The following is a 72,089-nucleotide window of genomic DNA, read 5'->3' as shown; positions in this document are numbered from 1 at the left end:
TTCTATAAATAGAACCCCTTGGGTAGAAGCATTGTCACTCCAATCCACTCAGACAGAAATTCAAGTAGAGACTTGGAATTTTGTTTCCCTCTTTCTCTCACTCAAAGCCTTCATTCATAACAGCTAGCACTGCAATTGAAGGAATCCGTTCGTGTGGACTGAGTAGAGACGTTGTCATCGTTCAACGTTCGTGATCGCCCCGTGGATCTGTATCAAAGGTTTTGATCATTATCAGAGATCTGCACCAAAGGTTTGAATCGCCACAAGAGGTAACGATTTTATCACTGATCATGCCCATTCGTAAGGATCACTAAATGGAGAAATTTTTAAATTCCGCTGCGCCTTGGATGACAATTCTCCTACAAAAAAAGGTTCCTAGAGTCATGGATACACAAGACTGTTTGATGTTTGTGGCAACTTACTTGTCGAGCATCAACTCCATCCAAAGAATCTACTCTAAGTTAGGTTCTCGCATTGATCCAACTAGAAATTCATCTCGTGGACCCACACTACGTAACCATCTTTGCTAGTTGACACATGATTAAGGTTCTACAAACGGTCCTTAGAGTCATGGATCCTAATGAAAATATCGAAGCTTACAACAACTTACTTACGGGGAAACAACATCCTCCCAAGGATTTACTCTAAGTAAGGTTCTCACACTGACCCAACGAGAAATTCACCTCGCGGACCCGCACTACTCAACCTCGTCTTATCTTATGTTTTTACTCGAGACTCGGGTAAAAAGTCTTTCCCACAAGGTTTGCAATCAGAGTATCCAAGTACCAAAGCATAATGGAACCAATACAACAGATTATATCAATATGACAATAAAGATAGCAAAAGCAAGAAAAGCCACACAAGTAAACAAACAAAGGCACACAAATGATATAACTAGGCTTGACTCACTTAGGGAAGTCTTTAATATTCCCCAGCAGAGTCGCCATCTGTCGCACCTCGAAAAAATGAGAACACGACCTAGCGAAACGCAATCGTACGCTCACAAGATGGACTGAACAAAGTCACCACCGAACTTTATTTATTCATAAATAGGAAAGGGGAAATATCGATAAAACCCAAGAAAGAACGACAATGATTATGGTCATCGCAACCAAATCAGGGTTCGGGAGTCGATTACGCAAGGGGAGGGTATTAGCACCCCTCACGTCCGTTGTACTCAACGGGAACCATTATATTAGTTGTGCGCGTTAGTGTTAGTTTGAAATGTTAGGCTTCTCAAGATATTAGATGGGAAAGAAAGAATATAAGAGAGAAGAATGTTTTTGGATTTTTAACAAAGGGGACTAAACCTAAGTTTTTTTATTAATGGGCATGACAAGATTTACAAATCCTGCTCCTACGTATCTCCGGATCCAATAGAGAATTCAAGGCTTACGTAGTTCTGGGTAGAAAATGTTTGTTTTTGGTCGATTTTAGTGAAATCTATATTGTCTTAATCGACGAAAAACATTGTTTTACCAAAAATAAATGAGGAGCGAACGAATACCACACATCAAATGGATTTACAAATCAACATTCGAAAAAACGTCATTTATCTCAACTTAACAATTATGGACGAAGCATTGCTTTACAACATCTTAAGACAAGGTGTCTTTCGTTTATGAAAAGGTTTTTCTGATCAATCGCATGGCGGCGAAAAAGAGTTTGATTGGTTAAATGTATTTTTGGGCTTGAAAGACGAGTATTTATGACTTGCAAGCTCTTACAACTTGGGTCTAATACTCGGGATTACGACTGGACCTTTCACCCAGGTAATCTTTTTCTTTCAGTTTTATTAAGAAAATAAGTTTGAATATTTACAAGTGTTTTGAAGGAGAAGACAAATACTTATGGCTTGCAAGCTCTTACAACTCGGGCCTAACATTCTGGATTACGACTGGACCTTTCATCCAGGTAATCTTTTTCTTCCAATTTAGTTGATAAATGGATTGAAATGTTTGAGGATAATTGAAGAGAACACGAATACATGGGGCTTACAAGTTCTTACAACTTGGGCCTAATATTCGGGATTACAACTGGATATTCCATTCAGGGTAATCTTTTTCTTCAGATTCATTTATAAAAATGATTTGAATATAGAAGCATTTTGAAGAGAAGACGAATACATAGGACTTACAAGCTCTTACAACTTGGGCCTAATATTCGGGATTACGACTGGATATTCCATCCAGGGTAATATTTTTCTTCAGATTCACTTAGGAAAATGATTTTAATATCAGAGTGTTTTGAAGAGAAGACGAATACTTATGGCTTGCAAGCTCTTACAACTTGGGCCTAATATTCGGGATTACGACTGGATATTCCATCCAGTGTAATCTTTTTCTTCCAATTTTAGTTATCAAAATGGTTTAAAGTGTTTTGAGGGTAATTGAAATGTAGAAAAGTAAATGCGAGCACGCGAAAAGAAAAAAACTCATTGTAAGAAGGCCCAAGAGTAAGCCAAGGGACTCGAAATAGAAATCAAAATTTGAACTACATAATTTTAAGTTATGTTAGGGAATCGTAAAGAGATTCATGTAGGAATCACTCTATCTGAGACCAGTCAATACAATATATGCGTTTAAGCAGTTTATGAAGTTAAATTGAATTTTTTAACTCCGAAAATGCAACGCAACGGGAACAAAATAAATAAATAACAGTAGCATCAAAAGCAAACATATATTTACAAGAATAAAAACTAATGACAAGATCACATAATGTCATATAGTCCAAGACACAATAATCCAAAATAGAATGCACACTTCTTAATAAATACCTAAAAACTATCTATTTTGAAAAACAATTTTTAAATAATAGCAAAAAATAATTATGATAGAAATAATTTTTTAAATAAAAACATAAAATAAAATGAAGATTGAAAGAAAATAAACATAGTGTTACATCTATCTGATGATTTATCTGAACTCAAACATCATAACGGTGGGAAAGACTACATTTAAGGTTTTGCATCCATGTAGATCAGGTATGTATTAAAGAATATGCTGCCAATCATAGATTGCAATATTATATTTGAATGTGAAAAGCTTAAATTACTACTACAGAAGAGTCTTATAGCCTATGGTACAATATTAGGAATGCAATTCCATTTTTTTCTACTAAAATGAACTCATGAAAAAGTAAAACTAGATACAAAAATTATGATAAACCTAATTAACCTAAATTTTTTGTTAAACATAAGTCTAAACCCAATCTCATTTAATAATAATAAAATAACTAAATAAAAGGAAAATAAAATAAGAATAAATAAAAACAAAAATCATGTTTGACTTTCCAAGCCTTTTTTAAAACATTCAGTATAGTAACAATAAAGAAAATGAAGATATGAACTTAAAAAAAGCAGATGATCAAAGCTCAGCAGTAACAAAAAGAGAGTATGCTGAAACCAAACACACAGAAACAACAACAATTTAACATTGTATCAATAACCAAAAACAACATATACACACTATAATAATAACCAATAACAACACATTCAAAATTTCATCAAAACAAAAGCAAGATATTGAACGCTATATCAAAACAATTGCCAACACATCAACATTATATCTATAAACAACACATCCAATCTTGTATCAAAAACAACAGCAACTTATTCAAAGTTATATCAAAAGTATGCAAATTTAACACAATATAGAAAAGAGAAAGGTAATAAACCAAGTTAATTCAATCGAAATGCAAAAAATATGCAACAATTAACTAAGTCTCTAATCATCAATACACAACTCATAAACAAACCGACACAAACTTAAAATCGAAACACCACACAATCTGAAACTAAACCAAGCTAGTAAATTAACATAAATCGACGAAAATGAACAACACAAAATAATACCAAATCAGAATAACATGAAGTTATCGAATCGAAAAAAATACCGAGCACGAAACGGAAAATAAAAAGGAGCGTGGCTGTTGATGCGTTTCTTGAAACAGAAATGCCGACTCGATGTCGTTATTGCTGAGTTCGAAAGCTTGCGAAATCGTTGCTACCGCGATGATTTATGGTAGTGACGCGATGAGGTTGGAAACGCGGAGAGAAGTTGAAACGGTGGTTGGTCGCTGGAAATGGTTGGATAGATGAAAGTTTGTGTTGTTGTTTTTCGTACTGTGAAACGGTTTGAGCGACTAGTTTGTCATCGGAAAAAGCATGACGGTGGTGGAAACGATTTACTGTGGTTCACTGGACTATTACGATGATTATTAGAGATGGTTTTCTGGTGGGTGATGAAGAAAATGGAGATGAAGTTATTGATGTTGTTTTGCTTACACTGTTATGATGGAAGACTTTTTGAAAAGGAGAGGTTTTGAGTGTGCTAAGTATAAAAATGAGTTTTTTTTTCTTTTTTTGTTTTTCTTCAGATTTGAGAGAGATATACGTACAAGGAGGGGGCGGTTGTTCTATCAGTTTTTCTTTCACTCAAACTTTGTCATATATAGTGAGCATGTAAGGTTTCTTTGATTAGAAAATGTCTAAATTGACCATAGTCTAGATATTTTTTAGTAGAAAATGAATTCAAAATGCAATAGAATAAAATTCAAATATTTTCAATAAAATAAAATAAAATACTCTATTAATTCTTTTTTTTACTAAAAACATTTTGATAAAAAAAAGTAAAAATAAAAGGACTCAAAATAAATAAAAGTCAGGCGTAAAAGTGTCCGAAAAATTAAAATGAATGTACTAAATTTACACAAAATAAACTTCTTAGAAATATACAGCGTTTTAACCAATTTTGAAATGAATTTTGACAGTTTAAAAGGTTCATACTAACCAGAATGCGACCGAAAAAAGTAGTCGAAAAATTAAAACGAGCACGCCAAGTTAAACTACGCGAACCGTAGATTAATAAAATTGACGTCTGCAAGATCGATCTTGAAAATTTTTGCCCATTAATTTTACGTACATCTGAGGATCAGTTCAACCGGTCTGTCTGTAAATCCGAAAATTTATTCTGATTGACATTTTAGGCATTATGCAATATGAAACGCATGCTATGATGTGCAGATGATGCGAAACTCATGATTAGTATATCGTTTTACTGAATGTGGAAAAAATTGGGGTATGATAGAGCTCACCCCAACTAATGAGTTATCTAGATGAATAAAGTCTGAGTTGAAATAACTAATAGAGATATGTTATGTTGACCCAAGTCTAGTGCAGAGCTATATCTTATTAAGACATGATAGAAAACACATTTATGACTAACTGTGGATACTATCATCCAGAGATTTGGATAATCAAGTATGATTCTCAATCACTATTAAGAGGTTATAGGAATAAGGGACAATTACCTAAAATTGTCTTTAATAGATTTTCGTGTCAAATATGTTAGAGTGGTTATATAAGGGGAAGAATGCAAGAAAAAAATGATATACACACCACAATTCGTAAGAGTATTCGACTGTGACTTTATTGATTTTCATATGCGAGTTACGAACGCATTCCCCGTTAAAGTTAGATTATAAAATTATAAATTTTTTACCACAAATATATATAGTATTTGTATCCATGCAATCGCAACAGTATTTTACTAGTTTTCATTAAAGGATTGAGCTGCTTAGTTTTGAAGGAATAGTTCCCAAGTGGGAATCATTGAATACCTATTCCACAACTTAAGGTTTTTTTTTGTTGAGATTAGAGCATATTAATAACACCCCCTTTCCAAGTAGCTTAGGTTCATCTAATAAGTAGATTAACATCAATGTATTTCAGGAGATAATGCTAGTTTAACTTGTTCCTTGTAAATTTTATAATCACTGTAATTACCATTACCATGTTTATAAATTACGCAGGCTGCACAGTGCAAAGAACTTCAGTACATTGAAAAAAATATCCTCTTATTTTCACAATTCCATATGTTAATAAACAAATGTAGAAGAATAATTATTGCCAGATTCTAAGATGAATCTACTACATTTTGGCCCCAAACTTTGGTTTCAGGACAAATTACTTATAATCTGCAGCTCAAAACTACCTGAAAGTAGCCAGATGCTATTATGAAGGTCAGTCCACTGATATGCATTTGTACTTAGTGCTACTTGCTCGCAGATATGATTATCCAGCATTCTCTAGCTCACCAATATACATATTAGCTTGATCTGCTCTGGATATCATAAGTCGCTACTAGCATCATGTAAAATTGCCATGGATTACAACATTCCAGCTGCCCATCTTAACAGGTAAGAAGAAATGCTATTGTGGTTTCCCCTGGCTCTGAAGCACTTGAACAATCTCATGTGCTCTAGTTTCTATGCCTTTCAGGTACTCTGTCAGAATCCGTTGTTGGTAAGAACCTCCCTCCTATCAAATGTACAACATCAGTTTAGCAGAAGACCCACAAAAAAAAAATGAAATAGATGTTGAAATGTGTAGCTTGTCTCACAGTTCTAATTAAAATGCGTTCCCTTCGTTTCTTCAAGACAGCATAGAGCTCCTCTGGTGAAACATCCCCAGCACCAATTGTTAATCCTTTGATCAAAATACCGTTCCATTCTTGTTCAGGAGCTGTGCAAGGGAACAAAAACAGTTGATCTTGATGCAAAATATGTAAACATAAGTTGGAGATAAAAGGTGGCACACTATTAATCTAGACCAGACAAACATAAAAGAAGATATCCATCCACAACTTTGAGACTTCCAGGTATACAGAAGACTAAAACATTTATCCAGAGGACATAAGTTAGCCAAAACTTTCTCGCCTATAATCTAGTTTTTTATGAATCTTAAACACTAAGTCCTATTGGTTTTCAGAGAAGGTAAGTCAGAAATCACATGTGCTATTAAAGTAAATAGGGCTAGTCTTAAATAATATTTATATTGGTTTGAATGATCTATTCAATGTTATTAAAGACACCAAAACACTAACCTTTATTTACATTGATACTAGACTCTTAATCAACCAAGGAAATAAATCAAGATATACAAGAAAATATGAAAACCACCAATCCTAAGAGATAAACATAGTTACTCTAAATGTTGCGGTAAAACGTGGTTACAGAGGGAAATCATAAGATACAAACAATAGGATCATGAGCTATAAATAATAGGAAAGAGAGAGGATTATCTTTGGTTTGGGAATGAATTTGAAGTAGGCATGTCTCTCGAATATCTAAGATGTAAGTTTTCCATTTCCAACTATATCCAAAACCAGTTCCAATTACAAAATAACTTCAATATACATCAATATATTATAATATGATCTTCCCTTCGTAGTCTATCGAGGGTGAACGGTACTTAAGCTTGACAATTCCGATTTTCTGGATATTGCAGGAGAGTATTCAGTTTGGTTTTCAGATCGACGAGAAGTATGTCTCACAGATCCGAAATTGAAGTGGGATTTTGCGCCATTAAAATACACAAATGCAATATGAGGATATATAGTCATTCTGGTTTGTGTAAAGAAAATGGAATGAGAGACCCTATTTATAGAAGTTGTAGAACAATAAGGACCTTACAAACAAATTCATATCTGCAAGAAAGACTTCGGAGATATAGTCTCCTGTTTTTGTTTTTCTAAATAATAACAAGGTGTGTCCGGAGATGCATCTCCGGATCCACCCAAAAATTATGCAGTACATAATCAATTGATTATGCAGAGCAGAATTTCAAAAGACAAAAACATAACCAATTAATTGTCAAAAAATTAAAATGCATCAAAACATATGTCACCATGGTAGTCAAAATCGCGATCCTACTCGTAGGATCGTACGATTTTACGATCTTGCAACTATCCACCGTGCCAGAGGATGTTCAGAATCGTTTTTTGGTAGGCACGGCCAGAATCGCCGTGATATCACGTGAAAACGATAGAATCGTCGTTCGTTTTTGTTGAAAATTTCCGTTTTTGATTAAATTAGTTTTGCAATCTGAAACAATTCTTTTCAGCCTAATAACTAGGATAAATGATAATAATTAAGAGTAATTAATACTCAACCACCAAATAATTATGAATTTATTCAACTTCCCAAAATATATTATGATTAAGGTAACTTCCCAAAATATATTTATTCATTCCAATTTATTCAGTTAAACTATTTCTTCTCTCTCCCGTTAAATAAAGTCGTTGTCTCACTCAATATTTCATTCTCTATCTTCTCTTTCACGGTTAAAATAACCTTTCATTCTCTATTAAAAAATATTTCAACCTTTCTCCCATGGCTTCAAGTTCTGCTGTTGGAACTTTAGTTTGGTGCTTTCCCCGCTCCCCCTGCTGTTGGAACCTTTCTCCCATTTTCTTATAAGTTTTCAATTATTATTTGCTACTGTTTTGAATGTTGTGGTGTTTTGGAATTGTCTTGAATTAGTTTTAATGAATATTATCCTATGAAATTTCAGTTTTTAAAAGTAATTTTAGTGTTATTTGAATTTTATTTTTATATTATATAGTGTCATATCCATATTATTAATCTATATGCAAAATATATGTGAATTTTTAAATTTCGTAGGATCTTACGATCCGTGTTACGATCCCCCGATTCACGATCTAATTACCCCAACCCGATCTTGCATAGGATCTCGAGTTTGACTACCTTGTATGTCACTACCTAAATCTATTGGTAGTTCATTCTTTGACCTTTCCTTATTTGTTTCTCGTTCAATGTCGCTCAACTTGGTGAAGTCTTTCATCCTTTCTAGAAACTGTTCCGACCATGTTTTTAGCATCTTGTGTGAAATGTGTCGTCCACTCAGGTGATGTCGTTGGTATAGGACATCCCGGTTTCAAATAAACCTGAAGAAAATGTAGTTTTTTTTATAGCAAACCAATACATATGATGCATTCCGAAGGATTTTGAGGTGGCTTACTCCGAAGTGGGAAGAATGTTTCCGAGAAACCATATCGTGTTAAATCAATACACACCCTATCATAAGCACTTGCTATAAGGTGTCTCATTTTCGAAAAGCGCATTCCTTTTTCAAATGGAGCCAGACTCGTAAGACAAGGAACTAGAGCATTGAGAATTGTATCGTAAGTTGCTTTATTCCCATATAGCTTTGTGTATGATTCCCTATGCGTCGTCATCTTTTGTAGATGACGATAGACAAATTGGTAGTCGTCCTCTCCCTTACCGAGCAAACCCGAAACAACTCGAAAACCACAGTTGTCGTCACCTATGACATCTACAATCCGCTCAATGTATTTGTGCATAAAAAACGACGTCTCTTTAATGTGTTTGATTTTTGGTAATGGCAGTAGAGGAGATGGTTTGCTAATGCGAGCATCCTTGAAAACACTCTTTTGGGATTTTAGAGTCAGAGAATCCGGAAAGTGTGAGTCAACATGTTCAAAGTATGAAGGAGACCGTCGTGTGGAGTTGTCACTTTGTGTCGGTTTGACCTTTTTAGGGACATCTTTTGTTTTAACCGGTTCCGAATGTGGTTTCAAATCCGTTATTTCTAAATAATTCCTCAGTTGCTTTTTGATGTGCAATTTCATTATGTCATCAACTTTCATGAATCTCTCTTGGATCACTTCTCACTCGGTCATGATAGATATGTTTGATTTATCATCCTTTATCAAACCATTATCATTAAAACAAAGCATTTTCCATTGGGCTCAAGCTTCACCCATACGTATTCACTTTTCAAGCTTCATCTTCTTTGAAATTAAACAAGCACATGAAAGATCGTAAGCCTTCCTAAGTGTACATCCACACTTTGAGCTATCTGAACCTGTTTTATCCGTTCGCTTGACTTCGTGAAAAATAAAATTCAAAACCGCTTGAGATACGTTGCCAACCAATTGTGAATATAGGATGTTGTCTTTGAAGCGGTGTTCTAACACATTATTGCTCCGACCAAAAGATGTATGTATCTTATTATGTTGGTTTTGAAGCATTTGGTCCACGACGTCCCAATCTTGAAGAAACTCACCTTTACTATTTCCCAACCAATTCTTCAATCTAGCATGTGCAGATTCAACTCTGTTAGTTGTTGTATTGCCAAAGTGTCGAACCTGATCGGTCAAGGAACAAACAATCTTCTCTTTTACCTGATCCAGAATAATGCCTTCAACTTCTTTTAGCAAATCTAGATATATCGCACAGACACTCCTTAAATGTATAACAGAGTCGGAATATACTTCTTCTGTGGAAGAATTTATGATAGAATTCCATGCACCCATTATATTTTCCACCACCACACCTGGTTTGACAAGTTTTCCATCTTCACGTTTGACTTGTTTCGTGCCAACCCCAGGTTTTACTCAACTTCTCACATTTTTGGTTATGTGATACTTATAAAGTAATGCGGACGATGTAGGAAACATCGTTGCAACCGAATTCATCAGTGCGGTGCCGCGATCGGTAATTATGACTTGTGGCATGTTTTCCTGGTCCTTTAACATAGTCTTGCACATTTTCAAAGCCCATGTAACGCTGTCCTCTTTTTTGGATTCCAAAAATGTAAAACCGACTGAATAAGTCATCTCCGTAGAAGTAACACCAACGATCTCTAGGAGTGGAAGTCTATACTTGTTTGTTTTGTATGTTAAGTCAATTATGAGCACGGAGGGAAAAGTGTTGAACAACTTGATGGAATCGGGATGACTCCAAAATATATCTCGAACGGTGATTTTATCCTCACAAACTTTGTACCTCGAAACATAGTGGTCATCATCCAAAAGTTTCAAGAGTTGTTGCATCTCAGATCTTGGTCCTCTTACAGCCTTGTTGTCTCGAGCACACACGTTGTATATTTACTTGATTGTTGAAACACCTTTAGAGGTCTTTTTCGTTTCAAAGATGTGAGTATATTTTTTGGCGCCACCATGTTTAATGTCATGTCCGAAACAAGTTCCCTCTCCTCCGGAACAAGGCGCATACAATGGGATGATCGGCTAGCTTGTCATTCAAGGCATGGTTATGTATACCGAAAATCACATTAAATTTCCATGTCTCATTTGCCATATGTTATCTGCACAATTTAAACAGACACTCACATTTCCTCGATTCAGTGTCATCTTGTTTCACTCCCTAATATTTGGTTGATACGTGCCACTTCTTTCGCATATCATTGTTACAAATGTTTGTCTTCTATCCGAACCATTGTCGGACTTTCTGATTACAACGCCAAACCCTAATTTTTCGGCCTCCCTACGGATCCATTGTAGCATATGTTCACGAACAACAAACACTTCTTTATTTGTAAATTATGCACAGACATTTACCTCGACAACAACCGATCGAGCACCCGGTTTAACGTCATCATTCGCTTCATCCAATTTAACATCATCATTCACTTCATCCGGTTTAATATCATGCTTCACTTCGACCAGTTTAACGTCCACACTCACAATAGCTTTGGAAAACATATCCGGGTGCACTATATCTAATAACACCAACACAAAAACAGTGTGAAAATTCAAACTATCATGACAATCAAGAGATGCACATCTGGACCACACCTCACTTTGTTAACGTCCATTTTTCAGCTCATAAACAAGATTAATGCAAGGAATGAGGGATGAAATGAATGAACTTTACCTCCAATTCCATCTTGTTTTGCTCCCTTTGATGTGATGAAGTACAAAAATGATGTTTTGGTGTTGAAGAGGTGATTGAGAATGAAAGAAATTTTTTTAAAGGTTTTGAAAATGGAGTTTTGTATGAGTATGGAGGAGAAGATCATGCAAGGTGGTGTTTTATCCAATTTTTCATTGGTCATTTCTGGATATGCATCTCCGAAAATATCACTGATTCGTTCATTTAACTAATTCAATGAATTAAAACACAATAACTGAGTACATGGGTTATTTTGGAGATGCATCTCTAGATACATCCAAATATGGTATGGATATGTATCTCCGGACTATATTTTTTGCAAAATGGGATGAATCACATAAAAATGAATTTTGGTGTGACTTTGGGTGCATCATATCTTCGAACTCATGAAAGGCACTTTCGAATTTTCAAGGGTGTGGAAGGCACCACCAAAGGTGAAAAGAGCATTAGGACCCAAGATGAGAAGGCGGCCTTAGTGACTAAGTTACTAGTGAGGTGTTTTAGAAATTGTAGGGTGTCTAAATAACAAGGATATTTTATGGGTAATGGTAACATGTGTTTTAAGGTTACATGTTAAAAGTTAAATGTAGAAACTTTTTTTTGGAAATTGCACTTTAATTTTATTAAAAAATAATAATTAATTTTTTCATTGCTTTTTTCAACACAGACTTCTATTTTTAGATTTCTTAACATGTGACTTTAGGATACAAGTTAGCATTACCCATATTTTATTAATAATTTATAATAAAGATTTTAGGAATAATATTTATATTATAAATAAATTACTAATCAAATAACTATTAAAATATCCGAATTATTAGACACCCGTCAATACAATTACTAAAACACCTCACTAGTAACTTAGTCACTATTAGTCTATGTAAACCCGCCTTCTCATCTTGGGTCCTATTACATAGCCAAAAAAGACTTAAAGATGTTGGAGACATTGGAGAGGTGAGCATTGCAGCAATGACAACTCAGCAGAATGGTTGGAATGACTGTCAACATGAATAGCTAGTCGGAATGTCGTGTGACTAAGGAAGAAGTGACCTGCTGAAATGATCATTCGCAGAAATTTCCCAACAAGCAAATTATACACCACTAAAATTGCTCCATATTCATGAAGAACAATATATGGAAGATTTAAATCACTAGAGAACTCACAAGACCCAAAAAATAGATAATGAAACTAATGCTAATCAGTAACATAGCCATGGAGGATTCATAAAATCATCCGTGGGATAGGAGAAATTGCCAATGTAGGATTCTCAATAATAGGCTGGAACGAATCACAATCACAGTTAATACATCATTGTATGACTCATTGGTGATTAAAAAGACACTGAAGGTCGTTGATGAAAAGAGAAATAGTCTGGGCCATATTTCATATGGGATAGCTGGGACCAAGCTGCATGTACAAGTCCAAGGTCCAAACAACATCTGGTACAGCCAGAACCAAATTTCATGTCGGATAGTTGGAGGTTGTCAGAAGGAAACATGATAATATGACAGACAAATGCAAACTTATGGGACAGCTTGAAAAAGTGACGGACAAAAAGAGAACTTGAAAGAGAAAGCACCCACTTGTACCAGATTGACTATAAGAAAAGAATCATGGAGACAATGCCAATGTTAAAATAAAGCTCAAGATTTCAAGAACTCTATGGCAAAATAATGACAAGACAGGTCATGGAGGACGGAACGGCTGTGAAATCATGCTGAAGTTATTGAGTTAGTCTTAGTTCTAGTTAAATAAGGAAATAAATTATGATACATAAGGAAATGTGTAAACTTATCCTAAGACATAATATAAGTTACTTTAGATTACTCTTTAGATATATAATCAAGTTATTATAACATACTTTTCATATTTTCAAACACGAACAAGAACAACAACCAGACATTTTGACATTGTTTCACACAAATTCAACTTGTGGTACCTTTTAAACTTATCAACCCAAATGGGATGAGGAATTTATAAAAGAGACATTTTCACACAATATTTCTGCCCTGGTACCCCAACAAAAGAGCACACTGATACATCATTAAGGAGGACAGAATCAAACAAGAGAAGTTAATCCCCAATTGAAAATTATGAAGCAATTTGTTGCAGATGATTTAGAAAGTGTGGGTGAAAGAGCACAACAATAACAAAACCGAAAGAACAAAAGAAATGCAGAAACTAATGGGACAGAGAAAAGGAATAAGATTAGGATTTCTTGGCCTCCCCAGGACCATAAAACTATACAAACGAGATGATTGTTAGAACCAACCTGATTGGAACTGACAGAGAGATGAGATGATGCAGACATACACATAAAATGGAGACACTTCAAACGAAAAGATTTCAACATAATTCTTAATTAAATTTACAATTATATTTTTTTCTGTAACGTAAAAGATTAGGATGATAAAGACACCTTGGATTATGGTTTCAAGGAATTGCTCATCCTTCAAAACTTCCTCACCTGCAAGAAGAATACAACAATCTTCCAAATTAAATATAAAAATTTAATAATTCTTCCAACAACGAATATATGTTGACTGGCAAGAAGACAATGTTATGATGGAAATGTTCATGTCTAGAACTTTTGTTTTCTATACACCAGCAGTGAAAATTGATACTTCACATATGCAACCTTGTTCCATATATTTTATTGATAAGTATGTCTTTGCAACTAATGTTAAACAGTGTAATAAAAAACAGCTAAGTGAGTTTTGTTATTTGTAATCATCTTAATTTGGTCAAATTTATTTTCTCACATGTGTTATTTCCCAAAAAAAATCCTGTTCACTGAAGTTCTTGAAAGAAGCAAAAAAAAAAAGATAACATAACACTGTACAGCAACTAGTGTCATGCTTCAACTAGAAAATACTCATCTATTCAGACATAAATTTCCTGTATAAGGTACCGACTAAAACAAACCTTTCATGGCATAACTACGTTTTGAGAGAGACTTGGAAGCGTACAGCTGCAAAACCTTTTGCAACATAGCCTCAAGCCCGGGCTTATCACCATCTTCCTTTGCCTGCTCATTATAGTCAATATACGGTTGAGTCTTAACTCGTAAGTAATATGTAAAGTAATTATAGCAAACAGGGTGAAATGTAAAAAGTATATATCATAAAGAAAATACACCCCGAAGTCCGAACAAGGCATAGCAGCAGTATTTATACAAATATCCCAAAAAATACCATCAAGTATTTAGGAACGAAAAATAGTAATTAACACACTTTGCACCTCTCTGACTAGCAAGAATTAGAAAACTAATACAAGTGACAAGGATAGTATAGATAGAAGGCAATGTTGGCTGGTATTCGAGCAAAGAGTGCCTACTGACAAATGAAATTATTACAGGTTAAATAAAAATCCTTAGAAGATAAAAACAGACTCACTTGTCTTTGTTGTGCACTAACTTCGGCAAGGAACCCTTCATCCAGCTGTCCTACTTGGCCCCTTTGATTTATTTCCTAATGATAAGGATTACAATTTTAAATAATATACAAGATTTGCAGAAAGTATACATTTAAGATCAAAACAACCCCCTAGCAACAATAAAATATCAAAATAAAAGCTAGCCATTTAGAAGAGAAGAAATACTACATATACAAATTTGTGGTTCTGCAGAGTTATTTATCTTTTCCATCATAAATGACAACATGGTGCTACTTTCAATTAAGCTTACATTACAAAAACTAGAAGACTACACGGGCATGTTATGTTATTCTTTTTCCTTGGGTTTCCGTGATATTATTGATTGTTTAATGTTTTCAATGTCGTTAGTCATTTGGCCTCATAAGTCTTGTCTAATCGATATCCTAAAAAAAGTCTCGTCTAATTGATTTTTCACAAAAACATGAAGGTAAATTAGGCTTAAAGTTAATAGATTGACATAACTAATATATGATTACCCTAGTTGCTGTATATGGAAGGGCAGAAATACAGCATAGTTTACCTTCCAGTGAAACAAGCCACTCTAGATAAAATTAGTGAGAAACAGAACTCACCATTTCCATCAATGTGAGTGCTTGAGGATCTCGAGGAGGCCAAGGAATCTCTCCTTCATCATTAACAACAGGTTTTAGAATTCCCTTCAGGACATCTGTTGCAGACTCTATCCTTTCCTGCAAAGCAAGTAAGTAGTAACACGATTATGGTCCAAAGAAGCACTAAAGAAAATAAACAAAACATTGAACAATAATCAGGGAAGTGAAGAGGGAGATATACCTTAGTCTTAAGAACCATAAGATCCACCACACTCATAACCGATGTTGCCAATTCTTCATAATCTTTCTGCATACCAACAATAAACAGAAGGAAAAAAAAATAGCAGGAAAATTAACAAAAGACCTGTAAAGAAACCATCCATAGAAATACTGTCAGAAATTCAAAAGTATACTTTATCATCCTCAGATTTACAAGTATCCGATCTTGCAGCGAGTCGTGTCCAGAAGTTTGGATTAAAAGCGAGAATGTTTTCACCAACGAGTTTCTGAAGCTGTTTTCAAACAAAGCCAGTATGAACAAACATCATCCGAAATCGATCAATTAATAGCAATACTTATCTCACATTCTGAATCATAATTTCATAGTTGATTACTATATACAACAAATAAAAAACTGATTACTCACAATTTCTTAAAATCAATAATATTATAGTATATCAAACTCAAATAAAGTTCCTCCTTGAATATATATCTTCTAATGCAAATAAACAAGATTAAAAAAAAAGAGCTAGAACTTCATACTTCACGAGGATTAGCGTCTCTAAGCATATCAATGAGTCTATCAAGCTCAACAGTTTTCTTAAAAGCTTCTTCCGCTTCTCCTTTGGCTGCACATATGAAAGTTGTCCTGTTTTTAGATCCAAACAGGCGATTTCAAATTTTCGATTTCGAATAGCTTCATGGAATGTTAGAAATTAATTCAGCACAAGAAGTGAAAATAAACCATCAGAGCACAAAATGCGAATAATAATAGTGAGTAACATCGAGCATGAGTGGTATAGTAAACTACCTCCTTCTGGAATTCAAATTAAACAGTGTAAGCTTCTTCAAGCTAGGTCCGTGGTTGCAGAGATTCTGAATTTTCCGATTTTGCAGCAGTGCGTGCTAAATTAAGCGCAGAGATTATGAAATTAATTGGTGAGCGTGAGAAAGGTTAAATAAAAGGCATAATGTAGAAATGGAAATAACGTACTTGTGGTTGTTGTAGATGTGATGATGAATGTGAATTGGGAAAAGAGGAGTGAGTATAAGCGGAGGCGGAGATAGAGAAGGCGTTCATTCTCATTGTTTCGATCAGGATTCAGGGATAGTTAGTTCGGTGGCGGGAGAAAGCTCTCAAGTGACCCTTTTCGTATCCAAATCCCAACCATACAACTCAATCTCTCTCGTTCACAACCTGTTCTCTCCAAATTTTTATTTCTAATTTTATTTTAATGTTATTCAAAAAAATGTTTTTTTTATAAATTTTATTCTATAATTTAAATGAAACAAAACAAAAATACTTTTTTTTCTAAGCCAAAAGTAATTTTATATATCATCAAAGTTTTAAAAAATTGGTGTCCGAATTGGTTAAATGAGAAACTGAACCTACCATTAGTTTGATTTTGTTATTATGCAATTAAACAAAAATATTATAATGGTCAGAGTGATAAAGCGGATGAGCTATTTGTTAAAGCGGATGAGCTATTTGTTAGAACATAAAAACTCAAATTGAAGGTTTGACAATGGTGGAAGATAAGAAATTGGGGAAGATGAAGTTGAAAGAGAATTAGAGAGAACAGGATGATATGGGATGAATAGTAAATTTAACATTAATTGGAATTGGGAATATAACAAGGATATTTATACATTAAGAGAATAACAAAAAATACAATTCAAAATACAACTAAAGTGACCCAACAATTAAATTATGTTATTTTTGGAAAACTAGCAGGTAATAACAGAAATTTAATTGCATTTAACACACCACCTCATTTTAGTTGCTTCAAGTCCACCATGCTCAAACACTTCTTCAGCCTCTTGAACACATCATTTGTCACACCCTTTGTCAACAAATCCGCGACTTGGTCTTCGCTTCGGCAATAGCTCAATCTAAACTTTCCATCACCGACAAATTCTCTCAAATAATGAAACCGCATCTCAATATGCTTGCTTCTTCCGTGTGCAATCGGATTCTTCGCAAGATTAATTGCGGAAACATTGTCTACAAACAGTGTGGTGGCAGCATCATCACCACATCCCAATTCCTTCAATAGATTCATAAGCCACATAGCTTGGCACGCACCTAACGACGCCGCAATGTACTCGGCCTCACAAGAAGAGAGTGCTACAACCGGTTCCTTTTTCGAACACCAAGAGATTGGTGTACTACCAAACATAAAGATGTACCCCGCCGTCGATTTTCGGTCATCTTTATCTCCGCACCAATTAGAATCGGTGTAGCCAAGTAAATTGCACTTACGCCCCGTGTCCGATGCGGGAAAGAGAATTCCGCAGCCAAGAGTACCTTTCATATATCTAAGGATCCTTTTGACCGCCGCCAAGTGAGACACCTTAGGTCTTTCCATGAATCTACTCGCAATACTGACACTAAAAGCCAAATCTGGCCGCGTATTGCACAAATACCGTAACGATCCAATCAAGCTCCGGTAAAGCGTTGGATCGACATTATCCTCCTCATCACTTTTGGACAGTTGCACTCTAGCCTCACAAGGTGTAATAGAAGCATTACAATTCTTCATATCACACTTTTTCAAAATATCTAGAGCATACCTCCTTTGGTGCATAAGCAGCCCCACTTTTGACTTGTGAAACTCTATGCCAAAGAAGTAATTCATGACACCAAGGTCCGCCATCTCAAACTCTCTCATGAGCTCACTTTTGAACCTCGAAATACTCTTGTCATGGCTGCCCGTAATCAAGAGATCATCAACATACAAGCAAAGTATAATAACATCATCATTCGTCTCCGATCTCACATAAATTCCATGTTCGGATACACATCGTTTGAAACCAATGTCAATAAGAAAGTCGTCAATACGTTTGTTCCAAGCTCTTTGAGCTTGTTTCAAACCATACAACGCCTTGTGTAGCTTGTAATACTTCATCTCTTAATTTTTTATCACGAAACTGGGTGGCTGCCCCACATAGGCTTCCTCAACAAGGGGACCATTCAAAAACGCAAATTTGACATCCATTTGGTAAACCATCCAATTGTTGTTATACGCAATACCAACAACCAAATGAATAGTATCTAATTTAGCCATCGGTGCGAATACCTCCTCATAGTCTATACCTTCTCGTTGCAAGAACCCTGATCGGTAAAATAGCAAGTGTACTATTTGCACCAATGTAGTAATAAAAAGGGGAGTTATCCCGAGTATCGATCTCGAGGACTGCGTAGTAAGTACCAATATTTATAATAATTCAATTGAACAAAAGATCATAAGGTGTTTGATGGTTGTTTTCAAAAATAATAAGAACTAGAAATAAAATTATTAAGCGTATAAAAACTGTTTAACCGATATGAGAAAGCATGCTAGGGTCAGATGTATGAATTGCTTTGTAAAACACTTCTTCCATATCATATAACATCTATGTTGTAATAATTCAAAACCGTTTCTCAAGAAATGTTTTCTCTAATTCCTCAGCCGAAAACCATTAACAGTAATTTCAATCCTAATTCCTTAGTTATTCAAATTGTTGTTATGAAATATGTAATTGATCAAGAATTAACGGTGACCACTGTTTGATCCTCATTCCTAAGTGATTAAACACGAGTTTTATTATACAGCAAGCGATAAGGTGGTTTGTCCGACCTAAACCTTAACCAGAGATCAGAATTTCATTTGTCCGATAAAATTAAGCATTAAGAGCGTTGTATAATAATTTGAATTAAGAAAACATCGATGATTATAAGAACATATATAAAGTATTCATACAGTAGTAACTCAGGGACACCCCCTAGAATTGGGGGGTTTAGCCTCTCATAATATTCAAAGGCAGTAAATTACAAATTAGAGACATTACAATTTGTTGTTGATGAAGGTTGATCTTCAATCTCTTCTGATCTTAAAGATCTCTTATCCTTTAAACACTTTGCAAGGTCGCTTCTTTTTTCTGTCTCTTTTCTTCTACGATCCAAAAAATCCTTTTCTCTATGCCAAAATTCAGACTAAATAGCTTCCAAACAACTAAAAACATTGTGCAATGCCCAAACTGCCCTCTGGATGTACAAAGGGGTTAAATCATGAAAAATCAACAAATGGGGTGAAATGGCAAACACGAGCCGTGTCAGGTGACACTGCTACCCGTGTTGGCCCCACTGCAAGTCCATCCTGCATCCCTTGCTGACACGGGCCGTGTCAGCTGACACGGGCACCCGTGTCAACCCCCTGTTTTCTGGATTTTCACTCGTTGTTTCTGCACATGCTGACACGGGTCGTGTCAGCTGACACAGGCACACGTGTCAGCCCCCTGTTTTCGTCTATTTTTCGCTTTGCACTAAGTCTTTGACCTCCATTCTTCCGGTACGCAACTTTCGGACTTGTTATTTGACCTGGAAACCAAACAGTACTACACAGAAACGCATAAAATGCGACAAAAAGAGAAAAGTTACTAATGCAACATAAAACAAGCGGAAATTCATAAAATGCAATAAACTAAAGAAATCACTAAAATAAAGAGCAAAATGTTACCGATTCTTGAAGATTCAATGTTGGATAGATGATGAAAACTAAGTGTAAATGGTGACCGATCACAACCCCAAATTTATCTCATTGCTTGTCCTCAAGTGATGTAAGAGACAATGCAGAGGTCAACCATGGATTCTATTCTCTCCACAACACAGCTGATGTTATTCGCAACTTGGATTTCTCCTTCCCGATTAAGCTTCTGGTTTACCCATTCTAACTTCTCCACTGCCTTATCATTTCAAAGTGTTCTTTTACCTGCAAACTTCTTCACACTACTCACGAAATCTCTCGGGGTTAAGGTGTTTAGCACTCAAAATATCAAGGTATGCAATATCAACTCTTACTTTTTGAATAGATTCTACGTCAACTATACAAACACAACTCACACACTTTAAAAGGTCTTCAGGGTTGTAACGGGGGCTTAGGTACGGTGGGAGGGTAGACAACAAAAATGGATGACAAACGGTTTTACAACTCGGCATTCATGTTGTTGTTTTTCTTTGTGCAAGAATTTTTAATGGGGTGTCGTCCAATCTTGACTCTTTTTCATTCAAATTCACATTAATGCATGAGTCTATTTCCAAGGCAAGTGCTTATTCTTCATTTCTCTATATATTTTTTTCATTTCTTTTTCTCTTCTTTTTTTTCGGTAGAAGCGGATGTTTCTACACAGTTTTCTTTTTTTCTTTTTCTTGCACTTGCCCTTTTTCCCACATTTCTTCTAAGGATTACTACCCCAAACTTATCTTTTTGCACAAATTTTACACTACAACAGTCATGTCGAGCGAGGATAGGAAGTGTATGGCTTATGGTTAACATGACGGTTTAGACAAACAAAGGGGTACAGGCTCAACGGGGTTAGCAACGGATGAATACAACATTATGGATGGCTAGAAAGGCTAAAAGGGTGAAAACAAACAACGTGCCTCAGTGTGCGTTTTTGTATTGTGCTGTATCAGTAGAACTTACGCAAAATTAGAGAGATAAAGCCATACCTGAATACACTCTTTTTGTGTTTGGTTAAGCTGAAATCTCACCATGTTGGATAAGCTTGCAGGCTCCAAACCACTCTTTATGACAAACAGCTTCTTTTTCAGCTTGGGCTTACCTTCTCCTCTTTCGGTCTAGAGTTTCCAAGTTGCGTCCAACATTTTGTTTCTCAGCTATATCACCTTCCAAGTTGCCTCGGGAGCAAATCCGGGGTTGCGTCTTTCCCTCACTGTCCACTAGTCTATCGTTTTTCCAGCATAATCCACTTTCATCTGTAACTTAAAAATAATAAAACAGCCACACAACGACAAACAAAGTAACACAACAGACACAAAAATAAAATATAAAGCAATTAAAAACCCCCTCACACTTGAACCAAACATTGTCCGCAATGTTTAATGTCAAGATAAGAGGGGTACTTACAGCGTTTACTGTGGAGGTGGTGGCGGGTACGGATAATGCAACATCATGCGTTGCATCATCGCGTTCATCTCATCCAAAACTATCCCTTGACGGCGTTGTTCGACTCCGAATCTGGTGAGCTCCCCACCTTGCCCGGATTGCTCCGTGCGAAGGTGACCGATCTCATCCTGAATCCAACCCCATTGGTCTTGCAGCATGGAGTATGACCCGAAAGCTTGAGTCGGTTTTGGCAGTTGCTGGTAAAAAGGCTTCTCGGTGCTCGGTGCACCTTCCATCGGTTCATCTGCAGGCAAAGAGTCAAAAAAATCTTCGTCCCCCTCATCCAGGTCGGGACAGTCATAGAGCCAGTTGGCTCTATTAGTAATATTGATGAAATCGTAAGCAGGTAAAGCAAGGACATGGACTTTTTGGCACATAAGAGAGTAATAATCTTGTTTTACCGCAATCATGCCTTCTTGGATCAAGGCGGCCATGTCCAGTTTGTTTTTACCTGGCACCTGTGGAGAGCCAGCGAGTGCAGCACCAAATCCGAAATGATCGGCAATCTGAGTAATAATGCCGCCAACAGAAATGTCGCCTAAAGTAGCGTGACCAACTCTTCCAAAGTAGTCAGCTGCAAATGTTGCTACGTTGATTGGAGTCTGGGATGCCATACTGTACAGAAAGAACAACTCCCTTTGGGTGGCCACACCGGTGCTATCTCCGCGACCAAACATGGTGTATGCCAACGTCTTCTGTGTGTACCTAAAACACGGGTTATAGATACCCGATGTCTTTTTCCCCTTTGGAAACATATTTAGTGTTACCTGTTATGGCGGTCCAAAATTCCATCGGGACAAACGTATCGGACACCGCTCCAGGGCCTACGATTGGGAGTTTTAAGATCCTCCATAACTCATCCACAGTCAATTCCATATCAGTATTAAATAATCGAAATTGCAATATACCGTAATATTCTTTTTCCGTTCCATTCCACCTATTTTTCAGCTTAAATTCAATGGTGCTCAGGAATTCAAGCGTAATGCACGCGAAAGTAAGCGCTTCCAGCTGCATGAATGCTAGCATCCCTAAGGTGTGGAACATACGGTGGACCTCAGCTTGCAATCCCAATTCCTGCAGAGTGTCATTACACATATACCTCGTGGGGGTTTATTTTCTTTTTAGATGAACCACATACCTCTTCTGGTGCTCCAGGTTCTCGAGCACAATGTCGTGATCATTCGGGGTTCTTCTCGCCCTTTGTCGCGGACGGGATGATTCCGCCACATTTTTGCTTTTTTCGACTCGGCGAGACATATTTGTACCTGCACAAAACAAAAAGAAACAAGAATTTGAAAAGAGAGATTAGGTGAAAATATTACCGTAGGAAAGTCGAGGATGGAGAATGGTAGAACTTTTGTGAAGACAGATGGAGAATTGATGGAGATATGAGGTAAAAGTATAGAGCTTTAAGTGAGAAGAGTGGAGGTTTTAGGTATTTTTGAGAGAAAGAAAGATGGAAGTGAAAGAATATGAAGGATATGGGGTAAATGAGGAGAGAATGGGGGATAAAGTGAATTTGTATGGTGAATTTTGGAGGTGGGACCATGCTCCAACAGTCATATTTTCAAAAAAAATCACCACTGCGCTAGCTGATACGGCCGTGTCAGCTGACACAGGCGACCGTGTCAGCGCAACACTACCCAAGGACACGGGCCGTGTCCATCCAAAATGCGCTTTTCCAGCTTTTTCCACGCAGGGGCTGACACGGGTCGTGTCACCTGACACGGGCGACCGTGTCAGGCCCCTGGAAACCCAACTTTTCACCCTTCCTTGGCACATCCTAACACGGACCGTGTCAGCTGACACGGGCGCCCGTGTCAGGCCCTTGATTTTTCATTTTCCTGGGTTTCTTTTCTTGAGTTATGCCCGGCTTCTGCTTCCGAATTTTTCAGACTTTTTGCGATCGCTATCTTTAACTCCTCTAGCAAACACTGTTCAACTTGCAAGTAAATAACACACAACCAAACAAAGAGAATAATTAGATACAAAAACGTGGGTTGCCTCCCACGTAGCGCTTCGTTTAACGTCGCTTGGCTCGACGGTTGCGCATCTTATCATACAAGATGAACAACATCAATTTGGCCCACTGCTTTCCCCACATTGTAAGGCTTCAATCTCTGACCATTCACTTTAAAAATGTCCCCATTGGATGTATTTTTTATTTCGACTGCTCCATGGGGATATACCTTGTGCACCACAAATGGACCCGACCATTTCGATCTCAGTTTTCCAGAGAACAACTTCATCCTTGAATTAAACAATAGTACCATATGTCCTTCCCAGAATTCCTTCCTTTAGATTCTTCTATCATGCCATTTCTTCGATTGATCTTTGTAGATCTTTGCATTTTCATATGCCCGATTCCTAAATTCTTCTAACTCATGGAGTTGAAGGATTCGGGATTCTCCCGCTTTCACAAGATCCAAGTTAAGGAATTTTGAAGCCCACAAAGCTTTGTGTTCAAATTCCAAGGGTAGGTGACATGCCTTACCATATACCAATTGATACGGGGATATACCAATCAGTGTTTTGAAAGCAATACAATATGCCCAAAGCGCATCATCAAGCTTACTCGCCCAATCCTTGCTGATGCGTGCTTTTCGCAAGTATACGAACGCGTTAGAGTAATATAAAAGATTGTCGAATCCACAGAGACTAAGTGTCAATCTATCGTTATCTATTGTTATGGTGTTTATCAAAGGTAATCAAAAATAAGGATTTTTAGAGTGTGCAATGAAATGTAAAGTATTAAATAAAGTTCAATTAATAAAGACAGACTCGAATGTAATTCACATAATCAATTAATAATCCAAGCACTTGCTAATAGAACTACTTATGGGCAGTGTTTCCTTCCAAAGTGCTCCAAACTCGATTACAGACTCGATTACACAATTGTGGTAACACCCCAATGCAAAGCGATTACCACTTTAAAATACTGAATATATGCCTAAGTGAAACTAAGTTTGCTCTAAGTTTGCCTCTGCTCTAAGTTTGGATCTTCCTCTACTCTAAGTTTGGGTGATTAAATAAATGAATTCTAGTCTCTATTTATAGGCAAGCAAAATGATGGAAATGACAAGGACGCCCTTCAGTTTGAATTTGGGAGGGAAAACTTTTCCTCTTGTGACGCCCGCCACAAGGCCATGGCGCCCGCCACAAAGCAAATATGTGGCACCTTAGTGGAAGTAGTGGGGAACGTGGCAGTTGAGGGAAGTTGAGCTAGGATACGTCATGGCAGGGTCCATGACGCCAGCCACAGTGGGAGCCACAAGTACAAAATGCTGAATTTTAGGGTTTTTAGCTCTTTTTCACTCCTTTTCTCGATCGGGGCTCCGATTGAAGTAAAAACCTGAAAGAAAAAAAAGAAACATAGTAATAACACAACAAAGTAACAATAAAACTACTAAAATGCATGCGAAATCAGAGTCGGAAATACGGTGAATTTCAGTGTCATCACTTGCGAGAGGCATTAATCGTCTTCTCTAAGATTTGTTTCAGCTGTCTATTTGACACTTCAACTTGACCACTTGTTTGCGGGTGGTATGGAGTGGCTATCCGATGTTTTACATTATACTTCAAGAGTAGCTTCTCCATTAGGTGATTTAAGAAGTGAGTTCCTTCATCACTTATTAGAGCTCTTGGCACTCCAAACTTTACAAATATGTTTTCTTTCAAAAACTTGACCACCACTTTTGCATCATTTGTTGGTAGAGCGACTGCTTCTACCCACTTGGATACATAATCCACCGCCACCAAAATGTAATTCTTTCCAAATGACGGTGGAAACGGTCCCATAAAATCAATACCCCACACATCAAAGAGTTCAACTTCCAGCATGGGGTTTTGTGGCATCTGATTTCTTTTCGAGATGTTTCCCATCCTTTGGCACTTATCGCACTCTTTGATCACTTGCTGAGCATCTTTGAAAAATGTCGGCCAGTATAAGCCTGACTGGAGGACTTTGGCAGCGGTTCTATCACCACTAAAGTGTCCATCATAGTCAGAATCGTGACAAGCTTTCAGAACATCCCTCTATTCTTCTTCTGGAACACATCTTCTGACCAACCCGTCTACTCCCTTCTTGTACAAGAATGGGTCGTCCCACAAATAAAACCTGCAATCATGAACAAATTTTTTCTTACGGTTAGAATCAAATTCACTCGGGATCACCCCGCCTACTAGATAGTTCGCGTAGTCTGCGAACCAAGGCACTCCAATAACAGCAAGGTTGTGTTCGTCAGCAAACTCATCCTTTATTGGACACTTTTCCTCATTCTCCTCTATGGGGGACATCCGGGAGAGGCGATCTGCCACAATATTTTCGCACCCTCTTTTGTCTCGGATTTCTACATCAAACTCTTGGAGGAGCATGATCCATCGCAATAGTCTTGGCTTAGAGTCCTGCTTAGCAAATAAATACTCCAAAGCAGCATGATTAGTATAAACAATGACTTTAGAACCCAACAGATATTGCCTGAATTTATCAAAGGCATAGACTACAACTAACAACTCCTTTTCGGTAGTCGCGTAATTTATCTGTACAGGGTTCAACACATGACTAGCATAATATATGACATGTAACAGTTTATCTTTACGTTGCCCAAGAACCGCTCCTACTGCAATGTCACTCGCATCACACATGATCTCAAAAGGTAGAGATCAATCAGGAGCAATGACAATAGGTGCCGTCACCAATTTATTTTTTATGGTTTCAAAAGCAACGTCACACTCTTTATCAAAAATGAAAGTTTTGTCCTTAACCAACAGGGTAGTTTAGGGTTTAGCTATCTTGGAAAAATCTCTTATGAACTTGCGGTAGAAACCCGCATGTCCTAAGAAACTTATACCTTTTTCGTTCATATGAGGTGGTAGCTTTTCTATTACCTCAATCTTGGCTTGGTCCACTTCTATCTCTTTGTGAGAGATTTTGTGACCCGAGAATATTCCTTCTCGCACCATGAAGTGACACTTCTCCCAGTTGAGAATCAGATTGGCCTGTTGGCATCTTTCTAACACAAGGGAAAGGTTAGTTAAACAATTATCAAAAGAAAAACCAAATACCGAGAAGTCATCCATGAAGACCTCCATATGCTTTTCCAGCATGTCTGCAAAAATGGAGGTCATACATCTTTGAAATGTGGCTGGTGCATTACATAACCCGAATGACATTCTTCTGTAAGCAAAAATACCATAGGGGCATGTAAAAGCTGTCTTCTCTTGATCTTCCGGTGCAACCGCTATCTGATTATATCCAGAGTATCCATCAAGGAAAAAATAGTACTCATGACCTGCCAACCTTTCCAACATCTGATCAATGAATGGTAATGGAAAATGATCCTTTTTGGTCGCTAAATTCAACCTCCTGTAGTCGATGCACACACGCCAACCCGTGACCGTCCTAGTAGGGAGTAACTCATTTTTCTCATTCTTTATAACTGTAGTTCCTCCTTTCTTAGGGACCACATGAACAGAACTCACCCAAGAGCTATCGGGTATGGGAGAAATAATCCAGCATCTAACAGTTTAATAGCCTCTTTCCGAACCACTTCCTTCATTACGGGATTTAGTCTTCTTTGTGGTTGCACCACTGGTTTGTGACCATCCTCCATGAGAATTTTATGCATATGATCGCTCGACTTTATGAGTCGAATTGGGGTAGAAACTGCAAGTGCACAGTTCTATCGCGTAGTTTTAAAAAATATCGATCCCACAGGGACTTATGAATCGATATACCATTATCTAAGGTTACTTCGTAAAGCTAAGGTGGATAATGTTTGATTGTTTGGGGAAAAGCTAAAAACTGAACTAAGATCTAGATTAAATATTAATAAAGCGGATATCGGTATGTAGTTCGTCGTAATTAGGGAATCAATCCTTTGTCGGTCTCTTGGTTTTAAAATAAATCTTTTCAGTTGACTTTATTGATTAAAAGTTGTATCTCAAACTCTCGCTCTGTTGAATAAACCATGATTTTATGTTAATGTAACCGTCACTTATAATTAAGTCAAAAAACCATTTTTTTGAAAGCAATACAGTCCATAGAAACTCTTTTCAAGAAAACACTGACCGTTTAAACACCCTTATCTCAAACTCTCGCTCTGTTGACTTAGGTTATATAATTAAATTCGAATGCTTAACTCTCGTCCTCACATTCAATCTTTAAAAATACTTTTTGGAAAAGATCGGAATTTAATTAACTCTAAAACTTGCTCTCGCCCTGATCTAGAATTAATGTCTAATTTACACTGTCCAGTTAAAACCTCAAACTCTCGCTCTATTGATTTTAACTTGTTTATGTCTTTTACTTTCGTAAAAACCTTTGTTATTAAACCTGTAAATTGAGACCGTAAAAATAGTGATTTTAATTTTAAACTTAATTTAACCGACTTAGTCTTGATTCCTTATTCCGCTTACTTTACATACCGATATCTAAGCGAATTAGCCAGACATGTTAAACAAACTAAAATACTTATCATGCATAAACAGACTCATTCCAGGCAAATAATATAAATAAATAATAAAACAAAGCATTAAATAATAATTAAAGAACCTGAATGAGTTAAACAATAGTCTTGAACACTCCACCACAAGCCGGTAGGATTTGTTATTGGATTCTTCAATTAAACAACAAATTAAAACGAAGGAGATAAAAACTAGATTCTAACGTAAGGTTAGATCCGGTAAAAAGGTACACAATAGTTTCCGGTGTAGAAACTATTGTGCGAAAAGAATTAACTAAATGCTAAAAAGGAAAAAGGAAAATAGAAATTGCAAGGGAAATAGTGTAGAACTTGTAAAAATAATAAAGAAACAATAATGCTTAAGTTGCTGGAAAAGAAAATATGCGAAAGCGAAAACGGCAAAGGAAAAAATGTGGAAAAGCTTCGGAACCCTTTTAGGTTTTGCAAGTGGCTATTTATATATGCTTGAGTAACCGCTTCCGCTTCCAAAAAGGTCTTCAACGTGCATAAAAATTGGGCGTGGATATAGGGCTCAACACTCCCTCAACGTCTCTGAGGCGTTCCTTGCGCCAAAAATGTAGGGGAATGGTGTGACGTTCGTCACACCATGTGTGACGTCCGTCACAGGAGTGTGCAAGGCGTGACGCTCGTCACAGCCTCTGTGACGTCCGTCACATGCACGGCACCTGCGTTTTGTGTTTTGGGCTGGGCTTTGACATTTGGTTCATTTTCTCTCCTTTTCGCACCTCCTTTTCTTCCATTTTTACTTGTGCTTCAAAATAAGCCACCTGAGACAAATAGGAAGAAAATACCGCGTAATATCTAATAAAATGAAGTGAACTGAAATAAATAATAATAAAATTTAATTGAATTAAGTCCTAAAATATGATATAATTTCGTGTTATCAAACTCCCCCATACTTAGATCTTTGCTTGTCCTCAAGCAAAATTCAGTATAGAACTCGTTAAAGGTTTTAGCCAGATAAAATTTCAAAACACACATCAATTCGTAATAGGTTGCAAGTGGATTTAGTTTAGAAGCAACTTGAGTTTAATCTTGACATCAACAACCACCGTCACAACCTAGATAACCCTGCCTTATGCAAATCAGTTCAAGTACACTATGATAGCTATCCCGGTTCCTTTACTCTTATTTCACCCGTTTTCATTCTAGCGAAATCACATTAAGCCCTTTATCTTTTCGCGCACATAGTGGAGTAACCGGTTAGTGATTATGATCCCCTTTTAGCTAGAAGTTCTGGTACATAAGTCGGATAACTTCGTTATTCAGTCCATTGCAAATTGCGGGGGATCGAACCGTAGTCCGCCCTACCAAGTTCAGTACCAGACACCTGCTGAACCAACTCATAATGGATCTTTCGTATTATGTTTTTGTATGATCTGCAACCTTTAGATTAAATGATCTGGTAAGGATCACCTAACTTAATTAGTGCATTTCCTGATATGTATATATTTTTTATGTTACTTTGGGAATCATTCACTTATATTCATCGGCTCTCCACGTAGTTTGCTATTAAGATGGTGCTGACTTCTCGTATAAACTACTCGGGGTTACTATAAAACTAAAAGTTCAAGGGATTGGTATAATAGGTACTTACCCTGATCTAACATGTTGAGGTTCATTTAAAGTGTTTGGCGGTAGTAGTCTTTGTCTTGATTCGTCTCAAGATCGATAAGATGAGCAACCTTTATACTTATTGGGTGTTGAATTTTTGTTGTGGCTCATGAAAGTTTGAGGGAATAGATAATAGAAATTTGTTCACACTCGGGACTTAACTTAAAATAATAGATTTTTTTTTATATAATAATAATTAAAATAGCAATGAAAGGAAAGGTACATACTTCAAGAAATGGAAATAGAAAGAACATGGTTTCCCCCCCATACTTAAATTAAACATTGTCCCCAATGTTTTAAGGAAATGAAATACAATAAGGAAAGGAAAAAGAAACTACAACTAAGGCTGCCTTCCGCCTCTGGTTCTTGGACCTGGTGATCTCTGACGTAAGTCTAAGTTGTCGAACCTGCTGAACAACTCAAAAACTTGATCGGTTATGGCATTCCTAGCATCCTGTTGTTGTTGCATTTGACGCATCATTTGCATCATCTCGACATTCTGTGCCTGCATACCATCAATAGCATCCATGATGTCGTCGTTGGTTGCAGGCCTTCTTCGTCGACGACGTTGGGAGGATGGGCCAGTTGCATTACCGGAAGGATTGGGCGGGACTGAATGTTGTGTAGGAGTGATTTGGGAAGAAAAGAAATGTATTTGATATTAGAGAATGGTTTGTGGTGAATGAAGGAAGGTTTGGTGGGTATTTATAGGAAAAGAATTTGGAAGTTGGAAAAAGAGGTGGTTGAAAAGTAAATAAATGTGGGTCAATGTGAATAAATGGGGAAGGTAAAAAGTTGAAGGGGTGTAACGTTCGTCTCCAACGGCTCATTAACGTTCACCTAGTCTGAAGGGCGTTACGCTCGTTACAGGTGCATGACGGGCGTCACAGGTACTTAGCGTGACGTCCGTGACAGAATGTGTGACGCTCGTCACACTGTCTGTTTGGCTAATGTTCAGCTAGCGTCCTTCAGGTAAGTTATTATATATTATTTATTTTTTTTTGTTTGCTACTGATTGATTTATTCTGCAATTTAATTTCTCCTACATGCTTATTCTACTTTGTATAATAATGAGTCATAGGTAGCAACAGTAGAGAACATAATAGCTATTGCATAATAAAATTAAATAAATAGCTTCAATAAAATGATCATAATGTAATATTGGAAAGAAGAACAAAAGAAATGCGAAAAGGAAACAAATGCGAACATGAATTCAAATAACATTAATGAATAATCTAGCTTAAAACTAAATAACTAAGAAAAATAAATAAATGCTATCCATCTGCACGATCTCTGGCCGGAGGAGCAAAAGAGTTAACACGATGTAGCAACTCGTGAAACTGATCTGTCATACTGCTCATGTACCCTAAAACTTCGTGTCTCATGTCAGTAAATTCTTCTCTGAGGGCGTCTTGTTCTGACATCAAAGCTTCAATGGCGGTGTTATAATCAGTTCCGGGCATATGATGCCGGAGGTCGGATACTGCTGATTCTTCGGTCTGAACAGGCTGATGAGGAGGGTCAATATCATAATAGCCGGATGGTGTCTGAGGGTCAGATTCAGCATAAGGGATCTGGTCATCATAAGTCTCATAGTCATCACAAATCTCATAGTCCTGGATGGATTCAGTGGATCTAGCAGGAGAGGGGGTTTCGTTCAGGTTGTAGAGCCAGTTATTGCGGTTATGAACACTAGTCCTAGGATCGGGCATGGTGAATAGGCAAAGAACTTGGTTATCAATAATAAGCTCAAACTCGTCAGACCCTAGGTTTGCTATAAACATAGTGTTGAAGAGGAAGGGTATACTCATAGTAGTAATGCCACAGAAAGGGCTTAGGTCAAGCATAGGCTGACGTAATCCAATAGCATTACCTATCATAGTTATCAAACCGCCTATTCGGATTGGTGCTCGCTCGTCTTGGATAAGGTGGTCCAAATTAGCTAACATAAAAGTGGCACCGTTTACTGGACGGTTCTGGGAAGCACAAAATATGATGAAGAGTTCATCACGTGAAACTGAAGTACTGTTTGGCTTCTTCCCAAATAAAGTGTGGGTCAGGATCTTATGGAAATAGCGAAAGGCCGGGTTGTGTATGTTTCCAGAGAGAAACTCATGTTCCTCGGGCTCGTCATTTCCAGTCAACTTACCCCAAAAGTGTTCAAGTTCTCTATATTCAAAAAGTTCTTCCTGGCTTACTGTGAATGTGTCAAAGGAGGTAGGAAAACCCAAAAGGTTGGTAAAGTCTCTAATATTAAATTGGTACTCCATGTTGAACATTTTGAACTGGATAAAACCTCTGCTAATTCCTTTTCCATGGCTGGGTAGATAGATTAATGAGCTAAGGAATTCTAGTGTGAGTCTCCGGTAGGTGGTGAAATGTCTTAGGATAGGGGATGTCTCCCATCCTATCTGATTCAGCAAAAACAGGACACTTTGTCTCAGTCCGAGGGCAGTCATTGCCCAATCATCGGCATACAGGCTAGGTAGCATCTCTCTTGTGGCTAGTTCTTCAAACTTTTGTTTCTGAGCCATCCCTCTGAATTTGATACCCATACGATCAATATGTCCCATCTGGTTAGTGTTAGCTAGAGAAAAGAAAACATGAGTTTTAGTCAGGATTTGGCCAAATGCCGAAAGAAGAGAAAAGTTTTTAATAAATTAAAATGAATTAGGAATGAATACTAAACAGAAATCAAAAGAATAATTAAGGAAGAAATAGGAAGATAATAATAATAATATAAGGAAATAATAAAATAATTGTGGGATGTTAGTGATATGAAAAGGACCTGACCATCTGGATCGTAGTTTTCCCGGGAATAACTTTAGTCTAGAGTTAAATAAAAGGACTGCGTCGCCTTGCTTGAAGATTTTCCTTGATATACGCTTGTCATGCCATTGTTTTGTTCTTTCTTTGTAGATTCTGGCATTTTCATAGGCGTCTCTTCTGAGTTCCTCTAATTCGTTTATGTCAAGGATTCTCTTTTCACCGGCGGCTTTATAGTTTAGGTTCAGATTTCTAATAGCCCAATAGGCTTTATGTTCTAATTCTACCGGGAGGTGGCAGGATTTTCCATAAATGAGCTTAAATGGGGTCGTCCCTATGGGGGTTTTATAAGCAGTTCGGTATGCCCACAAAGCTTCTGGTAATTTCAATGACCAGTCTTTCCTTGAAGTGGCGACTGTTTTTTCTAGTATTTGCTTGATTTCTCTGTTAGATACTTCCACTTGTCCACTGGTCTGAGGGTGGTAAGGTGTCGCTATCCTATGTCTCACGCCATATTTAAACAATAGTTTTTCGAGTACCTTGGATATAAAGTGCGATCCACCATCACTGACTACTATTCTTGGGATGCCAAATCTCGGAAATATTATATTCTTAAAGAGTCTAGTTACTACTCGGGTGTCATTTGTTGGGGAAGTTATAGCTTCGATCCATTTTGATACGTAGTCTACTGCCACGAGTATGTATTTGTTACCGAAAGAGGGTGGAAAAGGTCCCATGAAGTCTATTCCCCACACGTCGAAGATTTCTACTTCCAAAATACCTTTTTGTGGCATCTCGTCACGTCTAGATATGTTTCCTGTGCGTTGACATCTGTCACATTCCTTAACAGCCGCATGTACGTCCTTCCATATAGTTGGCCAATAAAAGCCGGCTTGTAGGATTTTAGAGCAGGTCTTGGATGTACTTGTGTGTCCACCATAAGGAGCGGAGTGGCAGTGTTGGATTATATTTTCTACCTCTTCTTCGGGTATACATAGACGGAAAATACCATCGGGGCCCCTTTTGAAAAGTAAGGAATCATCCCAGTAATAGTGTTTTATATCGTAGAAGAATCGTTTCTTCTGCTGGTAAGATAAAGTAGGTGGAACTATTCCGGCAGCTAAATAATTGACGAGATCAGCGTACCATGGTGTGACAGATATAGCTAAGGTGGTCTCTACTTGTTTGTCGGAGTTGTTCTCTTCCAAAGTAGCTATAAGTTTATCGTACGAGAAATCATCGTTAATTGAGGTTCTTTCCGGTTCAAGGTTCTCAAGTCTAGAGAGGTGGTCTGCTATTACGTTTTCAGTTCCTTTCTTGTCTTTGATTTCTAAATCGAACTCTTGTAGCAACAAGATCCATCTTAGGAGTCTAGGTTTTGCATCCTTTTTTGTTAAAAGGTACTTGATAGCACCGTGATCAGTGTAAACTATTATTTTGGCTCCGACCAAGTAAGAACGAAATTTATCTAGCGCAAATACAACTGCTAGGAGTTCTTTCTCGGTAGTGGCGTAATTCATTTGCGCTTCATCTAGGGTTCTACTTGCGTAATATATAACGTGAAGCTTTTTATCCTTTCGTTGTCCTAAAACAACACCTACAGCATAATCGCTGGCATCACACATTATTTCGAATGGTTCATTCCAGTCGGGTGTCTGCATTATGGGTGCGGAGATCAATGCTTGCTTAAGTGCTTGAAATGCTTTTAAACAGTTATCGTTGAATATGAAATCAACATCTTTCATCAATAGTCCGGTTAAAGGTTTAGTTATCTTAGAGAAGTATTTGATGAATCGTCGGTAAAAACCGGCGTGTCCTAAGAAGCTTCGTACTTCTCTCACGGTTCTTGGGGGTTGAAGGTTTTCGATTACCTCTATTTTGGCTTTGTCTACTTCAATTCCTCTGTTCGAGATGATGTGTCCTAAAACAATTCCTTCTTGTACCATAAAATGGCACTTCTCCCAGTTAAGTACTAAGTTTACTTTTACACATCGCTCAAGAACTCTTTCTAGGTTTTCAAGGCATTCTTCAAAACTTTGTCCGTATACGGAAAAGTCATCCATAAATACTTCCATGATGTTTTCGAGAAAGTCGGCGAAAATTGCCATCATGCATCTTTGAAAGGTTGCAGGAGCGTTACACAGGCCAAACGGCATTCGTCTATAAGCGAAGGTACCAAAAGGGCACGTGAACGTTGTCTTTTCTTGGTCATCAGGGTGAATTGGTATTTGAAAGAAGCCTGAATAACCGTCTAGATAACAGAAATGCGAATGTTTTGCTAATCGTTCTAACATCTGGTCAATGAATGGTAAAGGGAAATGATCTTTTCGGGTTGCTTTGTTTAGTTTCCTATAGTCAATGCACATTCTCCATCCCGATTCGATTCGTTTAGTTATAGTTTCCCCTTTTTCGTTTTCAATAACGGTTATGCCTCCTTTCTTTGGTACTACGTGTACAGGACTAACCCATTTGCTATCAGATATAGGATATATAATACATGCTTCTAATAACTTGGTTATTTCCTTCTTTAATACCTCACTCAGGATCGGATTTAGTCTCCTCTGGTGTTCCCTAGAGGTTTTACAGTCTTCTTCTAGCATGATGCGGTGCATACAAATAGAAGGACTTATTCCTTTAAGATCGGTGATGTGGTAACCTAGTGCGGTTGGATACTTTCTTAAGATATGTAGAAGTTTTTCTGTTTCGAGTCTTCCTAGGTCTGCATTAACTATCACAGGTCGTTCAAGTTCTAAGTCTAGGAATTCATATCTCAGATTTTTGGGAAGTGTTTTCAGGTCAAGGGTTGGTTTGTTAAGACATTGCGTGGGGTCCGGTGTTATCGCTAAACATTGGTTAGATTTGTCTTTTAAAAGATAGTTTGATGATTTGTCTTCTCCTAACTCTGCTTCTTTTATGCATTCATCGATGATATCCATGAAGTAACATGTATCTTCTATTGCAGGTGCTTTCAAGAATTGGGAAAGAATGAACTCAATTTTCACTTCACCTACTTCGAAGGTGAGTCGTCCTCGTTTTACGTCTATGATTGCACCGGCAGTTGCTAAAAACGGTCTTCCCAGTATAATGGGTGTAATATCATCTTCTCTAATGTCCATAATTGTAAAATCAGTTGGAATGTAGAATTGACCTATGCGTACGGGAACGTTTTCAAGAATTCCTACAGGATATTTGATGGAACGATCTGCTAGTTGCACAGACATTTTGGTTGGTCTTAATTCTCCCATTTCCAGTTTCTTACATATGGATAAAGGCATAACGCTAATTCCGGCTCCTAAATCGCATAAGGCTTTGTCGATGACAAATTTTCCTATGTGACAGGGTATAGAGAAACTACCCGGATCCTTGAGTTTAGGAGGCATGTTTTGGATTATAGCGCTACATTCGGCGGGGAGTGTAACGGTTTCGCTATCTTCAAGTTTCCTCTTACTAGAAAGAATTTCTTTTAAGAATTTAGCATATGAAGGCATCTGCGTAATAGCTTCGGTGAACGGAATTGTAACGTTTAATTGTTTAAGGAGATCAACAAATTTTCTAAATTGGCCCGCATCTTTGGTTTTAACAAGCCTTTGAGGGTAAGGGATAAGTGGTTTGTAAGGTGGTGGAGGTACATAAGGTTCCTTCTTTTCTAGGGTTTCCTTATTACTCTCTTCCTTTTCCTTAGGTTCACTTTCCTCAGTTGATTTCTTAGGGTTTTGGTTTTCTATCCTTGGATCAGACGGTCCTTCCACTTCCGTTCCACTTCTTAATATAATTGCATGAGCGTGGCTTCTCAGGTTAGGTTGGGGCTGTCCAGGGAATGTACCAGTTGGGGCAGCAGTAGGTGCTCGTTGTTGAGCTACTTGTGATATTTGTGTTTCCAGCATTTTGTTATGGGTAGCCAGGGCATCTACTTTGCTTGCTAGTTGTTTAAGTTGTTCGCCAGTGTGTACATTCTGGTTTAAGAAATCTTTATTAGTTTGTTGTTGGGAAGCTATAAAGTTTTCCATCATGATTTCCAAGTTGGATTTCCTAGGGGAGTTATTGTTAGGCATGGATGGGTTCGGTTTCTGATATCCAGGAGGTATAGCTGGGGCTTGATTTGGAGACTGTCCAGGTGCGTACAAAGCATTATTACTCTTATATGAAAAGTTTGGATGGTTCTTCCAATTTGAGTTATAGGTATGCGAGTAGGGGCTTCCTTGAGCATAGTTCACTTGCTCTGCTTGGATTCCTGTCAAGAGTTGACAATCCGTAGGGGTGTGACCTTGGATTCCACAGACCTCGCAATTCTGAGTTATAGCAACCACGGCGGCTGGAGGTGATACATTTAAACTTTCAATTTTCTGGACCAGAGCATCCACTTTTGCATTAACGTGATCAAGGTTACTTATCTCGTACATGCCAGTTTTCGTTTGAGATTTTTCCACCATTGTTCGTTCGGTTCCCCACTGATAGTGGTTTTGGGCCATGCTCTCGATAAGCTGGTAAGCATCAGCATAAGGTTTGTTCATTAGTGCACCACCTGCAGCGGCGTCTATTGTTAACCTTGTGTTGTACAAGAGACCATTATAAAATGTGTGAATTACTAACCAGTCTTCCAAACCATGGTGTGGGCAAAGTCTCATCATGTCTTTGTATCTTTCCCATGCTTCGAAAAGAGACTCGTTGTCTTTCTGTTTAAATCCGTTTATCTGGGCTCTTAACATAGCTGTTTTGCTTGGCGGAAAGTATCGGGCAAGAAAAACTTTCTTCAACTCGTTCCATGTGGTGACAGAGTTTGAAGGGAGAGACTGAAGCCATCTTCTAGCGCTATCTCTTAATGAGAAAGGAAAAAGACGAAGTCGAATTGCCTCCGAAGTGACACCATTAACTTTAACAGTATCAGCGTATTGGACAAATACGGATAAATGAAGGTTTGGATCCTCGGTAGGATTTCCAGAGAATTGGTTCTGTTGCACAGCCTGCAACAAGGAAGGTTTAAGTTCGAAGTTGTTTGCTTCGATTGCGGGCGGAGCAATACTTGAATGCGGTTCATCTTGCGATGGAGCGGCGTAATCTCTAAGAGCACGAGCTGGTTCTGCCATCTCGGTTATCGAAGGAAAAATGTTTTTGAAATCAGGAAGTTCTACAGGGGGGAGATTGTTTGCAGCACGATATTCCCGAATTCGTCGTAGGACTCGGAGATATAGTTCGATATCGTTGATTCGTAAATAGAGCGGTTCACCTTGTGAGCGAGTGCGTGGCATACAAATCAACGAAAGAAAGAATAGAAGAAAAAGAAACCTTAGTCTCTACAGCGTAACGGAAGAGTTACGATATCGATTAAATAAAAGTCCCCGGCAACGGCACCAAAAACTTGATCGCGACTTTATGAGTCGAATTGGGGTACAAACTGCAAGTGCACAGTTCTATCGCGTAGTTTTAAAAGATATCGATCCCACAGGGACTTATGAATCGATATACCGTTATCTAAGGTTACTTCGTAAAGCTAAGGTGGATAATGTTTGATTGTTTGGAGAAAAGCTAAAAACTGAACTAAGATCTAGATTAAATATTAATAAAGCGGATATCGGTATGTAGTTCGTCGTAATTAGGGAATCAATCCTTTGTCGGTCTCTTAGTTTTAAAATAAATCTTTTCAGTTGACTTTATTGATTAAAAGTTTTATCTCAAACTCTCGCTCTGTTGAATAAACCATGATTTTATGTTAATGTAGCTGTCACTTATAATTAAGTCAAAAAACCATTTTTTTGAAAGCAATACAGTCCATAGAAACTCTTTTCAAGAAAACACTGACCGTTTAAACACCCTTATCTCAAACTCTCGCTCTGTTGACTTAGGTTATATAATTAAATCCGAATGCTTAACTCTCGTCCTCACATTCAATCTTTAAAAATACTTTTTGGAAAAGATCGGAATTTAATTAACTCTAAAACTTGCTCTCGCCCTGATCTAGAATTAATGTCTAATTTACACTGTCCAGTTAAAACCTCAAACTCTCGCTCTATTGATTTTAACTTCTTTATGTCTTTTACTTTCGTAAAAACCTTTGTTATTAAACCTGTAAATTGAGACCGTAAAAAGAGTGATTTAATTTTAAACTTAATTTAACCGACTTAGTCTTGATTCCTTATTCCGCTTACTTTACATACCGATATCTAAGCGAATTAGCCAGACATGCTAAACAAACTAAATACTTATCATGCATAAACAGACTCATTCCAGGCAAATAATATAAATAAATAATAAAACAAAGCATTAAATAATAATTAAAGAACCTGAATGAGTTAAACAATAGTCTTGAACACTCCACCACAAGCCGGTAGGATTTGTTCTTGGATTCTTCAATTAAACAACAAATTAAAACGAAGGAGATAAAAACTAGATTCTAACGTAAGGTTAGATCCGGTAAAAAGGTACACAATAGTTTCCGGTGTAGAAACTATTGTGCGAAAAGAATTAACTAAATGCTAAAAAGGAAAAAGGAAAATAGAAATTGCAAGGGAAATAGTGTAGAACTTGTAAAAATAATAAAGAAACAATAATGCTTAAGTTGCTGGAAAAGAAAATATGCGAAAGCGAAAACGACAAAGGAAAAAATGTGGAAAAGCTTCGGAACCCTTTTAGGTTTTGCAAGTGGCTATTTATATATGCTTGAGTAACCGCTTCCGCTTCCAAAAAGGTCTTCAACGTGCATAAAAACTGGGCGTGGATATAGGGCTCAACACTCCCTCAACGTCTCTGAGGCGTTCCTTGCGCCAAAAATGTAGGGGAATGGTGTGACGTTCGTCACACCATGTGTGACGTCCGTCACAAGAGTGTGCAAGGCGTGACGCTCGTCACAGCCTCTGTGACGTCCGTCACATGCACGGCACCTGCGTTTTGTGTTTTGGGCTGGGCTTTGACATTTGGTTCATTTTCTCTCCTTTTTGCACCTCCTTTTCTTCCATTTTTACTTGTGCTTCAAAATAAGCCACCTGAGACAAATAGGAAGAAAATACCGCGTAATATCTAATAAAATGAAGTGAACTGAAATAAATAATAATAAAATTTAGTTGAATTAAGTCCTAAAATATGATATAATTTCGTGTTATCAGCATACACACCATAGGGCTAATTCCCTTCAAGTCTTCTATCGCCCATCCCATTGCACTTTTGTGCTTCTTCAAAACCTTGACAAGCTTGTCTTCTCGAGAAACCTCTAGATTCGAGCTTATAATCGTTGGGCATTTCCTTTCGGGATCTAGAAAAACATACTTGAGATTTTCAGGCAATTGTTTTAGCTCAGCCACTTTCTTGGTCTCATATTTCTTTTCCTCAACTTGGGGTTCCCTTAAGTTTTCCCATCGGAGTGATCGGGATCCCTTAAAGGGCGGTTGTGTTGCCATCATAGTTAACACTTCCATTTCCTTTTCATCAACTTCTTGAGTGTCTTCAGAGATTGATAGACTTAGAACTCTCTCCAAGGGCAATTTTTGTTCACCTAGAGGATTTTATTTCAGAACCATTTGATAAATCACCTCTATGTGTTGACTGGTGGCCACATCATCTTTGTATTTCATGGTGTTACGCACATCAATTTTTAACTCTTTGTCATAAACTTTTAGAGTCATGGTGCCCTCTTCTATATCTATCAAACACCTCCCGATCTCCAAAAATGGTCTACCAAGAATGAGCGGTATCTCTTCATCTTCCGACATTTCTAAGATCACAAAGTCTACCGGAAACACAAACTTATCAATCTTCACAAGAACATCTTCCACCACTCCATAAGGTCTCTTCACAGAGTGGTCAGCAAATTGAAGTGTCATTCTGGTATCATGTACTTTTCCAATCCCCAACCTCTTGTAGGTGGATAACGACATGAGACTCACACTTGCCCCCAAGTCGATAAGGGCCTTTTTGAAAGATTTATCCCCGATAGTGCAAGGGATAGTTACCAAGCCTCGATCTTTTTTCTTTATTGTAATCTTCATACCCTGCAAAATAGCACTACAAGTTTTGGTTAGTACAATAGGGTCAATGTCAGTGCTCCTCCTTTTTGAAATAATATTCTTCATGAACTTAGCATAAGAGGGCATTTGCTCAAGTGCCTCCAAGAATGGAATGTTAATCTCAAGCTTTTTGAATATCTCCAAGAATTTCTCGAAGTTCTTCTCATGTTGCCCCTTCTTCTTATGTCTTGTGGGGAAAGGGAGTTTGACAACCGGCTTTGATTCACTAACTTTTTCTTTAATCACTTGTTCAGGTACCGTCACCTCTTCACTAACAACCTCATTTTCTTTTATCTCCAAATCAATTTAAAGCAATTGGTCTTCTTGGTCATCATTTTTTTCAGGGACTTCTTTTGCCTTACCACCCCTTGTGGTTACCGCACTCACATTATTATGCTCTCTTGGATTTGTAATTGTAGCACTCGGTAATGCACCTGGTGTTTACGAACCCGCGAGTTGTTGAGCACTCTGACTCATTTGCACATCCAGATTTTTTATTGAAGCACCAGTGTTTCTCAGATTACTTCTAGTCTCCTCTTGAAATTTTGAACTTTGAGCTGCCATTTTTTCAATGGCAATTTCCCAATCTGCTTTTCTTGGAACCTGTTGTTGAAATTGTTAGTGGGTTTGGTGAAGCTGCTGCTGGTAAGGTTGCTGTTGTTGTGGTCGATACTGTTGTTGTGGTTGGCTTTGATACTGGGTGGGCGCTTGCTTCTGAGCGTTTCCATGCTGGTCCTTCCAGGAAAAACTTGGATGATTTTTCCATCCAGGATTATATGTATTGGAGTAAGGATTGTTCTGCTTCAGAAAATTAATCTCTTATACCTGTTGAGCAGTTTGCCACACAATGCATGGCGAAGTGAGGACCTCCACAAATTTCACAACTAACAGCTTGAATAGGTTGGACCGGTTCCACTTGTGCCACTGTTTGAGTGTCAAGAGTCATTTTCTTGAGTCTTCTATCTACTTCAGTTATTATTTGATCTTCCATCTTCATAACTTGATTTGCTAGTTTGAGATCAATGATACCTTCAGGTTGACTTACACTGCGGTCATAGAGTTCCAGATGCTCATTTGCTGCAATGGCTTCAATGATTTTCTTTATTCCAGTGGCTGTTGTAAAATTTGTTAAGCCACTGGCAGCTGTGTCTATGAGTTGCTTAGTCTTCATTCTAAGTCCATTCACAAAATTTTGCATCTGTTCAGTTGCATCCATGTTATGAGTAGGACATGCAACCAACAATCGCTTGAACCTCTTGTAAGCGTCTCCGAGTGACTCTCCTTCCTTCTGTTTGAAATTAACAATATCATATCTCTTGCGGATATACACAGAAGCAGGGAAGTATTCATTCAGAAATGTTATTTCCATTTGTTGCCAAGCTGTTATGCTTCCCGTAGGTAAAGAGTAAAACCACTCTTCAGCATCTTCCGACAGTGTAAACGGAAACATCACCAACTTTTTAGCTTCCTTTGAGTGCCCCTCAATTTTTAACGATGTCGTCATGGTCAGAAATCTTTGTAAATGCTTGTTGGCATCTTCATTGATTTTTCCGGAGAACGGTCTCCTTTCGAGTTGACGAATCGTTGAAGGGTGTAGCTGAAAGTGATCAACATTTACCGGTTGGTTCACAATTGTTAACCTTCCATTAGGAGCATTTGCACCTCCATAATCACCCAAAAGTCTTTCCGCAGGAGGTGGTGGAGCTTCAGCCATTGGTTCAGAAACGACTTCGGAGTCTTCTGAATGAACTGAAACAACTTCTTCTTCTTCAGACTCAGAAACAATAGGGGTTTCTTCTGAAAGTTCCAGCCTAGCTTTTCGTCGTCTTGCACACAATAATCTTTCTGGTTCTGCGTCAAAAAGAAATTCAGTTGAGGCCTTACCTCACATACACAGATTAGACAATTATTAGAATAAACAATAATACAAAAAAAATTTAGCTGCAAAGCAACAAAATTCCAATTGAATTATTTTTCAATTTATACTTTTGGCAGTCCCTAGCAACGACACCAAAAACTTGATCGGTAAAATAGCAAGTGTACTATTTGCACCAATATAGTAATAAAAAGGGGAGTTATCCCGAGTATCGATCTTGAGGACTGCGTAGTAAGTACCAATATTTATAATAATTCAATTGAACAAAAGATCATAAGGGGTTTGATGATTGTTTTAAAAATAATAAGAACTAGAAATAAAAATTATTAAGCGTATAAAAACTGTTTAACCGATATGCGAAAGCATGCTAGGGTCAGATGTATGAATTGCTTTGTAAAACACTTCTTCCATATCATATAACATCTATGTTGTAATAATTCAAAACCGTTTCTCAAGAAATGTTTTCTCTAATTCCTCAGCCGAAAACCATTAACAGTAATTTCAATCCTAATTCCTTAGTTATTCAAATTGCTGTTATGAAAAATGTAATTGATCAAGAATTAACGGTGACCACTGTTTGATCCTCATTCCTAAGTGATTAAACACGAGTTTTATTATACAGCAAGCGATAAGGTGGTTTGTCCGACCTAAACCTTAACCAGAGATCAGAATTTCATTTGTCCGATAAAATTAAGCATTAAGAGCGTTGTATAATAATTTGAATTAAGAAAACATCGATGATTATACGAACATAGATAAAGTATTCATACAGTAGCAATTCAGGGACACCCCCTAGAATTGGGGGGTTTAGCCTCTCATAATATTCAAAGGCAGTAAATTACAAATTAGAGACATTACAATTTATTGTTGATGAAGGTTGATCTTCAATCTCTTCCGATCTTGAAGATCTCTTATCCTCTAAACACTTTGCAAGGTCGCTTCTTCTTTCTGTCTCTTTTCTTCTACGATCCAAAAAGTCCTTTTCTCTATGCCAAAATTCAGACTAAATAGCTCCCAAATAACCAAAAACATTGCGCAATGCCCAAACTGCCCTCCAGATGTACAAAGGGGTTAAATCATGAAAAATCAGCAAATGGGGCGAAATGGCCAACACGGGCCGTGTCAGGTGACACTGCTGCCCGTGTTGGCCCCACTGTAAGTCCATCCTGCATCCCTTGCTGACACGGGCCGTGTCAGCTGACACAGGCACCCGTATCAGCCCCCTGTTTTCTGGGTTTCCACTGGTTGTTTCTGCACATGCTGACACAGACACCCGTGTCAGCCCCCGGTTTTCGTCTATTTTTCGCTTTGCATTAAGTCTTTGACCTCCATTCTTCCGGTACGCAACTTTTGGACTTGTTATTTGACCTGGAAACCAAACATACTACACATAAACGCATAAAATGCGACAAAAAGAGAAAAGCTACTAATGCAACATAAAACAAGCGGAAATTCATAAAATGCAATAAACTAAAGAAATCACTAAAATAAAGAGCAAAATGTTACCGATTCTTGAAGATTCAATGCTGGATAGCTGATGAAAACTAAGTGTAAATGGTGACCGATCAAACCCCTTCGCCACTAATCGAGCTTTGTGCTTGATTACTTCACCTTTGGGATTTGCTTTAACCTTATAGACCCACCGCACACCTATCGGTTTCTTTCCAAGTGGTAAATCGACCAACTCCCAAGTACCATTTTTCTCAATAGATTCCAGCTCCTCTTTCATTGCACATATCCACTTAGGATCACTTAAGGCTTCTTCCTCATTTACCGGTTCGGGTTCGACCATAAGCGCGAAATGAACAAAATCACCATCGTTATTCACTTTGTTATCTTGGAATCTTTCGTAACCTCGGAGTCTATGAGGCAAGGATCTTTGCCTCACTGGTCTACCATTATTAACAACATCATTTTGCGCTACTGTAGGTGCTGGTACAACGGTGTCGGAAGCCTCCGGATCAGTGATTTCAAAAAACTGTTGTTGCTATTTTTTTGTGAGTAACCAGTTACTGCTAGTAGGGTAACCGATTACTGCTGCATTTTCTGCACTTTTGACTTCATCAAAACTCACATCCCGGGTTATGACAATCTTCCAATTTTTTTCATTGAACAACTTGTACCCTCCAGTAGAGTGATATCCTACCAATATCATTTTCTCACCCTTATTATCCAATTTCTTCTGAAGTTGGTTCGGTACATGACGATATGCAATCGATCCAAAAACGCGCAAATGGTTCAAATTCGATTTGAGGCCACTCCAAGCCTCTTCCGGTGTGAGTTTCTCCAGCTTCTTAGTGGGACACCTATTCAACAAGTAGGTGGCTGTAGACACGGCCTCACCCCACAATTCCTTAGGCAAATTTTTCCCATAAAGCATACTACGCACCATGTTCATTATTGTACGATTTTTCCTCTTGGAAGCCCCGTTTTGTTGAGGCGTATACAAAGGCACCACCTCACGTACAATTCCCTCAAGATCACAAAACTTCCCAAACACACTAGAGGTATACTCACCTCCACCATCCGTTTTGAGAATTTTGAGCTTACGACCGCTTTGGCGCTCCACCATGGATTTGAAATTCTTGGAAACTCCAAATACCTCATCTTTTATCTTGATAAGATATGTCCAAAGCTTCCTACTAAAATCGTCAATGAACGTAACAAAATATCGATTGCCACCATAAGTCTCTACTTGCATCGGTCTGCAAACGTCGGAACATACCACCTCAAGTAAGCCTTTGGTTCTTTGACCCGCATCTTTTCTAAACACATTCTTGTGTTGTTTAGCCTTCACACATTCCTCGCACAATTCAGTTGGAATACTAATGTGTGGCAGCCCCGTTACCATTCCACTTTGTTGCAACATTCTTAGATCCCTAAAATTAAGTTGACCAAGACGGTAATGCCATAACCAGTCATCTCTACTTGCCGCGGTAGCTAGACAACGATGCTCCATAACCTTTAAGTCAACCTTAAAGATTCTATTGGCAGCCATCGGCGCTTTTAGAATCAACACACCATTTGAATCCAAAACTCGTAAAATCTTGTCCTCCAAACGAACTTTGTATCCTCTTTCAAGTAATTGGCCAATGCTTAAAAGATTACACTTAATTCCCGGTATATACAAGACATCTTTGATCCTTGAATGTCCACCATTCCTTTTTCCAATCAAAACATCTCCTACCCCTTCGGTGCTTAAAGTGGTGTCGTCGGCAAATTTGACTTTACTTTTTGCCGCTTGATTGATTTGCACAAACAAATTTTTTCGACCCGTCATATGTGTTGAACAACTGGAACCCAAGTACCACTCATCTCTCCCTTGGACTCCATCACGAACGGTAACCAATGCACTTCGATCTGAATGCGTTTTCTCGCTATTTTTCAAAACGGTACAGCTGTTGTCCCACAAACTGTCACTATTGTAGTTGTTGTCCGGAACATCCGTAATGCCATAACTCTCCTCCGTAATCATTACTAGAAGTGTGTCCTCATCATCTACCTCTTCCCTAGCAACCTTGGCTTCATTGTTGTGATTCTCATTCGATTTACCACGACACGAATTTGCAAAGTGTCCAAACTTTCTACACTTGTAGCATTGCACCTTACTCATATCACGCTTCTAAAAACCATTGCTATGACCACTATCCTTGGAGCTATTTTCACCCTTTTCACTCGTCGAATGCTTTGAATTTTGCGAATCGTTTGAACCAAAATTCTGAAAATTTGATTTACCTCTCGCCGCAAATTTTCCTTTCGACCTCTTGTTCTTTTCATTGAAACGCGCTTGCAAAGCAACCTCCGCTTTGGCTTTATCGGCGCCTCTCTCATCCATCCTTTGTTCATGTGCCTCTAACGAACTTTGCAATTCATCCTTGCTCAAAGTTGTTAGATCCTTTGATTCTTCAATAGCCACAACTATGTTGTCGAAACGCGACGTTAACGAACGCAATACTTTCGATACAACATTCTGCTCAAGAATCGTTTTTCCACAAGATTTGATTTGATTAACTAACTAGGTAATGCGTGTAATGTAGTCATTGATCATTTCTTTGTCTTCTATTTGTGTTAACTCGAACTATCGCTTGTAAGTTTGTAACCTTACAACCTTCGCTTTGACGACACCGACATATGCTTTCTCCAAGATTTCCCATGCTTGCTTCGCCGATTCACAATCGTCGACCTTCTCGAAATTGTCGTTATCAACACACGAATGAATCAAGAATAGGGCTTTGTAATCCTTCTTATTCTCTTCTTTGTGTGTATCTCTTTGAAGAACTTCATTTGTTTCGCCCATTTATCATAGTTCTTCGAATCAAGAATCGGGAGATTGGTGGGAATTCGATCATTGGAAACGGTTGCCATTGTTGCAGCGGATTAGGATCAATAACCAAAGCTCTTGATGCCAAATGTTAGAACATAAAAACTCAAATTGAAGGTTTGACAATGGTGGAAGATAAGAAATTGGGGAAGATGAAGTTGAGAGAGAATTAGAGAGAACAGAATGATATTGGATGAATAGTAAATTTGACATTAATTGGAATTGGAAATATAACAAGGGTATTTATACATTGAGAGAATAACAAAAAAATACAACTCAAAATACAACTAAAGTGACCCAACAATTAAATTCTGTTATTTTTGGAAAACTAGCAGGTAATAACAGAAATTTAATTGCATTTAACACTATTTTGTTTAAATCTGTTCAAAAGTGGGACAAACTAATTTAGACGTTCGAGCTCAAAAGTCAAATTCGACATATTTACTAACGAGTTGGTGGGTTGGCTTGACAATTTTTTTATTTTATAATTTGATTTACTACATAATTACAAAATTATTAATCATTATCAAAGAGATCGACAAATTTTAACAACGCATAATAAAAATTTACAAATCTTAATGTAAATGTCATATTCTTTAACATAAACAAAATGGCATAACTATAATACCAAAAACTTAAAACAAACACTAAAACCCCAAAATAATTTATTTGGTTCAAAAAATCAACAAACACAACCTAGTTAATGACATCTAGGATACAAATCAACAAAATAAACTAGCACAAGTTAAACAAAGACAACCAAGAACCAACGACAAAAAAATAATAATCTTAAAGACTTCATGACAAGCACTTCATCAATCATCTATGTCGTGAACATATGAAGTTTATGTTGATATTGTAGTTATTTGATGAAACCTTTCACCATCTCTCTCCCATAGTCACCCACTATTTAATAATTATCAAGATCAATAAAATCAAAATCAGTAGCTTTATTAATGTATTCTCTATGTTTTTCAATAAAGACTTTTCCTACTATGAATGAAGATGAAGAACGAAGCAGAGACTATTTAATGTCTTTAAAACGAGGTGTTTATGGTTATGTGAAAAATGAATATTAGGATTTGAAGAAATGTTGATTATTTTAAAAGTAAGTTTACTACATACCACATTAATATTATTTTAATTCCAAATAAAAAATAATGTTTTTAACAAAAAGCCTGCGGGTAAAATCCGTCCGCCCCGCCTCGACCCATTTAAAAAGCGGGTTAGACGAAGGGGCTCAACTTAAGACACCGAGTCAAAAACCTCGGTCTGGTCTGCCGAAAATGATGGGTTAAACGGGCGGGCCCAACCCATTTTTCCACCCCTAAAAAATAGTATAAAATTCATAAGTTTTGGATGGCTCACGAGTTAATAAATATGCATAAATATGCACGTATGGATAAAAACTCTAAAAATACACAAATGAGAATTGAACTTGTAGCAATACATTAAAAAAATCATATATATGAGTTGGACTTGAACATAAGTAGTATTAACCTAAATCCATACCATATACTCATAATGGGTGGCTTGTTTTTCTAATTATAATTGTTGAGAGCATTCTTCCACTATGGAAATAATATGTTGTCTTTTCGAATATGCGAAAATCTAATTTTTTGAAACCCTTTAGTATTCCTAATAATGGAATTATATAGAACTCTCCAACTAGTTCTAGGTTTTTCTAACCCTTTCATGATTTCCGCTACCGTTTTATTGTTTGTTTAGAACTTTACCTCCATAAAACAACAATCGGTCGTTATTTCCATGGCTTTCTTTAGAGCCATATTTTCACCCATTAATGGATCATTATTTCTATTCATGCAAAAGAAGCTCGCAACAAGTGTATCCCTTTGTCATCTCTAAAAAATACTCCAAGCTCTCACTTTCATTTAATAGCTAGGATAAAATCTATTTTACACTTTGTCCAACCTTTCACCAGAGGTATCCATATGAATTTTGCGTTCTATATTCATATATTTGATGTTTGTTGTTACTTTTTTTCCTTTTTCTTCATTCAAATTCTTCTTACCATTATTGTTATTCTTATTATATGTGTTCCTCTTACCAGGGTTGTTCATAGCCACTTCCGAAGTTTTTGTTTGACCTTGCATGTTATTTCTAGTCATCGAGTGGCTTTGCGTGTCATCTTTTCACAGATTTTGAGTGGATTTAGGGTTGATTTTGTTCAACGATTGGATTTGCATGTAGATTTTCTAAGGAATCTGGATGGAGCTAGGGTTTTCACTTAAGTTTTCTTTTTTATCGTCGTTGATGGTAAATCTATCCTTGTTGGTTTGAGTTTCTATTTTGAGATTGGTATTAACTTCATCTTCAATTGATATTTTATTCTTAAAGTATTTTCCTTTCTCTTTTCTCTGCATACTTTGATTGTTGTTGTTTTTGATAATTCTTCCTTCTCTTTCTTATGAGGTGTTAGGATTCTGGTTTTCTTCAACCGGATTGTCATATATAGCTTATTCTCCTCCCTTATTATGGACTTTGTTGTTTTTACATTCTTGAATATTCTTAATAATATGATGATTATTTTTCATATTGTTATATATCTTCTTTGATTGTATGTTGTTGTCATCATTTTGCTTGTTGTGATGAGTGTGAGTGGCTTACTTATTTTGTTGAAAATTGTCCTGTTATTCCATTTGATTCTTGACTGCATTATTTCCCCCATTATTACTAGTGTTGGTGTTACTCCGCTCCTTGTTGCACCTGGACCACATACTCATATCATGTATATTGGGGTGAACCATTCTATAGTCTCAGTATCAGTTCTTCTATTCTAGATAAAATCGTGTAAGTGTTTTGCTTCTCTAAATAATTTCTTTTGTTTATATCCTTATTGTTGTTGTCATTTTTTCCAATTTTAATATTATCATCTTGACCCTTACTAGGATAACCATTTCTACTTCTATCTACATATTTATCCATATGTATGTCTATTCATTGTTTAACTGGATCCTCATTCCTTTTATTATCCTTATTCTCAATGATATTGCCTCTGATGGTTTTTTCCTATTCATTTTCAGGTACTTTTGTGTTCAGGAAATTAGAAACGACACCTTGGTTGGCTCTGTCTATAGCTTATATCACAAGTATAGTTCTATCTTTAAAGATTATGGTATTTCTAGCATACCATATATTGTCAATAATGTTGATAACAATGGTTATGTTATAGTTGTCCAGCTTTAAATTGGTTTTTCTAACCTGGTCTATGAAATTTTGATAGTCAAAATTGTCAAACTTTATGTTGAGCTGAGACCCAAACCATACCTGAGTAGTCAAGGTGCAATCCTTAGAATAGTGGTTGATGGATTCTATTTTAGATTTACATCTAGGGCATTAAATATTACACATAATCCATCTATTAGGGAGATTGTCTCTTATATGTATGAAGTTATTAAGCAGACTCCATATCAAGGTTTTCTATCTAAGAGTAGTTTGGGTTTTCCAATTTTTTTTTATCTTTATGTTGTGGTAACCATGTTTAACACTATATTGGCCATCATTAGTTGTAGTCTAGCTGGCAATGGTCTCTTCTTCCATATTATACAAATGAATGTTTTTATAGGTTGAAAATATTGTCAATGATAGTATGGTTCCAACAATTGTTTTACTTGCTAATGATAATATGTTTTTTACTAATTTTGACACACACAACACACACTCAGGCAGGTATGCACGGATGCACACACACGCGCGTACACACACATACGGCGGGTTGTGTAACATCTCTCATCTATTGTAATAAGGTTTGTGGGCATATCCATAAAATCTCAAGACATTAACTATCAATAAGAAATTATTGAGGAGAGGATTAAGCCAATAAGACATTATTTTAGTGAAACTCTCAAGAAGACATTATTTTAGTAAAATCTCCTTCCAAATAATTAATGAAAAAAATTCACTTTTTGCAATGATTTTTCTGAATAGTTGTTTCATTTGAACGTATTTAATCATCCAAGAAATATTCATAAATAGTTTATCCAAAAAATAAAACAAGGAAATCAAGGATTATTTCTAACACTTAGCAAATAAGAAATAATATTTCCCATAAAATGTAGCTTAGAGAAAATCACATAAGCATAAGAAGTGTGACATACAAACCAGATAAAGAAAGTAAAGTCATATACCAAGAAATTAGTTTAACATATAAAACAAACAAACAAAAAAATGAGTTATAGAACCTAAGACTAAGGTTTCCTCAGAAGACCCAAAGTAGGTTTTAGATATGCACACATGATGTCTTGCCTGGCATCCATAAACTTTATTCTATTATCCATTTCAATATGCTTTACAGTAATGGCTTTTTGAGTAGCAGTAATATAAGCCAGGTTCTTCTCCATGAGATCTTGCCTAGAACACGAGGATACAACAAACTCTAAAGTGACATCCTTTAGATTTTGAATAAATGATGCAACAGAGGTCTAGAGAGAATCCCACGTAGCAGAATATGCTACTGGGTCAGATGCAAAAGGTCTATCATCGACCATACTTTGTACTTTATATAAGAGGTTTTTTTATTACACTTATGTTAGTTTAGACAGTTTGTGAAAAGGATAAAGTGTTTGAATGAGAGGGTTCAGGTTCAAAAGATTAGTTTGCAAGGTCAGATAGTTTTAGGAAGATTTCAGGATGAATGAGGTCAAATAGGATATATTCAGACTCAACTCTAGGTTCATAAGCAAATTGAACTAGAGATAGATCTTGAACAACTTGTTCAGTTTCACTCTGAAGTTCATATACAACTTGAAATAAAGGTTGACTCTGAACAGGGCTAGGTTTTCTATGAGGAGATGTTTGGGTGAAGGTTGATATGGTGGTTGAGTTTCTGATGGAAAGGTAATTTCATGTTGGATGGGTATTACATGTTCAACTTTATAAGCAGAACATGTTAGGCTAAAAGGTTGGCCTTGAGGAGAAAAGATTTGAATAGGAATGACAAGGATAGGTTTGATAACTTCAGTGGAAGGATTTATAGATTTTAGGTTAAGATGAGCTTCAAATCCTTCGGCATCATACTCCATCTTAGAGCTAAAAGAAGTAGCTTTCCCACTAGAAACATCTACGAGGTTCAAGCATTGTGTTTATGGGAGAATGTTGTTCAGAAGCATAAAATTCAATTAATCAATTAGTTGTTCACGCATTGTGGTTTCATCAATAAGGAGTGAAATGTGTTTTGGTGATTGATTAGGTGAGGGAATTGATGAGGGTGTTGGAGAAATGTGGTTAAGGGTGGTGTAATCAAAAGCATCCTCGGAGATTAAGTTCATATTAATATATGTTACACCAATATTCAGAGCTTCTGAAGCAACAAGAGTTTATGAGACATCTTCCTCTGGAACATCAGAAGCTTCAACAAACTTTAAGTCAGCCATTACTTCAAGATCTTAAACCTCAACAGGTTCCAATTCATCAACAACAAAAGCCTTTTGATTCACAGCAACAAAGGTTTATATATGCTTCTCCGACTGATCTAAGATAGCAAATGCTAAAAGTTGAGCACACTTGATGGTAGGCTCAATTACACTCTTCTCAGCAGTGTCATTTACGTCTTTCTTCTTTCTAATTAAGGACACATCCATTTCCTCTTATTATTATTTGACTTCAATCTTAGATACCTCAATCTCTTTTTATTTAAAGGTCCTTCTTAAATGACAGAAACAGAAGAAACCTTCTAGGGAGACTTTCCACTTCTAGTTTCGGAAGGTGTAACACCCCTTTTTCTACCCCGAAATACTTAACATATAATCAGAGTGAATAAGCACACATATAAACAAAAGGGCGTCACATCGACGTTTTCAAAAACTAAAAGCTTTCAAAAACCAACATCGTTCATCATCGATATACAATACACCTGGTCATTTAAAATAACACATTTCAATTATCATGAATATTCAAGAATATGCGTTCGCAGCGGAAAATAATGAATATTCATGCATTTCATAAAATGATTCATGTCCCATACCATGATCTTCTCTCAATAATCTCCTCAAGATAAAATAAAACCATATCCAAACTATTTGGCACAATGGCCTCTCAAACAGCAAATTGCAATTAAACATGTTCACAAGTAATAACATAATACATATCCAAATAAGATATGAGTTCAATACTACTAATCTACCCCGTGTTACATCACCAGAGCATTGACTCACTATCTAGTCTCTAAAACAAAACACGGAAACTCTCCGGCTAACTCTCGAGTGAGCTACCGTCCACTTACTTCAGCACTATTACTCTTGAATATCTGCACGATACCCATGTAAAGGCAACATTCAAACAGAAGGGTGAGAATTCAAATCATTATGAAGAAGTATAATAAGGCACAATGATTAAATCAACAATTAACGAAATTCGTCACACCTTGTATAATCATGTCAATAATAATAACCAACATTTATTTCACATGTTTCAAACATCCATCAAAACTCAAGGAGTACAATATTAAAATCCAATACTATATTCCCAAATATACACATAACTACAATTATCACATAATCACATATTTTGTCAAGTTATGTATCCAAACATCACCAAATTCAATTACCACATCTCATACACACCTCACAATCACATCAATGCATACATTCAATTATCACATAACTCTAATGTGACTCAATGCAAGACATGTGACTCTATGCATATGGCACCTCAATGTGAACCCAACGTTTCACCGCTTTCCGATTCAATATCTAGAATCCAAGTCACGCATCTGATCCGGACAAGATCAAAGTCACTACGTCTATTTCCAATTAAGGATCAACGTCTGCTACGCCTATTTCCATTCAAGGATCAACGTCTATTACCATGTGAACCCACAGTTTCACCGCTCCCACCATGAAGCCGACCATGCCATGAATGAATGTACAAATACCAACACATATGCAATTAAGATCATCTCTACCATCTTAACATTCCACATATTACCATAATTCAACTCTATGAATTATCCACCAATGGTACATATACACATTCATAACAATATATCATTCACAAATATAGGCTAATTATCAAATACGCACACTTAGATTTCATTTCAAACTGAATACAGCCTTTAAAGTCTCAATTTGTCATTTTTCAACAGTGTTAACCGGTTAACGTATTTGGTTAATCGGTTAACACAAAACAGAATGCAATTTATGAGCAGATTTTTAACAAGTAACCGATTAACGTATTTGGTTAACCGGTTAACACAAAATAGAATGCAATTCTGCGCAGATTTTTAAGTAAGTAACCGGTTAACGCTTTTGGTTAACTGGTTAACGCATTCGAAACTGGAATTTTCCTGAACGTTACCTGTACTGTAATGGAATTTAATAAAAAAATTGGTTTCTCAATTTATCACTCAATCTCATCCATATATCCATTCCAAAACGAAATTAATCATCACAAATCAAAGATTTCTCATCAAAACCTAATAATTTCAAACTATGAAAATTAGGGTTTCAACCTAAACATATTTCTACCCATTGACCCAATCATACTAACCCATAATAATAAGGATTCTCCCCTTACCTCTTCAATTTTCTGGAAACCTTAACTTCTCTCTTGTTCTTCCCCTCTTCTCCTTACTTTTCCTCTTTTCTTTCTCTGTTGCTGTCAATGATCAAATGAATCCTACTTCTCACTCTCCTCACCTCTTACTTTTATAGTATTATATTTGGGCTTAAATAATGATACCTCTAGTTTAATTATTAGGCCCAATAAGACCTAGTATTATAATATCTCTATTTAGTTCAAATAAATTAAACCAACACAACATACACACTAAGTTAATTAATATAATTATTTAATTATATCTCATATCAACTAAATAATTGATTAACACACCAAATTAATTAATATAGTCAATTATTATACTACCTAACAACCAATTAATTAATTAATTAACACTCCAAATAAATAAAATAAAATATAATAATAATAATATAAGAAATAAATACTAAAATTGGATTGTTACAACTCTCCCCCACTTAAAAGATTTCCGGCCTCGAAAATTTACCTCAAACGAACAACTCCGGATATGATTCCTTCATCTTATCCTCGAGTTCCCAAGTAATATTGTCATTGGCGGCTCCGCCCTATGTCACTTTCACCAACTCAATTTTCTTACCACGAAGCTTTTTCACTTCTCGATCTTCAATTCGCATAGGTGATGTATCAACCGTCAAATTGTCCCTCACTTGAATGTCATCTAATGGAACAACATGCGATGGATCCGCAATATACTTCCTCAATTGAGACACATGGAACACATCATGAAGATTAGAAAGTGACGGTGGTAATGCAATCCGATATGCCACTTCACCTACCCTCTCGGAAATCTGATAAGGACCAATGAAACGCGGCGTCAACTTACGTGACTTCAAAGCTCTACCAACACCCGTTATTTGCGTAACTCGAAGAAACACATGCTCATCTTTCTCAAACTCAAGAGTCTTCCTCCTCTTATCATGATAACTCTTTTGACGACTCTGAGAAGCCTTCATCTTCTCTTGAATAATCTTAATCTTATCCGTAGTCTCTTGAATCAACTCGGGTCCAACCACAACACTCTCTCCCGATTCGTACCAACACAAAGGAGTTCTACACCTTCTACCATAAAGAGCCTCAAAAGGTGCCATTCCAATACTCGAATGGAAACTGTTGTTATACGTAAACTCGATCAAAGGCAAGAAACTATCCCAATTTCCTCCTTGTTCCAAAACACAAGACCTCAAAAGATCCTCAAGTGACTGAATAGTCCTCTCCGTTTGACCATCAGTTTGTGGATGATATGCCGAACTCAAACACAACTTCGTACCCAAAGCACTTTGCAAACCTTCCCAAAATCTCGAAGTGAACCTCGGATCTCTATCCGAAACAATGCTCGACGGAATACCATGCAAACACACAATCCTTTCGATGTACAACTTAGCAAGTCTCTCCATCGAATAATCCATCCTCATCGGAATAAAATGAGCACATTTCGTCAACCTGTCCACAACGACCCAAATTGCCTCACAATTACTCGATGTTCTCGGCAAGCCCGAAACAAAATCCATAGAGATAGTATCCCACTTCCACTCGGAATAGATAACGGTTGCATCAAACCAAACGGCTTTTGATGTTCAATCTTTGACTTTTGACAAGTCAAACATGAATACACAAATTCCGCTACATCCTTCTTCATACCTTGCCACCAAAACATCTTCCTCAAGTCTTGATACATTTTAGTAGCACCAGGATGAATACCCAAACCACTTCTATTCCCTTCCTCAAGAATCCTCTTTCTCAAATCCGCAACATCCGGAACACAAACTCGATCACGACACCTCATGATACCATTCTCGTCAATCCGAAAGTCATCACCTTTGTCTTGATTAATCAATGTCATAACATCGACTAATTTCAAATCTGACTTCTGACCTTCTCTAATCTCGTCAATAATGCCACACGTAAGCTTCAACATACCAAGCTTAACACACGAAGGCGTCGCTTCACAAACCAAACTCAAATCTCTAAATTGTTCCAACAATTCAAACTCTGGAATCATCAACATAGACATGTGCAATGACTTCCTACTCAATGCATCGGCTACAACATTCGCCTTTCCAGGATGATAATTCAAACCAAAATCATAATCTTTCAAGAATTCCAACCATCTCCTTTGCCTCATATTCAATTCTTTCTGATCGAACAAGTACTTCAAACTCTTGTGATCACTAAACACATCAAATCGCGATCCAAACAAATAATGTCTCCAAAGCTTCAACACAAACACAACGGCGGCCAACTCTAAATCATGCGTCGGATAATTCCTCTCATGAACTTTAAGTTGCCTTGAAGCATAAGCTACCACTTGCCCTTTTTGCATCAAAACACCTCCCAAACCCAACAAAGAAGCATCACAATACACAACGAAAGTTTCTAACGGATCCGGTAAAATCAAAATAGGAGCCGTAGTCAATCTTCTCTTAAGCTCTTGAAAATTCGCTTCACACTGCGAAGTCCAAATGAAAGCTTGACCTTTCCTAGTCAACTACGTCAATGGTAACGATAACTTAGAAAATCCTTCAATGAACTTCCTATAATAACCAGCCAAACCAAGGAAACTTCTAATCTCAGCAACAAACTTAGGAGCTTCCCATTGAGATACAGCTTCAATCTTCGTAGGATCCACAGAAATACCACCACTCGAAATCACATGTCTAAGAAAACTTACTTCACTTAACCAAAACTCACATTTGGAGAGTTTAGCAAACAACTTCCTCTCCTTCAACACCGATAACACAACCTTCAAATGCTCGGCATGATCCTCTTCACTCTTAGAATAAATCAATATATCATCGATGAACACAACAACAAACTTATCCAGATAATCATGAAAAATCCTATTCATATACTCCATAAATACACCAGGTGCATTAGTCACACCAAAAGGCATCACGGAGTACTCGTAGTGACCGTACCTTGTCCGAAAAGCAGCCTTTTGAATATCCTCAGCCTTTACACGAATCTGATGATAACCAGACCTCAAATCAATTTTGCTAAACACACAAGCTCCAACCAGTTGATCCATCAGATCGTCAATCCTCGGAAGTGGATACTTGTTCTTAATCGTCACTTTATTCAGTTGTCTATAATCAACACATAATCTCATAGAACCTTCTTTCTTCTTGACCAACAGAACAGGTGCACCCCACGGCGACACACTAGGACGAATAAACCTCTTCTCAAGCAAGTCTTCAAGTTGACTCTTCAACTCTTTCAACTCAGAAGCAGACATTCTATAGGGAGCCATCGATATAGGACTAGTTCCAAGAACTAAATCAATCGAAAACTCAACCTCACATTCCGGCGGTAAATCACTTATATCTTCAGGAAATACCTCCGCAAACTCACAAACTATTGGCAATTCTTCAATCGTCCTCTTCTTACGAATGTCCAAAGTTGCCAACAACATAAACAACTCGGCACCACCTTGCACCGATTCATCAACTTGCTTAACAGACACAAACCAATCTTCCTTAGCACCAACCTCAGGAAAAATAACCGTCTTCTCGAAACAGTTGATATACACCCGATTAAATTCTAACCAATTCATACCCAAAATCACATCAAGTTGCTCTAAAGGAAGACAAACTAAATCAATTCCAAAATCCCTACCAAAGATACTCAACGGACAATTCAGACACACATAGGAAGTAGAAACAGAACCCATAGCAGGTGTATCAATAACCATACTTCTACGCATATCAGATAATATAAGATTCAGTCTCTTAGCACAATCCAAAGAAATGAAAGAATGTGTTGCACCGGTATCAATAATGGCAGTCAAAGGTGTACCATTAATAAAGCACGTACCTTGGATTAGCCTATCATCGGTAGTGGCCTCCCCACCAGACAATGCAAACACCTTTCCCTTCGCTTGCTCCTTCTTCGGCTTATCACATTTGGTACTAATGTGACCTCTCTCACCACAATTGTAACAAGTCATACTCGAACCAACTCCACACTTGTTTGCTCTATGACCACTCTTGCCACACTTGAAACACGTCACAGAATCCTTACTACAATCAACAACACGATGACCTTCAACGCTGCATTTAAAACACTTAAGTGGAGTAGAAGATCCTCCCCCACTTGGCTTCTTGCCAAAACCAGATTGTCTTCTCTTGTCATCATGCGGTTTCCCACGATCATGGTTTTTCCCCTTCAAACTCTTGTAGAAAGAAGCACTTTTCCTACTATCTTCATCATAAATCCGACTCTTGTTAACTAACTCCGCAAAACGAGTAATCTGTTGGTAACCAATGGCCTTCTTGATATCATGTCTCAAGCCATTCACAAACTTCAAGCATTTAGATCTCTCAGCATTAGCAGTATTGTAATGAGGACAATACTTGATAAGCTCCTGAAATCTAGCAGCATATTCAGCAACAATACCATTTCCTTGCTTCAATTCAAGGAACTCCACCTCTTTCTTCCCACGACAATCTTCTGGAAAATAGTTCTCCAAGAAGACATCACGGAAAAGAGCCTAAGTAACCTCAATGTTGTCTTCTTCAAACCTCTGAAGAGTGTTATTCCACCAATCTTCAGCTTCCTTCTCAAGCATATGAGTACCAAACTGCACTTTCTGAGCATCAGTACAGTTCATGACTCTGAAGATCTTCTCAATTGCCTTCAACCAAGCTTGAGCTTTATCAGGTTCATGCTCACCCTCAAAGACAGGAGGATTGTTCCTCTGGAATCTCCCCAAAGCACGGAACTCATCATCATCTCCATTTCGGTTACCAGCATTCGCTTGAGGGATCTGACCAATGGAGTCAACCAACATCCTCAGCGCCTCAGCAATGGCATCATCATTCTTGCCTGCAACCATCGTCCTGAACAACCCGAACAACCAGACAAACAGTATCGATCGTGTCAGATACACAAATCAAATACAACAGGATGGAAAGCATTAACGACTATTGACCAACTGGTCGACCATGCTCTGATACCGCTAATGTAACGCCCATTTTTCTACCCTAAAATACTTAATATATAATCAGAATGAATAAGCACGCATATAAACAAAAGGGCGTCACATCGACATTTTCAAAAACTAAAAGCTTTCAAAAACCAACATCGTTCATCATCGATATACAATACACCTGGTCATTTAAAATAACACATTTCAATTATCATGAATATTCAAGAATATGCGTTCGCAGCGGAAAATAATGAATATTCATGCATTTCATAAAATTATTCATGTCCCATACCATGATCATCTCTCAATAATCTCCTCAAGATAAAATAAAACCATATCCAGACTATTTGGCACTATGGCCTCTCAAACAGCAAATTGCAATTAAACATGTTCACAAGTAATAACATAATACATATCCAAATAAGATATGAGTTCAATACTACTAATCTACCCTGTGTTACATGACCAGAGCATTGACTCACTGTCTAGTCTCTAAAACAAAACACGGAAACTCTCCGGCTAACTCTCGAGTGAGCTACCATCCACTTACTTCAGCACTACTACCCTTGAATATCTGCACGATACCCATGTAAAGGCAACATTCAAACAGAAGGGTGAGAATTCAAATCATTATGAAGAAGTATAATAAGGCACAATGATTAAATCAACAATTAACGGAATTCGTCACACCTTGTATAATCATGTCAATAATAATAACCAACATTTATTTCACATGTTTCAAACATCCATCAAAACTCAAGGAGTACAATATTAAAATCCAATACTATATTCCCAAATATACACATAACTACAATTATCACATAATCACATATTTTGTCAAGTTATGTATCCAAACATCACCAAATTCAATTACCATAACTCATACACACCTCACAATCACATCAATGCATACATTCAATTATCACATAACTCTAATGTGACTCAATGCAAGTCATGTGACTCTATGCATGTGGTACCTCAATGTGAACCCAACGTTTCACCGCTTTCCGATTCAATATCTAGAATCCAAGCCACGCTTCCGATCCGGACAAGATCAAAGTCACTACGTCTATTTCCAATTAAGGATCAACGTCTGCTACGCCTATTTCCATTCAAGGATCAACGTCTATTACCATGTGAACCCACAGTTTCACCGCTCCCACCATGAAGCCGACCATGCCATGAATGAATGTACAAATACCAACACATATGCAATTAAGATCATTTCTACCATCTTAACATTCCACATATCACCATAATTCAACTCTATGAATTATCCACCAATGGTACATATACACATTCATAACAATATATCATTCACAAATATAGGCTAATTATCAAATACGCACACTTAGATTTCATTTCAAACTGAATACAGCCTTTAAAGTCTCAATTTGTCATTTTTCAACAGTGTTAACCGGTTAACGTATTTGGTTAATCGGTTAACACAAAACAGAATGCAATTTATGAGCATATTTTTAACAAGTAACCGGTTAACGTATTTGGTTAACCGGTTAACACAAAACAGAATGCAATTCTGCGCAGATTTTTAAGTAAGTAACCGGTTAACGCTTTTGGTTAACCGGTTAACGCATTCGAAACTGGAATTTTCCTGAACGTTACCTGTACTGTAATGGAATTTAATAAAATAATTGGTTTCTCAATTTATCCCTCAATCTCATCCATATATCCATTCCAAAACGAAATTAATCATCACAAATCAAAGATTTCTCATCAAAACTTAATAATTTCAAACTATGAAAATTAGGGTTTCAACCTAAACATATTTCTATCCATTGACCCAATCATACTAACCCATAATAATAAGCATTCTCCCCTTACCTCTTCAATTTTCTGGAAACCTTAGCTTCTCTCTTGTTCTTCCCTTCTTCTCCTTACTTTTCCTCTTTTCTTTCTCTGTTGCTGTCAATGATCAAATGAATCCTACTTCTCACTCTCCTCACCTCTTACTTTTATAGTATTATGTTTGGGCTTAAATAATGATACCTCTAGTTTAATTATTAGGCCCAATAAGACCTAGTATTATAATATCTCTATTTAGTTCAAATAAATTAAACCAACACAACATACACACTAAGTTAATTAATATAATTATTTAATTATATCACATATCAACTAAATAATTGATTAACACACCAAATTAATTAATATAGTGAATTATTATACTACCTAACAACCAATTAATTAATTAACACTCCAAATAAATAAAATAAAATAAAATAATAATAATATAAGAAATAAATACTAAAATTGGGTTGTTACATAAGGCATTATCGTGCAGCGAAAAATACAGAGTCGCCACAAGATTTTATTTATTCCAAAGGAAAGGGAAAATAGTGATAAAACCCCGAAAGAGAATGGTCTTCACAACCAAGAGCGGATTCGAAAGTCGGTTATGCAAGGGGGAGGTATTAACACCCCTCCCATCCATGGTACTCCATGGGAACCACTAGCTTGTATCAATGCGTATGAGTGTTGCTTGCTATCGGTGAAATAAGAATAAGATGGGAGAAGAAAATAAGTTTTAAATTAGTGTGCTCACCAAGATTTCGAACCATTGTGCATATATATCCCCATTGATGCAATAAGGAAGTTAGAGCTTTGTAGTTCCGCTCACAAATGGAGTATTTGTTTGGTTATTTTTATGAATAGTGTTGACGTTTACATTCTACTGTTCATTTGTTTATATGCTCGAGCATGAAAGCGTTAAGTGTTTGTTTGTTTACGGTAGAATGGATGCGCTTGGATCACACTCTAGTAGTTAAACATTACTTGCTCACGCATGGAGGCTTAAGCTTTGTTCATGGTAGAACGAAAGTAACACTCCCTTTTTGAAAAGGTTTGAAAGATACCCCAAGACATAAAATTGATTTGATTGGTTGGGTTGATTTTAGTATGGAGACAAGCATTAGACCCTTGGCTAGGTACGGTCAATAATCCAAATACTTAGGAGTTGAGAGGATAATGGTATCCTAACCATTCTTTTTCATCCAAAAGAGATTTGAATTGTGAAAGAGTTTGGCAAGTCTAATCATTGGTACTTAGAGGGAGACAAGTATATGACCCTTGACTGCATCTGGCCCCTGAATAAGCATCACCAAGCCAAAACACAAACATGATGCAAGCCAATGCATACCTGCAGCAAAATAAAATAGACCCATATAACAACTCCAATTGCAAGCATCCTGCAACACAAGGTAGCCAACTACATTGTGATCCAATGCAATTCCCTAGAAGAAGACCTATAATTCCTTGTAATAGGGCACACATCACATTGCACATAACAACAACAATAATTAACTGAACAAATTGAGCAAAACAAAGTTGAGCTAAAAACGGTTAACTAACCATATCATTTAACCTAACAATATCACTAACTAAACCTACACTACATCATCACTATCCAAATAGCAAATAACCCTATCACCAACTAATTGTCACCTCAGTTAACAAACTTAATAGAACCTACAACTGAATTTAAACTAACTGCATTAAAATTCAAAAAATCGGTTATAAAACCCACTCATCCCTAAGCTGACATAACCTGCCCCATTCAGTTGCAATTCTCAGCATATATATTTCAACTTCACCCTCTCAGAATTCATTTTAGATTCATTCATCAAAATTACAAAAACCAAATCAAACTCTTTCTCTCGATTCATTCATTTCCATCATTCCTCAACCTTCACCTCTCTCAGGATCATTAATCACTCAGAGAACCATCACTCCTCATTCATCACTCTCTCAAAACCGTGCCTCACCATCACTCAAACTCATCGATTAATCAATCACACAAACACAAACTTTCATAGAGATTCAGCAAGAAGAGTAAAAGGAGAAGATGCACTGGAATTCAGAAGCGGGAAAGTGTAAGAACAAGAACAGTTACCTGTGATTTCAGCTTCATCGACATTGTCAACTTCGTCTTCTCCGGCAGGTGAACCTTTAATCTTCCACCATTTAATTTCAATTTGTTACCAAGATGTGAGTTAGATTATGAGGAATCAAATCCCTAATCCCTTGGGCTTTGATTCCCTGGGATGATCATTTAATTTATCCCCAAATAATTAGGGTTCTTGGATATAATCGTTTGGGTTAGAGGCTTCGGGTAAAAATATCACAAAATCGATTATGGCTTTGGATAAGGCGTGATAACATAATCTAATGGTGGTTTTAATTTCACTTCTGAATTGACACCGCCGCCGAAGGTGACCTTTAACGCGGTGGCCCACGGTGGCAATTTCAATTGAGTCTTGAGCTCAGCTATTTTGGTCTGGCGCATTTTTTTGGACATTCAGATGCAATGTTGAAATTCATTTCACACGTGATGGAAATGAGATAGCTGAATCATCAAGCCATGTGTTGGTGTTCTGTTTGGGCTTCTCCCATGCATGCTAAGCCCAACCTTTTAATAAACCTTACCCCTACATTACTCATCACACCTCCTGACTCAGCAAGACTGAAGCCATGTGCCTTCACCCCAGGCCCATGCGCTGGAATCACTATCTGCACCCAATTTCAGCATAAAACCCTCGTTGGCCCATTCTTCACATGTTTTATTGTTTTCTTGACATTTTCTTCATATTTTTTTCATGATTTTTTCATGACTTGTTATCTTGATTTTAATTGTTTTTTACCATGATATTGGAAATAAAAATGCATGTTAATTGTTGATTAATTCTCAATAAGAAATTAACATGATTAGGTTTAGAAGTTAATATAATTGTTCTTATTAATCACTTTGAAAAACACCTTGAAATAAATGATTAACCTTTGATTTTTGATATTGGTCTATTATTTTATATGTTTGATTCAATTACCATGAGCATGTTTAGTTAGAGTTAGAATGTGATTTGGTTTGATAATCCATGTTAATTTCCTTTTGCTAACTTGATTCATGTATGCCATGTTTAGATTATTCTCGAAGCTTAAGTTAATTCCATTTGATTTTTCAATAGATTGTGAATATGTTGAATAAATTCAAATTGCATTTCAATTTAAGTGATATATGACTTGTGTATATCCATATTATTTTACATGATCTTATTATTAATTATCATTTAATGGTTCATGATCCATTTCTATTTGAATTAGAATTTTCCATTTAATGCGTCCATTTAATTCATTTTTTTAATTCATACTAACCTCACTTGCTTGTGTGTTTACATGACCTTTGAGATTTCAAGTGTGGATCCAAGATACTATCTCTTTAATCAATTCATTTGCCTTGTATTGTTTGAGGACATCATGCCACTTGATTGTTTTATGCATGTTGTTTGGTTTGTAACTTGTTTAATTTCCATCCTTTCTCGTTTGTATTGTGTGGTTTCATCCCCTCATCGTGGCTTATATGTCCCCTCATCCCATGCAAGTGTAATAGTTTAAGTTTACTTTTATTTATAGCTTATCATGCATACTAACTAAAAAGATAAAACGAAACGATAAAAACAAAACATTTTTAAAATACAAAGGCATACTTAATCCAACGTCAAGTGTTTTCCAAATCAAACTCACTTCATAGCAACACGAGTACTTTATCCAACATCAAGTATCTCTTATCCATTTCTCCATTCTCCTTTCCATTCTCTTCTCTTCTTAATCTATCTTATTTTATCTCTATCTACATTCTTCACACACATTTTTTTATAATAAATACAACTTCATCCAACGTCAAGTGCCTTTTTCAAAACAATTTTGCAACAAACTGGAATGCAAAAATGAGGTGTACGTGCTTGTACACAACATTAAGGTACTTGGGTTGTCGTCCATACCTAGCTCGGGGCCCCGACGCTTGACTTCCTTCTTAAAACCTATAATGATAAAACAAGTTCAATCTAAGTGCTGTGAGGGAGAAAAGGGTGGTTAGGATACCATTGTCCTCTTGACTCTCGAGTATTCTGATTGTTGGCCGTACTTAGTCAAGGGTCAGATACTTGTCTCCCTCTAAGTACCAATTATTAGACTTGCCAAACTCTTTCACGATTCAAATCTCAATTGAATGAAAAAGAGTGGTTAGGATACCATTGTCCTCTCAACTCCCAAGTATTCAGATTGTTGGTTGTACCTAGCCAAGGGTCTGATATTTGTCTTCGTACTAAAATCAACCCAACCAATCAAATCAGTTTTCTGCCTTAGGGCCTCTTTCAAACCTTTTTAAAAAGGGAGTATTACTTCCATTCTACCGTGAACGACGTTTAAGCCTCCATGCGTGAGCAAGTAATATTTAACTGCTAGAGTGAGATTCAAGCGTATCCATTCTAACGCTCCCATAAAAACAACCAAACAAATACTCTATTTGTGAGCAGAACTATGGAGCTCTGACTTCCTTATTGCACGAATAAGGATACGTAAGCACAAGGGTTCGAAACCTTGGCGAGCACACTAATTTAAAACTTATTTTCTCTTCCCACCTTATTCTTTCTCATCTTATCTCATTTCTTCGATAGCAAGCAACATTTAGATAAATAACATTCATATGCTTGATACAAGCTAGTGGTTCCCATCGAGTACGATGGATGTAAGGGGTGTTAATATATTCCCCTTGCATAACCTAATTTCGAATCCACTCTTGGTTGCGAAAACCATTCTCTTTGGGGTTTTTGCGTTATTTTCCATTTTCTTTGGAATAAATAAAATCTGGTGGCGACTCTGTATTTTTTGCGGCGCAACAGGCATCAACTCAGTGGAAGCAATAACTTCTTCAATTTCCTTCTCAACTGCTCTTTTCTTAGAATGTTTCTAAACATCCTTTAGAACAACTTCATCAACTTCATGTTATCCAGAACAGAAGTAGATAAGATATTTCCATAAATCTCCTGCAGATCCCCATTTCTAGGCAGGTTTTTAAGGCACTACGCCAAAAATGACTTTTAACAGCGCATCTTAGACAGCGCTTTTAAAAGAAAGCGTTGTCTAAGGTTAAAATTAAAATAAAACACGGAAAATGTTCCAAAAATATAATGAAAGCGCTGTCTAAGGGGGGTATTAGACAGCGCTTTCTAAAAGCGCTGTCTAAGACCCCCCCTTAGACAGCGCTTTTAGAAAGCGCTTTTAAATATAGACCTTAGACAGCGCTTTTGATAAAGCGCTGCCTAAAGTCTTTAAATTAAAAAAGAAATTAAAACCAAAAGCGCCCAAGACCTCAAAATCATCGTCGACGGTGGTGGAGCTCAAACCAGGAAACAAAATGACTCAAACCCTTCGTCTTGTCCTCCTAGGCATAAAGACCACCACCCCAAGACCTAACTCTCAATCAAACAGGAGAATCGAAAGGAAGAAATCATGAACCCTAAAATCCTAAAGATAAATTAAATGGCCATGAGAGAGAGTCAAAGTCTCAAACCATAGGGATTTGACTCCATCAGGCGAGCTTTACATGATGGGAACAAAAAAAGGTCAATCGAGGAACTTGAGTCACTACCTCGTCGGAAAAGATGACCAGAGTGAGGGCAACGACGACGAAGATTTCAGGCGAGGTCTCCTCTCTTACTTTTCTATGCTTTCTCTTCTTCTTCCTCTATTAAAAAAATAAGTGAGGGTTGAGAGGGATTTTGGGCTAGCTCGAGACTTGAGATTTTGAGGTTTGGTGTTTCAACTGTTTAGGTTTAGGGCTTGAGAATAGTGTTTGATGTTGTGTGTTTTTTCAAACTCTGATGTTGTCTCCCCTCCTTTAACTTTGAGTGTGCTCTTCTTTTATATTGAAGAGTAAAGGATTTTTGTTGGGTTTTGATTTATAAAAGGGAATGGAATTGGAAATGCTAGACCATGTTTTTCCAAATGCATGTTTGCTCTGAAAAAGCATTGCGCCCTTGTACCTTGCTTGTCTGCTTCTTTTGGATTGTTATGCTCTTTTTACTATATTACATTTGTTAATGTTACTTCTTTACTGTAGTAAAATGTGAATTGAGTGGAATTGGCTTACTATACATTAATGTGGAATTGCAGTTATGCTTCAAATGCGTGAATGCTATGATGCCTTGGACTTGTTGTTGTTGACTTGGACTGCTGTTGGTTTTGGTTGCATGGTTTGGAATTTGTTGCAAGTTTTATGTCCATTTATATGCACATGGTTAGGTTGCATTGGATGCTTGGTCTTCTTGCAGGTATGAAGTTGTTAGGTATTTTTGGAATTGTTTGTATTTGTTGGGTTTTGCTGCAACAGTTGAATTGGTGCAGGGTGCTCATGGATTGATGCTTGCTTGCTATGGCTTTTTGCAGCTTGATGGAATTGGATTGAAAGTGTGTTTGTTCATATGAAATTGCACTGAACTTTGCAGGTTTGTTCTAGTTTGATGCGGCTGAAATTGAATTGATGCATGGTTGAATTGTGAAGGTCTGTTGCAGGTTTGTATGTTGACCTGCCTTGCTTGATGTTTGTGCATGTTTTGGAATGCATTGTTGTAAATTTGGTGATGGCAATATGGTGAAGGTTGGTTGGAATGAGTGATGCATTGCAGAATTGAGGGTATTTGGCTATGGACAGCAGGGCATTTGGTACAGGAAACAATGTGGACTATTTGTCCATGTATTTGGATGTCGCAGATTCAACTAGTTTGCCCTATGGTTGGAGTAGATATGCACAGTTTAGCTTGGCAATTGTTAATCAAATCCATAATAAGTTTTCTGTGAGAAAAGGTATCCCTTTCATTTTGAGCATTGCTGGAATTACACTTGTCACATGATGGCACTGGCTAGTCATAACTGTAAGTAGGATAGAGCATTGCTGGAATAAAAAGTGTTTTTTTTTTTTGCAAGATGTCAAGATGTATGTTGCAATTAATGGATGCAAGATCATTTGATACTCAAATAATCTATAATTTGTTATAATTAATCATTTGACACCTCTTTACACACACACACACACACACACTGATTATTCTGCATTTGGCTCTTATTTATACGGTATCAATTATGTTTTTTCAATTACCGATACTATTTACACACACACACCTCTTTACAGTGAATTTCTTGATGATGCTTTATTTACTGATTTTGGCTACTTGTGTTGGTTCAGTTATTTCAACTTGCGAGTTTGTGTTCCGTTGTTCTTTGTTGTCGAGTTGCTCCTCTGCAAAAAGCCGGTATTGTTTCCCTTGTGAAGAAGAGAACATCTGACATGACACTAGCCATTGGAGACGGTATGAATTCTTCTCTCGATTTCGTTTTAGTCAGTAAATTTTTTGTTCATTTTGTCGCCATTATTTTGTTCTAGTTCCTGTAATATACTAGTCTGATTATGTATATGCATGTGTTTACAGGTGCTAATGATGTTTCAATGATTCAAATGGCTGATGTCGGAGTCGGCATCAGTGGACAAGAGGGCAGGCAAGCTGTAATGTCATCAGATTTCGCAATGGGACAGTTTAGGTTTTTAGTTCCTCTCTTGTTGGTTCATGGTCACTGGAATTACCAAAGGCCTGGTTACATGATTCTATACAATTTCTACAGAAATGCTGTCCTTGTTCTTGTCCTATTTTCTATAACTGTTCTGTACTTACGTGTACATCTCTATTTTTTTCCATAATCATGAAAAAAAAGTGATTAATTTGCTCTAGTGAGGTTTGAATGACTGCAACTGTAACCTGCTAGTGAAATATTGCTGACAGTATTTGTGTTGAACTGATTTTGTAACTTTAGTATGATTGTTTTGTGCTGAATTTGTTTTATAAAATGATCTTCAAAGTCGAATGGCCTTAACTGTAACCTGTTAGTGAAGCGTCATTGACGATGGTTGTTTTCTACTGATTTTTAACTGTAATAATCTGGGGGAAATGTAACCATTAACATCACTGATAAGAGTTGCTTCTTTACTAGGCTGAAGCCGGGGCTTCTGCCGGTGGTGGTACTAGACGGATGGCTGCACAATCTGGGGGTGATGAATTTTCGATGCAAATCCCAAACAATAAGGTGTGCAAAGTTGCCCGAAATATGTACACCCATGTACTTTCTACAGTGTTTTGTTTATAGTTGATTTGGTTTCTTAGGTCGGCCTTATAATTGGTAAAGGAGGAGAAACAATTAAGAGTATGCAAGCTTCTACTGGAGCACGGATTCAGGTTATCTCTTGTTCTTTGTTTTCTCTGCTTCTTTTGTTAGATATTTTCAAAATCATAATTATGTTTGAAGTTGGATGGTGTTAAGGTTAACAACTGACTGCCCAAACTCTCATGTCTCAAGACTTGGATTTTCCATTGTTAGTAACTTTTGACAACTAATGCCTTATAATTGAACAGATTACTTTTAATGTTAAACACCAATTGCGAATGGAAGATCGAATTTGGATCCAACTCCAATCCGGCTCAGAATTCCGGTGCGGTGGATTTTCAGAGAATCGCAGGTATTAGCTTCTCTTCCTCTTGTTGTGTCACTCGTTATGTATCTTATTCTTCTCAACTGTGATTGCGATTCTTCTTCTTCTTCAACTCTTCTGAACTGTGTTATGGAATTGTAGAGTCATCACTGCGGTGGTTACGTGGCGAAGTGGTCACGCGAGAGGGAAGTGAAGTGAGCTTCTCAGAGATGAACTGTGAAGAATGAGCTCTAATCTTTGAGCAAAAAGCAACCGATTCTGAATATGAGGGTAGAGAGCTTGAGAGTGAAGAGTGAAGATTGAAGGTGAGGAATGAAAAAACTAGAAAAGCTTCTGATTGCACTGTTATATACATGGTATTCTCAACCAAATCGGGCAACGGATCGGGCAGGTTAGTTATGTTAGGGCAGGTTGTTAGGATTTTTGTTAAAACTCTGTTAGTTGCAAGTTAATTTTATATGTGAATTGATTTTCTATTAATTATTTCCATCAGTTAAAATAGTTGTATTGCTTGCAGGGATAAGTCAAAATTGGACCTTAGCTTGCAGTTCAGCTGGATTTGCACGTTACTTCTATGAAGGTTTGTTGTGGTTGGAAGTTCTGCTGTTAAAATGTTAGTTTGTTTTGTTAGTTACAAGTCTGTCAAATCAATTTAAAATTAGTTAGGTTAAGTTAGAGAACTAGTTAGTCATGGTTATTATGAAATTAGAAAAAAAAACTTAACTGTTAGTCAAAGTCCTGCTGTTAGTTATTTCCCATTTTTTGACTCTGTTAGTTTTATTTATAATCGATTGCTTTGAAATTATGTTACTACAAAAGGTTAGATTGATGTTAGTAAATCTGTTAGCAAGTTGATGGTGAGATCTGTCATGGCCTATTAGTATCAGAAACATTATTAGTGAAGGCCAAGACCATGACCAAACACTTGCCTGATTATTTGATGTAGAACTTACTTGCTGAAACTTTCCGCTATGCTAATGATTGTCTTGGTGCATGACTTGTCATTGGGCATGAGCGCCGGGAGCTGTTACCGCAGCAAGTTGTATCAGTTAAGTTGTTATGACTAATTTTGGGAATCTGCTAACGACTCGTTTTAGACAGCACTAGCTAGTGTGTTTTGAGTTGCTCACTTGCCAACAACTTAATAATTGTAATGGATTTGAAGTTAATTGAGAATTTTTCCACCGATACTTAGTAAAACTCGATTAAAATGTCGTTTACGATGGTTATAACATACTGCTATGTTGTTAAAAAGCTGTTTGAATGGTTTGAATTGTGAGTTGTTTAGAAAACCATGTTAATAACTTGAAGTAGGGTTAGTGACGGTATTACATGATTATGTTAGATTCAGTTATATTGGTTAATGTTAACTTACAACATTCGTTCTGTTGTGATAATTATGCAGGATGTACTACCTTGGTTTCGAACTGATTTCAGAATTTGCATCTGTACCGAATTGGGGTGGGCTGCCACGGTTAATTCTTGCACTTTTGGTAATTTTTTATTAGCGAGTTTCAATGATGTCTATGTGTAATTATTAGGACTTAATTAAGGGTATACTTATTTTCCTGTGGAATGCTAACTGTGGCGTTGTTATGTATGTTCTAAAACTTTTGATTTGTGCCGTTTCTGACTTGTGGAAAATTCATGGATGAATATATGACAATTTTGCTTCATGAATGAATGAAGAATTTCTTCTGTGAAACTGGAATTTTGTGAATGAGTGAATCTTTAAAAATTGGAATGGATGAAGAAAATTGCTTTTGTGAAACTGGAATTTCGTTTATATATCCTTCAAAATCTGTTACAATGCTCATGAAATTAATGCTAAACTTATATGAAATGCAATGGTTAGTTACAAATCAAAATGTTAGTTTCAATTTTCGTATACCTTAGACAGCGCTTTTGTAAAAAGCGCTGTCTAAGGGGGGGGGGGGGGGGCTTAGACAGCGCTTTTTGAAAAGCGCTGTCTAAGGTATACCTAAAAGAATTAAAATAGGAGGGTCTTAGAAAGCGCTTTTGGCCAAAGCGCTGTCTAAGGGGGTGGGGCTTAGACAGCGCTTTTCAAAAGCGCTGTCTAAGGTATACCTAAAAAATTTAAAATAAGAGGGTCTTATAAAGCGCTTTTGGCCAAAGCGCTGTCTAAGGGGGGGGGGGGGCTTAGACAACGCTTTTAAGATTTAAAAAAGCGCTGTCTAAACCTTTAGCAGCGGAGGTTTAGACAGCGCTTTAAAGCGCTGTCTAAGGCTAAAAAAAGCGCTGTCTAAGGCTAAAAAAAGCGCTGTCTAAGGTCTTGTTTGTTGTAGTGAGGGCATCAATTAGACGACCCTGATAAAAACAATTTTGATAGCAATCTAGATAAGGCACATTCTTCTTGTGAAGCTTTGTGCAGTCCTTGATTGCTTCACACAGATGGTTGAAGATGTAAGAAGGTAGGTTTATCATGTCTTCATTTTTCAACTAGAAAATGAAGTGTTTGTGATCCCGTGAAATCTGATCAGTGCTTCTTTCTCTGGGGATCAGACAACCAATTAAAATCTTGAATAGAAGCCTG

The 72,089-nt window shown here is 37.1% G+C and overlaps 1 protein-coding gene, 2 long non-coding RNA genes and 1 pseudogene across 4 annotated transcripts; 3 read left to right on the top strand and 1 right to left on the bottom strand.

Annotated features, from left to right (window-relative positions):
* Positions 1–5,820: 5,820 nt before the first annotated feature.
* Positions 5,821–16,938, bottom strand: LOC127101944 (uncharacterized). Of its 2 annotated transcripts, XM_051039368.1 has the most exons (11): positions 16,718–16,937; positions 16,535–16,629; positions 16,267–16,372; positions 15,918–16,016; positions 15,746–15,811; positions 15,526–15,642; positions 14,914–14,988; positions 14,444–14,546; positions 13,938–13,985; positions 6,402–6,523; positions 5,821–6,319 (listed from the first exon to the last, which is right to left on the bottom strand). In XM_051039368.1, the coding sequence occupies exons 1-11, from the start codon at positions 16,808–16,810 to the stop codon at positions 6,212–6,214; spliced, it is 1,032 nt and encodes a 343-aa protein (XP_050895325.1). In that variant the 5' UTR covers positions 16,811–16,937; the 3' UTR covers positions 5,821–6,211. The 2 variants fall into 2 exon arrangements, with proteins under 2 accessions (XP_050895325.1, XP_050895326.1); XM_051039369.1 differs by lacking the exon at positions 13,938–13,985 and having other exon boundaries at positions 16,718–16,938.
* A 20,197-nt stretch (positions 16,939–37,135) lies between these two features.
* Positions 37,136–37,235, top strand: LOC127109139 (uncharacterized; annotated as a pseudogene).
* Positions 37,236–48,222: 10,987 nt separating this feature from the next.
* LOC127103153 (uncharacterized) lies at positions 48,223–50,196 on the top strand. The gene is made up of 4 exons (XR_007794755.1): positions 48,223–48,671; positions 48,799–49,004; positions 49,426–49,538; positions 49,772–50,196. It is a non-coding gene; the product is annotated as an uncharacterized LOC127103153 (long non-coding RNA).
* A 17,237-nt stretch (positions 50,197–67,433) lies between these two features.
* On the top strand, positions 67,434–68,636 carry LOC127105884 (uncharacterized). Its single transcript, XR_007795159.1, has 3 exons — positions 67,434–67,860; positions 68,240–68,363; positions 68,484–68,636. It is a non-coding gene; the product is annotated as an uncharacterized LOC127105884 (long non-coding RNA).
* Positions 68,637–72,089: the final 3,453 nt, after the last annotated feature.

Source organism: Lathyrus oleraceus, chromosome 7, assembly GCF_024323335.1.
Source record: "Lathyrus oleraceus cultivar Zhongwan6 chromosome 7, CAAS_Psat_ZW6_1.0, whole genome shotgun sequence".
In the NCBI taxonomy this organism is placed as follows: domain Eukaryota; kingdom Viridiplantae; phylum Streptophyta; class Magnoliopsida; order Fabales; family Fabaceae; genus Lathyrus; species Lathyrus oleraceus.
The sequence above is the reverse complement of the archived record's forward strand: the minus strand, read 5'-3'. Positions and strand labels throughout refer to the sequence as shown.

Bases quoted from the DNA above. Each gene is read 5' to 3' on its own strand.
- LOC127101944 (XM_051039368.1), bottom strand. From the start codon at position 16,810: ATGAGAATGAACGCCTTCTCTATCTCCGCCTCCGCTTATACTCACTCC. The intron at 16,630-16,717 runs GTACGTTATTTC...CGCTTAATTTAG, and splicing joins CACATCTACAACAACCACAA to CACGCACTGCTGCAAAATCG. The intron at 16,373-16,534 runs GTAGTTTACTAT...ATCTAAAAACAG, and splicing joins AATTTGAATTCCAGAAGGAG to GACAACTTTCATATGTGCAG.